Raw genomic sequence first — 72089 nt, 5'->3', positions numbered from 1 at the left:
GGACGTGCGTGATGACATCAGACGTTGGGTCCCAGCGCGTGAAGTCATCACGTCCAGTTGCTAGGAGACGGGTAAACATAAACGCGTTCTAATCAATGGTGTAAGTTTAACAAGCCATAACAAAGCCTGGAAAGTGTATTTTCTATCATCAGAAACAGTATACAATTAATACCATTATTAAACATGTGGATGTATAGAAAGGAGCAAAGGTATTAGGAGGAAATCTAGCTCAGTGGGTATAATAATCAAAACATAACATAAAGCAAAATTATTTACAATATGAATAAAGGATAGACATAAAATCAGTCTCACAAAATGGGCATGTCACATAAGTTGTACAAATGACGAGAGACTGCTAGTCAAGACAAAATTAGAACATAAATAAAATATAATAAATATAGTACATACCCAGGTACATAATGTATCCCTTGGCAGGCACCTGACGGAAGCACTTACAGGAACCAGTGCCATTCAAGCTTCTCATTGAGACCAGGGGATACTGTGTCCAGCCGGTGCATCCAGCAGGCTTCCTTTTGTAGTAGTATCTTCTCCCTTTTGCCACCTCTAGTCAAAGTGCACAACCTCTCAAGCACTTGGTACCTTAACTGTGCAGCATTGTGTCTTTTTTCTCTAAACTACCTTGCGATTGGAGCATCTGAATTTATACTTCGAATAGTTGTTTTGTGCTGGGAGACCCGATCTTTCAAAGCATGTATCGTTTTACCCACATACCCCAAGCCACATGGACACTTACAAAGTATATCACATACTCAGTCTGACATGTGGAAAACTTAATCTGTTCACCGGTTCTAGGATGGGTGGAAAATTTCCCCTTAATAATCCCAATGCAGTGGTTACAACTTAAACAGGAATATGTCCCATGTACAGGTTTTGAAAGGAATGTTTATCTGATGTTAGTCTGTGTGTCAGCCCTGACTACCTTGTCTGTTATAGAGTGCCCAAGTTTGTTTGCAAACAATGGAGGGTTCTTAAATAAATGTCCAGTCTATTTGTCTGTTTGTAGTATAAACCAATTGTTACAAATGACCTTCTGAATTTGTGATGTAAGTGATGAGTGAGTACTCACAAATGGTATTCTGTCCTGTTTGGATTTATTAATCATAGAGAGTAATTCCTCCCGATTAAGGCCTTTGGCTTTTCGTTTGACTTTCCATAACAGGAGTGAGCTATATCCCTTATCCAGGAATTTCTGTGAAAGATCTGTGAAGCGGGTATCAACTATGTTGTTATCGATGACAATACGGCGGACTCGCAGGATTTGGCTGTATGGAATTGAACAGATTTGTTTAGGTGAATGAAAGCTTTTGACATGTAACAAACTATTTGAATCAGTTGGTTTAGTGTACAGACCAGTCTCCAAGGATCTGTCCTTTTTACTGACCTGCACATCTAAAAAAAATTGACACTGTCAGTACTCACTACCGTGGTAAATTTAATGTCCCTATGACACTCATTTAAGTACTTCAGGAACACCTCAAGGTCAGACCTGTTGCCCTGCCATAACATAAAGCAATAATCTATAAAATGTAGCCACTTAGTGTCATACATGTGAAAAAGATTGTGTTTATAAACCAAATTCCGAATACAGATAAATATTGGGAAAATTCACCAAGTCAAACATAAGCAACAGCCATAGCTTAGCTATTTAGCCTAGCTGTTTGCAATTCAATTCTTACCATAACTTAGTTTTAATGGAATAGAACCATCTATGGTGGAGCAACAACCTCAATCATCATGGGGAAGATTAAAAGGAGTGAAATACAGTTAGAGAATTGACATGTGTCTATGGCGAGACTTAAAGACATGTTTGTTGATAATATGAAAGACGCTTAAGCCAGTATGTGCCTTTCATTCTTATCAGAAATTAACACAGAGCAGAAGATTTGGCTTACATTCCAGAACTGTATGAGCATTTAACATTAAACAGTACACTAATTCTCTGCTGCCTTTGCACGCTCTCCCTTTCTAACCCCACCTAGACTATCTGTGACTGTCCACTCTCAGACTTCCCAATACAGCTCAATGAGAAGTCATTTTAAGGTCAGCTGTATTGAGCTAACAAAACCAGGAAGTAACACGACCTGTTGTCTGTTTGAAAGCCAAGGGGGTGTAACCAGATAATTTATAAAAATGTCCATTTCTATTGAAATCTGCACTTTTTGCAAAATAATAAAAAAAAGAGGACACACTCTTCACATATAATTTTTTTTTTAGCAAGCTAAAGTTGTTTAGGGGTATGGAGTGACCCATTAAGCCAGTGTGAGCCTTTCATTCATATCATAACACACAGCAGAAGATTTTGATCACAATACAGAACCTGTATGAGTGTTTTACCTTAAACTGTAAACTAATTCCAATATACAAAAAGGAAAGTACGTTTGTTGCATGGAGTGAAAGGCCTGAAACAAGTTTGAAAATCCACGATGAAATTAACCAAAAGAATGCATACATGGGGATTTTTTGCTGTAAAAAGGCAGTAACTCAGAAAACAGACTGTTAATTTTGAAAGCAAAGCAACTCATAAATCATATACACTTTATTGAGTTAGCATTTACATGTTAGTCAAATGAGTGCTCCACATAGATATATTTATTTAGAGACGACTCACGACTCACATGAGATTTCCTTTTCAGAAATTGATTTTTATGTGAATAATAAACTTTTCCTAGGGCATCTTAGTAGAGTCCCATGAAAGCATGCTTCTCACGCAATTCTGGGAAAATGAATGCACAATTAAGAGCATAAGTAGAATTCTAGCAACATTAACAGTAGAAAAGCAGACACTTACTATGACCATGGTAAACATCTATGCATACAGATCAAATTAATGTAGCAGAATACATGATAAAGTCACCATGTCACATGCAAATGTATACGCTGCATCAAAGACCACGTGGTACAGACAGACAGACAGATAGATAGATAGATAGATAGAATGTTCTAGTCTGAGATACAAGTTACTTGAAAGTGCACTTGGAGGGCTTTGTTAACCCCTTAAGTCCGGAGGACGTAATATTACGTCCTGCAGGAACCGGCTCTAAACGCCGGCGGGCGTAATATTACGTCCTCGCCATAATGGCCGCCCACGTGGCCGGCGCTAATCGCCCGCTGCAGATCGCGGTCGGGGGGGATGCCTGGCCCCCCAGGCAACCCCCCCTGTGGCCGGTGACCGCGATCTGCAGTCTCTGATCGCAGTGACAGGCTGTCACTGCGACCAGTATTAAGCATGTGTCAGCCGATTTCAAATCGGCTGACACATGCGGCCGGCGGCTTTCCCCTTCTGCAGATCGCGGTCGGGGGACTTACCTGGCCCCCCAGGCAGTCCCCCTGGGGTCAGTGACCGCGATCTGCGAAGTCTGATCGCAGTGACAGGCTGTCACTGCGATCTCAAAGCACTCTGATCGCAGTGACAGCCTGTCACTGCGATCAGTGTTACATGTGTCAGCCTATTGGCTGACACATGTAACTGGCACAGTGATCCCCCTGCAGATTGGAAGGGGGGAGTGCTTGTACCACCCAGGCACTCCCCCCTGTGGTCAATTACCCAATCTGCAGGAGGTGATCACAGTGACAGGCAGTCACTGTGATCACTGATCCTGTGTGTCAGCCAGTGATGTGAAATCACTGGCTGACACTGTCTCTGACCCCTGTCCTGTAAAAAAAATAAAATATTAGTTCAAAAAATAAATTAAAAAAATTACAGTTACAAATAAAATATACTTAGATCATATATATTATATATATATGATCTAAGTATATATATATACACATACACACACACACACACATTTACACATACACGACGTGTATTTAAATATTAATATATATATATATATATATATTAATATCAAATTACACGTAGACTGATACTGATTAAATATATATATAATTATTGTTATATATATATTTATATATAATATAAAAATATATATATGTAAATACGTAAAAAAATAAAATTAACAAAATATTTAAAAATAAATAATTAAAAAATATATAGATGTGTTATTTCGTTCTAACTGTATTGTGATATTAATATATATATTTATATCAAAATACACGTAGAACAAAATAATATATATATCATAATATATATATCTATATACATAAATATATACGTATATATCACTATATATATACCTATATATAAATACAAATATTAAAAAAAAATTATATATATATATACGTATATATACACATATGTATATATATACATATATTAATTCTACACATATATTTATGTACTAATTTTACATAATTAGGTATCCTAATTAATTACAATTAGCGGGACCTGCCTGACAACCCATGCCGAAAGTATAGGGAATTTAATTTGCTAGCACTATATTTAACCCTATAACTTTCCAAGACACCATAAAACCTGTACATGGGGGGTACTGTTTTACTCGGGAGACTTTGCTGAACACAGATATTAGTGTTTCAAAACAGTAAAATGTATTACAACGATGATATCGCCAGTAAAAGTGACGTTTTCTGCATTTTTCACGCACAAACAGCACTTACACGGACGATATTATTGCTGCAATACTTTTTACTGTTTTGAAATACAAATATTTGTGTTGAGTGAAGTCTCCCGAGTACAACAGTACCCCACATGTACAGGTTTTATGGTGTTTTCAAAAGTTACAGCGTCAAATATAAGGCTTGTGTTTCATTTTTTTCACATTAAAATTCGCCAGATTGCTTACGTTGCCTTTGTGACCCTATGGTAGCCCAAGAATGAAAATTACCCCTATGATGGCATACCATTTGCAATAGTAGACAACCCAAGGTATTGCAAATGGGGTTTGTCCAGACTTTTTTAGTAGCCACTTAGTCACAAACACTGGCCAAAATTGGCGTTTTTTGCATTTTTCACACACAAACAAATACTAACGCTAACTTTGGCCAGTGTTTGTGACCAAATGGCTACTAAAAAAGACTGGACATACCCCATTTGCAATACCTTGGGTTGTCTACTATTGCAAATGGTATGCCATTATGGGTGTAAATTTAATTCCTGGGCTACTATACAGTCTCAAAGGCAACGGAACCAATCTGGCGAATTTCAATTTCAAATGTAACGTGCTATATTTGACCCTGTAACTTCCCAAAACACCATAAAACCTGTACATAGGGGGTACTGTTTTACACGTGAGACATCGCTGAATACAAATATGTGTATTGTATTGCAGTAAAAGCAAACAGTATTTTGACATCCACAGTTAAAATGTCACATAGAACAAAAAAAAATTAAAAAATTCTTTTTTTCTCCCATTTTTTTATACATTTTTTATATTAAATTATGTTCAATACCTAAATATTTGATGTTAAATGAAAGCCCTGTTTCCCCTGAATAAAATGATATATAATAAGGGGGGGTGCATTTAATATGAAAGAGGTGAATTACGGTTGGACAGACATATAGCGTAAATGCCAGGTTTTGTTTACGTTTTGTTCTGTTCACAACTTGTACATTTGGCTGCGGTGTTAAGGGGTTAAAGGGTATTGTTATGTGTTATTTGCACAGACAAAGCAGATACATTGTACTCAACAAATAATTGTGCAAATAAGACAGGGAGTTCCTTTGTAACAAAGCCTTCCTAGACTTCTCTTACAGTATGTATACATTTATACAGTATATACTGTTCTCAAAGATCATTTATCCTTATTATTTTTTTCCACAAATATCATTTAGCCATTATTGTCTATCTGTACAAGAATAAATGAAAAAGACTGAAAGGGTGAAAGGGAAAAAAATATTTAAAAAAATAAAATAACCATTGCTCCAATTTGTATTATAAATAGAAGAAAGTGCTCTTACTTATTGCTAAACTGAAGAACAGAATTTTATATTTGTGACACTTGGTCCATCTACTTTTGTAAACACAAGAATAAAAGCAAGTTGCTTGTAGTGCAAGCATGTCAAACTCAAAGGCTAACATGAGCCAAATAAACAAGTTTAAGTTTATATGTGCCAGCAAAAAAAAAAAAAAAAATTAATAGAAAAGCACACTATAAAAAATAAATAAAAAGAATAACGAAAAAAAATAATATTTCCTACTAAACTCCAGCCCCCCTGTACAAAACCCCAGCCCCCCTCTACAAAACCCCAGCTACCCCCTCTATTAATCCCCTGCCCCTGTTTTAAAAAACAATGTTAGCCTCCAGACTCAGACTCCACTCACACTGTGTGTCCGAATCCAGAGTCCTGCGTCTATACCCCCAATGATGCTTTTATCGCACCCTGTGCCAGAGCTAAAACCCCTTGAAGGCAGAGCATGTAGACGCATCTGCCTGCTTTCATGCACCTCCACCCGCTTCCCTGCACCTCTGCCTGCCACCATGCGCCTCTGACCCTCCTCCATGCGCCTCTGCCCACCTCCACCCACTTCCATGCACCTCCGCCTGTCTCCAGGTCCCCTTAGTAATGAATATCTTTGCTGGGCCGCAAAGATATTCATTGTGGGCCGCATGCGGGCCACAGGCCACGTGTTTGACATCCATGTTGTAGTGCATATTAATTTATTTGTATGTTAATTTAAAATTTACTGAATACATTTTAAATAAAATGAAGACAAATCAATAGTAAATAAATAAAAGTATATATTATGTGTTGAGTGTTACTTTTCGAACGTTTCAACTTTTTTCTGGCTTTTTTTCTTTGGATTTGTATCTGGTATTGTATTGTATTTCATATTTGAAATTAACACAAAATCACTATTCACATACATTTTCATAGTGGCCATGAATGCCAGTCCGGTGTTCAAATGCAGCTGTATTTGACCTTGATAAATGTGAATCATTGTGTGAATTCCCATTATTTCCAGAAGGACATCTTTAACTAAACTACCTGAAAAGTAACTATTTCCTTTAACAATAGAAGCTGACATTGTATAACATTAAAAGCACACCAGATCGAAAAGATATTAATTATAAAGAAGATAATTGAAGCATTATTCCTTTGGAAATACGAATTGACAGATCAGAGGTGCAGTATATACTGAATACAATTGATAATGCAATTTAATCTAACCTTGAAGGTTTTTAACCTCTTAAGGGGGCACTACAGAATACTAAAGCTGAAGTGCTCTATATGTGAAAAGTGATTCCTTTTTGTTTCATTTTACAAACAGGCTCTGTTACTTCCTGGTTTGGTTAGCTCAGTGGAGCTAAAGGCAATAGGATTTAGGCAATTGCCCAGAACAACTGCCTTGCAATGACTTCTCGGCAACGACTTCAGCATTGTGAAGTCTGTGATTGGACAGTCACAGAAAATCTGGGCTGGGGAAAAAGAGGAGGGCTTGCAAAGGCTTCAGACAAGAGATCTGCAGCTTTTACAAGCTGTATTTAGATATATCCCAAATACATATATGCATAATTATTGCATGTTGGGGTATATCTACTAAACAGTATTTTTTTATTTTGTATTTTGGGTAGTAGAGTGTCACTTTAATCCATCTGGGTGTACTGTTATGTAAAAATAATAATAATGAATGTCCAATATTTGAATCATGCATTCTCTGCCTTTAGTCACCCCTCTGTTAGCTGGGTCGAAATTTAATGGCCGCAAGGTTATTGATCAGAATTGGGAGGCAGTGAAATTGGACTCTGTACATCATTTTTGGAATCAGCATTGCTACATTTCAGTCTCCAATCTCAACCTAGTGACTTCATTAGATAGTGTGAGGGGTACCCTGCAAGGACCCTAAAAGAAAAATTTAAAATAATTGAATTTCTCTTAAACAAAAAATGAAGACTTTGAAAGCAGCTTACCTGATTCAGAAACTCTGCCTCTATCACAGTGATGTCAAAATTTGTTAGTGGAAGTGAACAAAAAAAAAAAAAGACCAAAATGGAACAGAAAAAAAAAATGATAGTAGAAGTGCAGTAATGAATAGTTTGAGGTAAATTATTGAATAAAAAGGTATGTATATAAAAAGCTTTAAAAAAAAAAAAAAAAACAGCCTAAAAAGTTTTGGCAGGAAGAACAGCCTTTCATATGAATCAGCACCAGCTAATAGGGCGTTTCTAGGTGAGAAAAACACCAGGGGCTTCAGCCCAAGGGTAAACTTTTATGGCACCTCTCAGATATAATGACGTACCTTATACCCCTCACAAAATCCCACCCTTTACTAATGTTATTAATAGAACATATTAGGGTTTATGTCCTAGGACCAACCACCAACCATAAATCCCAACATGTTCTAGATAGATCACATTTTGACACCGAATCTTTAAATTAGTTCAGAGAATTATATAAACATATGTTCATAAACTCCACACCTGCTATATTATACTCAAGCTATGGAGAAGTAACTCTTTACCTACTCAATATCTCCAGACTGTGTTTAACTGCAATTATGGCAAATTAAAGTGGCACAGTCATACATTATTTAATTGGAGGTGTTATTTCTCTCTTAGTATTAAAGGGGATTCATGGCTTACAATGAAATGGTGCCAACATTTGAACCAGGGATTCCCAGGACCCCAGTCAAGGCTCCAGCCCTTGTCAAACCCCCAAGCATGCTACAGAGCAGCAGAGAGAGATTCTCTGTGGCATGTTTAAACCCTTTATGATTATGTCACCCTGGATGTCCTTTACTTAAAGGGAAACTATAGTGCCAGGAAAACAAAGTTGTTTTCCTGGCACTCTTTCTCCCTATAGGTCCTGCTTCCCTCCCTGTGGTGCAGAAGATGTTAAAAACCTATCACCTACCTCAGTCCAGCACTTATGTCCCTCGTCACTGGTTTGCCTCCGCCTTCGCTCCTCCTTCGTCAGCCAGCGACCGCAACCTAATGCGCATGCGGGGCAATAGCTGCACTTACATTAGTATTCCCCATTAGAAAGCATTATACAATACTTTACTATTGGGATTCAGGTGACGCTGGATGTTCTCATGCATAACGTGCGGAAGTGCAGTGTTGGTCAGGCGACCAAAAGTCGCCTAACGACCCGGAAGTCCCTCTAGTGGCTGTGTATACGACTTTAGGTATTCATCGATATATGTGAGTTCAATCTGTCACTGTACTGAGATTTAGCATAACTTTTTAATTTTTTTAATTTTAATATCATACACTAGATTCACAATACAGTATGACAAATAAGTGCATTTACTTTTTTTCTCTCACCCTCATTGTAATATACCCATTACTATTGACAAAAAAATAAAATTCTCCCAGAAAAAGACTAAAGGATGACTGACAAATTTTATTGTATAAACAATATACGAGAAAAAAAAATTCACATATAGAAAGTAATGTTGGAATTTGCTTGTAAAAAGAATGATAATTAAACAACGTTGACATTTACTAGTCTTAAATACAACATTATTTTACCTGTCAGATACTTGCTTTTGTACATCCTAATTCTAAAGTTGATGTAAATTGTAGCAGAATATATATAAACATATGTATGCTGGGCTAGTACCTACCAAAAATGGGGTACATTGATGATGTGTCTGGCTTATACAAGGTATGATCATATACTGTAACTAAGCCCCCATTTTTTTTGCCTATGCTAGGTGTCTTTAAAAAACAAAACAAAACAAAAACTACAACATTCTGTGAGCTTTAAAATAACTATTATATTCTGTGAGCTTTGAAATTACTGTTTATTGAATGAGTGAATGTGCTGAATCATGTTTGTTTGTATATAAATATATTTGAAAATGAAATAGCCTTATTGGTCCCTATAGTTTAATAAGAAAAAGAAAAACAATGTTCCAAAAAATAAAACCTTCCCAAAGGAACTCCAATTGTGCCCAAGGAAGGGACAAGAATAGGTTGATTGATTGGACTGTAATGACAGATGTGCGTTGGAAGCTATATTTCATAGCTTGAATGCAAGAGTTTCTTTTTTAAGGAAACGTTATAGAATTACCAAATGATTAAGTGATATGAAAAAGGAAATTCCTTTCCTGTAGGAGGTTACAAGCCATTTTTTTTAAGTTTCAGAGTGGCAAAGAAAAGATTTATGCGTGAAACTGCTGATTTTACTCTGTTTTACGTGGTTTCATGAAATTACTTTATATATGCTAAAAATTAGCCAATGGGCATATTTTGATCAGTTTTGCATGGGCCACCTAAGGCACTCACAGTGTGATAATCAGGGGAATCTTAGCTTTTTCAAATTCCCATGCTTAGTCAAATTACTGTTGTATCAAAATGACACAGAAGAATTTTTTTTTCAAGAAAGCTTGTGGCTAGAATTTTTTTTTTTTTTTATAGGAGACATTGAACCTAGGAAACTATTATATTCTGCGTTTGCATGAGAGAAGCATAAATGTATAGAAGAAAACACAAAGAACAGGTGTATGTGCAAGGCCCACTAGCATAATCCTGGTTATACTGGTAAGGGTGAAAGGGTTAAAAGTGATGGGGACACAGTCCCTTTCTCAATAAAAAATTAGATTTTTGTAAAAGAAAAATAGTTGATGAACATTACTTAAAGGCTTATGGAAAAGTATTTTGTTGTTTGAATGACATGAATACCTAGAGCATAAGTAATGAAATTCCTCATGAAAGTTTCAGCTATTGCTGCTATAGCCTGGCTAATAGAGACTGCAAATGTCCAGGTATGCACATTGCCAAAGTCAAGAAACATCTCTGAAGATACACCTGGTGATTTAATTCTACGAATGCTTTTAATTCCACAGAAAAGAACAAACAGTAATTGAATCAAGACTGATGGCTGACTACCAGAAAGAAGCACAGCCAGATTCCTTTATACACCACTCTGCCCTGACTGCAAAATTGCTTAAAAAACACATTATTTTCAACCATTCTATGACAGGATATTGCACAGATGAAAATATGTTTTCAGTAAGTTTTCTATAGTGATATGTAATATGATAGCTCTGTATCTCGAAAGCTAGATATAAGGATATCTTTATATATATATATATATATATATATATAGGATATATTTGAAAGAACAAATCAAGTTACATAGTTACACAGTTACATAGCTGAAAAGAGACTTGAATCCATCAAGTTCAGCCTTCCTCACATATGTTTTTGCTGTTGATCAGTAGTGATGTACCGAACTGTCCGCCGGCGAACAGTTCCCGGCGAACTTAGCGTGTTCGCGTTCGCCGGGGCGGGCGGACACATGCGCAGTTCGATCCGCCCCCTATTCGTCATCATTGGGCAAACTTTGACCCTGTGCCTCTCGGTCAGCAGACACATTCCAGCCAATCAGCAGCACTCCCTCCCTTCCACACCCTCCAACCTCCCTCCCAGCATCCATTTTCGATTCATTCTGAAGCTGCATGCTTAGTGAGAGGAGGGAAAGTTTAGCTGCTGCTGATTAGATAGGGAAATTGATAGCTAGGCTAGGGTATTCAGTGTCCACTACAATCCTGAAGGACTCATCTGATCTCTGCTGTAAGGACAGCACCCCAAAAAGCCCTTTTTAGGGCTAGAACATCAGGCTGCTTTTTTTTTTTTTCCTGTGTAATGTAATTGCAGGTGCCTGCCTGCCAGCTTCTGTGTGAGGTTCACATTGGATACTGTGCCCACTTGCCCAGTGCCACCACTCATATCTGTTTTTACAATAGGTTAAGCTTTAGATTTAAAAGAAATAATTTTTTTTCACTGTAATAGAAGAGCAGTTGCCTGCCTGCCAGCTTCTGTGTCAGGTTGGATGCCTTGCCCATTTGCACAGTCAGTGCCACCACTCATATCTGTTTTTACAATAGGTTAAGCTTTAGATTTAAAATAAATAATTTGTTTTCACTGTAATAGAAGAGCAGTTGCCTGCCTGCCAGCTTCTGTGTCAGGTTGGATGCCTTGCCCATTTGCACAGTCAGTGCCACCACTCATATCTGTTTTTACAATAGGTTAAGCTTTAGATTTAAAAGAAATAATTTTTTTTCACTGTAATAGAAGAGCAGTTGCCTGCCTTCCAGCTTCTGTGTCAGGTTGGATGCCTTGCCCATTTGCACAGTCAGTGCCACCACTCATATCTGTTTTTACAATAGGTTAAGCTTTAGATTTAAAAGAAATAATTTGTTTTCACTGTAATAGAAGAGCAGTTGCCTGCCTGCCAGCTTCTGTGTCAGGTTGGATGCCTTGCCCATTTGCACAGTCAGTGCCACCAATCATATCTGTTTTTACAATAGGTTAAGCTTTAGATTTAAAATAAATAATTTGTTTTCACTGTAATAGAAGAGCAGTTGCCTGCCTGCCAGCTTCTGTGTGAGGTTCACATTGGATACTGTGCCCACTTGCCCAATGCCACCACTCATATCTGTTTTTACAATAGCTTAAGCTTTAGATTTAAAAGAAATAATTTTTTTTCACTGTAATAGAAGAGCAGTTAGTTGTCTGCAAGCGTCTGGGTGTCAGGCCTACTTCAGCGTGTGCTCTGCAGACCTGTGCCAGCGTGCTTTGACAGTTGCCAATCATATCTGGTGTCTCTTTAGCGTGCTTTTACAAAGAAAAAAGGTTTCCAGTGTAAGCTAATAGAAGACAGTCAGTGTCCTTCAAGCGGCTCTGTCAGGCCTTCCTTCAGCGTGTGCCCTGCACAACCCTGCCAGCGTACTTTGACAGTTGCCACTCATATCTGGTGTCTCTATAGCGTGCTTTTAAAACCAAAATTTTGTTTCCACTGTAATAGAAGAGCAGTTGCCTGCCTGCCAGCTTCTGTGTGAGGTTCACATTGGATACTGTGCCCACTTGCCCAGTGCCACCACTCATATCTGTTTTTACAATAGCTTAAGCTTTAGATTTAAAATAAATAAAAAATTTTCACTGTAATAGAAGAGCAGTTAGTTGTCTGCAAGCGTCTGGGTGTCAGGCCTACTTCAGTGTGTGCTCTGCAGACCTGTGCCAGCGTGCTTTGACAGTTGCCAATCATATCTGGTGTCTCAAAATTTGTTTTTCACTGTTATAGATTGAATAGCAGTTACTTGTCTTCAAGCGGGTGTGTCAGGCCTACAGTGTGTGCTCTGCAGAACTGTTCAAGTGCACATTGCCAATCATATCTGGTGTCTCTATAGCGTGCTTTTACAAAGAAAAAAGGTTTCTAGTGTAAGCTAATAGCAGCCAGTCAGTGTCCTTCAAGCGGCTCTGTCAGTCCTTCCTTCAGCGTGTGCTCTCCAGAACTGTTCCAGTGCACATTGCCAATCATATCTGGTGTCTCTATAGCGTGCTTTTAAAACCAAAATTTGTTTTTCACTGTTATAGATTGAATAGCAGTTACTTGTCTTCAAGCGGGTGTGTCAGGCCTACAGTGTGTGCTCTGCAGAACAGTTCAAGTGCACATGCCAATCATATCTGGTGTCTCTATAGCGTGCTTTTACAAAGAAAAAAGGTTTCTAGTGTAAGCTAATAGCAGCCAGTCAGTGTCCTTCAAGCGGCTCTGTCAGTCCTTCCTTCAGCGTGTGCTCTCCAGAACTGTTCCAGTGCACATTGCCAATCATATCTGGTGTCTCTATAGCGTGCTTTTAAAACCAAAATTTGTTTTTCACTGTTATAGATTGAATAGCAGTTACTTGTCTTCAAGCGGGTGTGTCAGGCCTACAGTGTGTGCTCTGCAGAACTGTTCAAGTGCACATTGCCAATAATATCTGGTGTCTCTATAGCGTGCTTTTACAAAGAAAAAAGGTTTCTAGTGTAAGCTAATAGCAGCCAGTCAGTGTCCTTCAAGCGGCTCTGTCAGTCCTTCCTTCAGCGTGTGCTCTCCAGAACTGTTCCAGTGCACATTGCCAATCATATCTGGTGTCTCTATAGCGTGCTTTTAAAACCAAAATTTGTTTTTCACTGTTATAGATTGAATAGCAGTTACTTGTCTTCAAGCGGGTGTGTCAGGCCTACAGTGTGTGCTCTGCAGAACTGTTACAGTTCACATTGCCAATCATATCTGGTCTCACAGTAGCTTGCACGCATAGTACCACTAATCCCCAAAAAAATGACAGGCAGAGGCAGGCCACCCCGCAGGGGCCGTCGTGGTCGTGGTGCTGTGATTCCCTTTTGCCCTAGAATAATGCCCAGTTTTCAGAAGCCACGTACCCTGAACTTGAAAAGTTCTGAGGACATAGTTGACTGGCTAACACAGGACACCCAATCTTGTACAGCCTCCGCTCGGAACCTTGACGCACCATCCTCCTCCAGCTTAGCTTCAGGCACCTCTCAAGATGCCACTCACCCGCCTGCCGCCACCACCAAAACTAGCACCACAGCCGCTTTACTTGGTATGTCAGAGGAGTTATTCACACACCCGTTTGAAGAAATGAGTGATGCGCAACCATTATTGCTAGAGGATGTAGATAACAGAGATATGTCTCAGGCAGGCAGCATTAAACACATGGAGGTACGGTGTGATGATGATGATGTTGTACCCGCTGCTGCTTCCTTTTCTGAGTTGTCAGATACAAGCGAAGCGGTTGATGATGACGATGCGTCCATGGATGTCACGTGGGTGCCCGCTCGGCAAGAAGAAGAACAGGGCGAAAGTTCAGATGGGGAGACAGAGAGGAGGAGGAGGAGACGAGTTGGAAGCAGGGGGGGTCGTCGCAAGGAGCTAGTGGCACAGTCAGACAGCATACATCGGCACCCGGGGTCAACCCGACAGCACGCCAATCAACGCATGCTGTGTCCACCACCAGAATGCCGTCATTGCAGAGCTCAGCAGTGTGGCATTTTTTTTGTGTGTCTGCCTCTGACAACAGCGATGCCATTTGCAACCTGTGCCAAAGGAAACTGAGTCGTGGGAGGTCCAACACCCACCTAGGTACAACTGCTTTGCGTAGGCACATGATCTCACATCACAAACGCCTATGGGATCAACACATGAGTACAAGCAGCACGCCTACTCTAAGCCGCCATCCTCCTCCTGGTCCAGCATCTTCAGCCACGTCAACCACTGCTGTCCTTCTTGCCCCCTCTCAACCATCCGCCACTCCGTCTCCCGCCTTGAGCAGTTCCCGCTCATCTGCCCACAGTCATGTGTCTGTCAAGGACATGTTTGAGCGTAAGAAGCCAATGTCACCAAGTCACCCCCTTGCCCAGCGTCTGACAGCTGGCTTGTCCGAACTATTAGCCCGCCAGCTTTTACCATACAATCTGGTTGAGTCTGAGGCGTTCAAAAAATTTGTAGCTATTGGGACACCGCAGTGGAAGGTACCCGGCCGGAATTTCTTTTCACAAAAGGCAATCCCCAACTTGTACTCGATTGTGCAAAAGGAAGTCATGGCATGTCTGGCACACAGTGTTGGGGCAAGGGTCCATCTGACCACTGATATCTGGTCTGCAAAGCATGGTCAGGGCAGGTATATCACCTACAATGTGCATTGGGTAAACCTGCTGACGGCTGACAAGCAAGGAATGCGTGGCATTGCAGAGGAGTTGGTGACACAGCCACGAATTGCAGGCAGTCCTGCTGCCACCTCCTCTACTCCTCCTACTCCATCCTCTTCCATAACCTCCTCGGCTGAGTCCTCTTGTGCTGCTGCGTCTTGCTCCACATCAACAGCACCCCCCAGCTCCCCAGGTACTATTCCACATCCCGGATACGGCAGTGTCACGCCGTCTTGGGTTTGACTTGCTTGAAAGCAGAGAGTCACACCGGACAAGCACTCCTGTCCACCCTGAACGCACAGGTGGAAAAGTGGCTGACTCCGCAGCAACTGGATATCGGCAAAGTGGTGTGTGACAACGGAAAAAATTTGATAGCGGCATTGAAGTTGGGCAAGTTGACACATGTGCCGTGCATGGCACATGTGTGTAATCTGATCGTACAACGCTTTGTGCATAAGTACACAGGCTTACAGGACGTCCTGAAGCAGGCCAGGAAGGTGTGTGGCCATTTCAGGCGTTCCTACACGGCCATGGCTCACTTTGCCGATATCCAGCGGCGAAACAACATGCCAGTGAGGCGCTTGATTTGCGACAGCCCTACACGTTGGAATTCAACACTCCTAATGTTCGACCGCCTGCTCCAACAAGAAAAAGCTGTTAATGAATATTTGTATGACCGGGGTGCTAGGACAGCCTCTGGGGAGCTGGGAATTTTTTTGCCACGTTACTGGACGCTCATGCGCAATGCCTGTAGGCTCATGCGTCCTTTTGAGGAGGTGACAAACCTAGTCAGTCGCACCAAACGCACCATCAGCGACATCATACCATTTGTTTTCTTCCTGGAGCGTGCCCTGCGAAGAGTGCTGGATCAGGCTGTAGATGAGCGTGAAGAGGAAGAGGAAGAGTTGTGGTCACCATCACCACCAGAAACAGCCTTATCAGCATTGCTTGCTGGACCTGCGGCAACGCTGGAAGAGGATTGTGAGGAAGAGGAGTCAGAGGAGGATTGTAGCTTTGAGGAGGAGGAGCAAGACCAAACACAACAGGCATCCCAGGGTGCTCGTTGTCACCTATCTGGTACCCGTGGTGTTGTACGTGGCTGGGGGAAGAACATACCTTCAATTACATCAGTGAGGAGGAGGAACGGGAAATGAGTAGCTCGGCATCCAACCTTGTGCAAATGGGGTCTTTCATGCTGTCCTGCCTGTTGAGGGACCCTCGTATAAAAAGGCTGAAGGAGAACGACCTGTACTGGGTGTCCACGCTACTAGACCCCCGATATAAGCAGAAAGTGGCGGAAATGTTACCGAATTACAACAAGTCGGAAAGGATGCAGCATTTGCAAAATAAATTAAAAAGTATGCTTTACACAGATTATAAGGGTGATGTAACAGCACAACGGGAATCTAACAGGGGAAGAGGTGGAAGTCATCCTCCTCCTCCTCCCACGACCACGCCGGCAAGGACAGGACGCTTTAAAGACGTGTTGTTGATGGAGGACATACGGACCTTTTTAAGTCCTATGCATCGCCACAGCCCTTCGGGATCCACCCTCAAAGAGCGACTCGACCGACAGGTAGCAGACTACCTCGCCTTAACTGCAGATATCGACACTCTGAGGAGCGATGAACCCCTTGACTACTGGGTGTGCAGGCTTGACCTGTGGCCTGAGCTATCCCAATTTGCGATAGAACTTCTGGCCTGCCCCGCTTCAAGTGTCCTGTCAGAAAGGACCTTCAGTGCAGCAGGAGGTATTGTCACTGAGAAGAGAAGTCGCCTAGGTCAAAAAAGTCTAGATTACCTCACCTTTATTAAGATGAATGAGGGATGGATCCCGAAGGGACTGACACTGGGCGATACATTCGCTTAAAAAAGGCCTGATGAGATGAGCTGCCTTGGGCTAAAAATGGTCCACACGCTGCTGTATTTTAGCTCTGAATGACGTTTGACTTGCGTGACTTATCCGCCACCAACTAGGGTTCAAGCCGCCATGTTTTAGGGCACTTTCTGCCTGTGAAACAAACATCAATTTTTCTGGCCGCTGCTACAGCAGCGGCTGCAACAATACCAAATTTTTCAGGCATGTGTACATGCCTAATTTTTAGGCCCACTGGTGCAGCACTGTGGCTTCAAAAACCAAACCAAAAAAAAATCCTCCAAGATGGCACCAATATACCAGTGGTCTAAGCATCTTCCCACCTTGGCCTAAAAAGGGGAGGTGATTCAACAATTAAAAATCTCTGCCATTTACACGTCCACTGATAGGAGACGCGGAAGGTATTAAACTGATATGAACAATACTAAACTCACCACTTCTATCTGGTGGCACATTAGCTTGCCCGCGCAGTGTCCCAAATTTCAAGTAAGAGGACCGACCAAGCATCTTCTTCCATCTCCCTGTTACATAAATCAATGCCATATCCATAGAAATTGTAGAGAATATCCAGGATAGTTTTACAGGGCCAAATCATGTCGCCTGTTGAAAGAGGTGACCTTGCTCGGGTCCCAGGTGTGCGGTTCCTAAAATGGCTGCCATATACATGTCCTCTGATAGGAGACGCGGAAGGTATTAAACTGATATGAACGTTTACTAAACTCACCACTCCGAGTGCTGTTATTTATTTAATTTTTTTGTGGTGAGGCTTTACAGGACAGAGTGCTTCTCCACGGGACATGTTAACTCACGGGCAGCTGGCTCATCAAGGAACCAGAGCAGCTTGAACGAGGTGACCTTGCTCGGGTCCCAGGTGTGCGGTTCCTAAAATGGCTGCCATATACACGTCCAGTGATAGGAGACGCGGAAGGTATTAAACTGATATGAACAATACTCCACTCCTATCAGTAGGTCCGTCCCATTGTGATTTATGCCCCCCCCACCGCGCAGGGATGGGGGCCGGGGGGGAGGAAAGTAGGCCCCCCCATTGTGATTTATGGCCCCCACCCACCGCGCAGGGGTGGGGGCCGAGGGGGGAGGACAGTAGGTCCCCCCATTGTGATTTATGGCACCCACCCACCGCGCAGGGGTTGGGGAGGACAGTAGCCCCCCCCAGTGTGTATCATGGGCTTTGAGGACAGGTGTCAATCCATACCTGCCAAGTGACCCTATGTAGGGGGAACAGTCTCTATTCTGCTCTGTGTCAGTGTGTATCATGGTCTCTGTGGACGGGGAACAGTCTCTATTCTGCTCTGTGTCAGTGTGTATCATGGTCTCTGTGGACAGGGAACAGTCTCTATTCTGCTCTGTGTCAGTGTGTATCAGGGGCTTTGAGGACAGGTGTCAATCCATACCTGCCAAGTGACCCTATGTAGGGGGAACAGTCTCTATTCTGCTCTGTGTCAAACGCACCATCAGCGACATCATACCATTTGTTTTCTTCCTGGAGCGTGCCCTGCGAAGAGTGCTGGATCAGGCTGTAGATGAGCGTGAAGAGGAAGAGGAAGAGTTGTGGTCACCATCACCACCAGAAACAGCCTTATCAGCATTGCTTGCTGGACCTGCGGCAACGCTGGAAGAGGATTGTGAGGAAGAGGAGTCAGAGGAGGATTGTAGCTTTGAGGAGGAGGAGCAAGACCAAACACAACAGGCATCCCAGGGTGCTCGTTGTCACCTATCTGGTACCCGTGGTGTTGTACGTGGCTGGGGGAAGAACATACCTTCAATTACATCAGTGAGGAGGAGGAACGGGAAATGAGTAGCTCGGCATCCAACCTTGTGCAAATGGGGTCTTTCATGCTGTCGTGCCTGTTGAGGGACCCTCGTATAAAAAGGCTGAAGGAGAACGACCTGCCCTTTATGGATTAAAAGCAGACTCTGCATCAACTGTGTAATTTTCCATGGGAGTTTTGCCATGGATCCCCCTCCGGCATGCCACAGTCCGGGTGTTAGTCCCCTTGAAACAACTTTTCCATCACTTTTGTGGCCAGAAAGAGTCCCTGTTGGTTTTAAAATTCGCCTGCCCATTGAAGTCAATGGCGGTTCGCCCGGTTCGCCAGTTCGCGAACATTTGCGGAAGTTCGCATTCGCCGTTCGCGAACCGAAAATTTCGGGTTCGCGACAACACTACCACTCAATTTCTGACGTCTCTAGGCTTCGTGATAAACTACCAGAACTACCGACATCAAAGATCACAACCATCAGAAAGGAACTACGCAGGGTCATTCGGTGCCGTACCATTCCACTCCGCATTCTGGCGCGAGTCGTGGGCCTACTGTCTGCCTCCATCCAGGCAATTTTCCCGGGACCGCTCCACTACAGAGCAATGCAACGCCTGAAGGCCTCCTTTCTCCGCCAGAACCCTTCCTACGACCAATCCATTCCAGTGACGGCAGAGGTCGGATGGTGGCTGGACAGCATGGAAGCCTGGAACGGCCGGGCTATCTTCGGGAGCACACCCGACATAGTCCTGGAATCGGACGCCAGCCTCTGGGGCTGGGGGACCACGAGTATCCAGGATAGTTTTACAGGGCCAAATCATGTCGCCTGTTGAAAGAGGTGACCTTGCTCGGGTCCCAGGTGTGCGGTTCCTAAAATGGCTGCCATATACATGTCCACTGATAGGAGACGCGGAAGGTATTAAACTGATATGAACACTTACTAAACTCACCACTCCGAGTGCTGTTATTTATTTAATTTTTTGTGGTGAGGCTTTACAGGACAGAGTGCTTCTCCACGGGACATGTTAACTCACGGGCAGCTGGCTCATCAAGGAACCAGAGCAGCTTGAACGAGGTGACCTTGCTCGGGTCCCAGGTGTGCGATTCCTAAAATGGCTGCCATATACATGTCCACTGATAGGAGACGCGGAAGGTATTAAACTGATATGAACAATACTCCACTCCTATCAGTAGGTCCGTCCCATTGTGATTTATGCCCCCCACCCACCGCGCAGGGATGGGGGCCGGGGGGGAGGAAAGTAGGCCCCCCCATTGTGATTTATGGCCCCCACCCACCGTGCAGGGGTGTAGGCCGAGGGGGGAGGACAGTAGGTCCCCCCATTGTGATTTATGGCCCCCACCCAACGCGCAGGGGTTGGGGAGGACAGTAGCTCCCCCCAGTGTGTATCATGGGCTTTGAGGACAGGTGTCAATCCATACCTGCCAAGTGACCCTATGTAGGGGGAACAGTCTCTATTCTGCTCTGTGTCAGTGTGTATCATGGTCTCTGTGGACGGGGAACAGTCTCTATTCTGCTCTGTGTCAGTGTGTATCATGGTCTCTGTGGACAGGGAACAGTCTCTATTCTGCTCTGTGTCAGTGTGTATCAGGGGCTTTGAGGACAGGTGTCAATCCATACCTGCCAAGTGACCCTATGTAGGGGGAACAGTCTCTATTCTGCTCTGTGTCAGTGTGTATCATGGTCTCTGTGGACGGGGAACAGTCTCTATTCTGCTCTGTGTCAGTGTGTATCATGGTCTTTGTGGACGGGGAACAGTCTCTATTCTGCTCTGTGTCAGTGTGTATCATGGACTCTGTGGACAGGGAACAGTATCTATTCTGCTCTGTGTCAGTGTGTATCAGGGGCTTTGAGGACAGGTGTCAATCCATACCTGCCAAGTGACCCTATGTAGGGGTAACAGTCTCTATTCTGCTCTGTGTCAGTGTGTATCATGGTCTCTGTGGACAGGGAACAGTCTCTATTCTGCTCTGTGTCAGTGTGTATCAGGGGTTTTGAGGACAGGTGTCAATCCATATCTGCCAAGTGACCCTATGTAGGAGGAACATTCCCTATTCTGCTCTGTGTCAGTGTGTATCAGGGGTTTTGAGGACAGGTGTCAATCCATATCTGCCAAGTGACCCTATGTAGGGGGAACAGTCCCTATTCTGCTCTGTGTCAGTGTGTATCAGGGGTTTTGAGGACAGGTGTCAATCCATATCTGCCAAGTGACCCTATGTAGGGGGAACAGTCTCTATTCTGCTCTGTGTCAGTGTGTATCAGGGATTTGACTATCTTTATTCAGATTCCAAAATTACAATTCCAGGAAAAATTTAACAAACATTTACAAGAACATGTTATGCACATCATAGAAACAACGTGAACCTCTTTAAAGCCACAAACTTGAGACAAAAAATACGTACACACAATGTGTAAGGGTTTGAAAGAATATTCTGAATCCTTACATGTTTACTTTATCGTTTGTTTGATTTTTGTGAACCATATATAAACTACAAGCAGCGTGAAAACTATAAAAACTCAAGTGGCCATGCTGATCAAATTAAATAGTATGCTTTACACAGCGTATAAGGGTGATGTCACAGCACAACGGGAATCTAACAGGGGAAGAGGTGAAAGTCATCCTCCCCCTCCCACGACCCCTCCATATCTGCCAAGTGACCCTATGTAGGGGTAACAGTCTCTATTCTGCTCTGTGTCAGTGTGTATCATGGTCTCTGAGGACGGGGAACAGTCTCTATTCTGCTCTGTGTCAGTGTGTATCAGGGGCTTTAAGGACAGGTGTCAATGATTTCTGCCCTTTATGGATTAAAAGCAGACTTTGCATCAACTGTGTAATTTTCCATGGGAGTTTTGCCATGGATCCCCCTCCGGCATGCCACAGCCCAGGTGTTAGTCCCCTTGAAACAACTTTTCCATCACTTTTGTGGCCAGAAAGAGTCCCTGTTGGTTTTAAAATTCGCCTGCCCATTGAAGTCAATGGCGGTTTGCGCGGTTCGCCGGTTCGCAAACATTTGCGTAAGTTCGCGTTCGCCGTTTGCGAACCGAAAATTTTGGGTTCGCGACAACACTATTGATCAGTCTGAAGCGCTTCCAATTTTGCAACAAACTAGGAAAAAATTCCTTATTGACCCCAAAATAGCAGTCAGATATCTCATTGGATCAAGCAGCTGTTACCCCACTAATTAGAAACTATATCCCTGTATGTTATGTTTTTGGAAGAATATATCCAATTGCTGTTTAAACATCTGTATAGACTCTGATAAAACCCCCTCATCAGGCAGAGAATTCCATATCCTTATTGCTCTTACTGTAAAATAACCTTTTCTTTGTCTTAGATTAAATCTCCTTTCTTCCAGCCTAAACGCATGGCCTTGTGTCCTATGTATAGCCCTGTTTATGAATAGATTTCCACACAATGGTTTGTACTGGCCCCGAATATATTTGTATAGTGTTATCATATCCCCTCTGAGGTGTCGTTTTTCCAAACTAAAGAGATTTGCATTTTTTAACCTTTCTTCGTTCCTAAAATGCTCAATTCCTTCTATTAATTTTGTAGCTCGTCTCTGCACTTTTTCTAGTGCCATGATATCCTTCTTTAGAACAGGTGCCCAAAATTGCACAGCTTATTCAAGGTGTGGTCTTATCAGCGATTTATAAAGAGGCAAAATGATATTTTCATCCCGAGAATTTATGTCCCTATTTATACATGACAAAACCTTACTGGCCTAATCAACTGCAGATTGACCCTGCATATTGCTGCCTAATTTGTTGTCTACAACAATTCCCTAGTCCTTTTTGTGTGTGGTTATCCCTAATTCCCTTCCATTTAGGGTGTAAGTTGCTTGTGCATTCTTGACCCCGAAGTACATAACTTTGCATTCTCTACATTAAATTTCATCTACCATTTTAGTGGCCAGTCCCTCAATCTATCTAAATCCCTCTGCAACAAAGCAATATCCTGTTCACATTTTATTACCTTACAAAGCTTTGTGTCATCTGCAAACACTAAAATATGGCTTTCAATGCCTATTGCAAGATCATTGATAAATATGTTAAATAGAAGCGGTCCCCACTTGAATTGCCGAAGCGGTCCCCACTTCAATTGCCTTTTTGCAAGAAGTATTGGCTTCCTTATATCTTATATAGGATGCCTCTGATTTGTCAGATTTAAATGCTTTAAATGCCCTTTTCTTATTTTTAATCTCTTGTTTTACTTATCTACTACGCCACATTGATTTCAATTTGTTTCTTTTTTATTTATTACCCAATGGTACATATTGAGAAATGTACCTTTGGGGGGCGGAGCCTGACCACCGAGGCAAGCAGTCGCAAGGCCTAACAGCTCCGCGTGTAAAACGGGAAAAAACGGTGGAAAACCCAGGCTGGGGACCCCCAAGTCACCACAAAGACGCAATATACCCCCTACAAGCGACATGGGGCGAAAAAACAAAAAAATGCCGACCGAAAAGCACTCCCCGAGACTCACGATTGGCGATATGTGGGGACAGGCCTGCGGGGCAAGCGGGACCAACATGGCGGCGCTTCATGGCGGATGCTCCGATTTTTCGGATGACCTCTCTGGAGAGGAATATCTGCCGGCACCCAAGACGGGGAGGCCAACACAGCCGACTACCCTGGACCCAGACACCGCTCCGGTGACAATAGCGGCCCTCACGCGGCTACTGGCAGACCACCACAAGGATCTGCATAACGACATAGCTGCATTGAGGGGAGACCTAAAGGGAATAACGGCCCGCCTCAATACGTTGGAACATACAGCCCGAACCACTAACCAAGACTTCAGGGAACTCAGACAAACTGTCCAGGAAATCCAGCGGCAACAGAGACTCCTCGAACACCGCATGGCAGAGCAGGAAGATACTAGGCGGCGTGATAACGTGAAGATAAGAGGGATCCCGGACGGGATCTCCGAGGCAGACTTAGCCCAAGCTGTTGAACGCCTCCTGGCGAAAATCTTACCACCAGCGCTGGCCAGCAAGATTACCCCTGCCAACGTATTCCGGATCCCCAAACCGCCAAGGGCACCGACCGGGGCCACACGGGACGTCATACTTACCTTCCACACTCGACTAGACAAGACAGCAGTCCAAAATGCCCTGAGAGGAAAGACGCCGTTCCATTTCGAAGGGATGACTCTAACCTTCTTCCCCGATCTTTCGAGAGGCACCCTGGCCTGGAGACGCTCCCTCCAGCCGCTGACCACGCTACTCCGGCAAAGAGACCTCAAGTACAGATGGCAAATGACCCACATACTCACCGTACACCAGTGGACGGACACTCATCAGATCCGGGAGCTGAGCGACGCAACACCGCTTTTGCAGGCACTGGGCCTACCACCAGACATCCTCACACAGGCAGGACAAGGGAATGCCACGTCTCCTTCACACTCGTGGGACCCGGCAAGATCCATCCCGTTTGTGCCGACAGGCCACACACCCGAACCCTATGTGGCGCTCACTACCTGAACGGCTCATGAGACGACTCGACAAATGGATTAACCCATGGTCCCGTAGCCGCAACGCCACCGCGGAACCAGAGAGGGACATATCCTGGGGCCGGAGGGAAACCATGCATAACCCGTGGCCCGGAGCCTCAGTACGGGACTCTATAGAATGTTTATTTAACGGATCACCAAAGGTCCCTGCAAAGAAGGTGATCCCGCAAGAACTGCCTGTAATTGTGCAATTTTGTTTGTCAGTTTGAACATGACAGCTTATTGTTTTTCTTTCAAACCATTATATCTTCCCGTCTACCACCCCTACCTACACCCAGCACAGGCACTGCTGACCATAGATCACACACACACGGCGCCCAGCCACCCCCACCGAATAGGCAACATACACTTTAAATAACCTGTTGCTTAACCTGTGGTTCATAGGACAGGGTGCTTTAAAAATATTCTGGCATATAGCCTAAAACTAGACCGCCAACATGTAGGATACCATACCTGTCGTATGTCTTTAAATGCTTCCATACTGCGCATGCAAGGTTCTATTATATCAGTTATAAAAGCATAGTCGTGCCATGTGCACTAACCAACTAGCTTTACATTTAAAAGGTTACATCACATTTCTTTCTGGTCCACGGTAGGACTACATAAGGTTACCTTGTTACTCTCTACGCAATTATAATCATAATTGCATTTTGTTTTACCATGTCTTGTTTTATTTTTTTTTATTTTTCTATTTTCTGCCTAAATAACAAATTATTGTGCACAGTTTGTCCAACGCCATAATGCCCTACAAGTGTTATACTGAAGCATATATGAATGTCTTGCACCAGATGATGGGGCAGCGCAAACCTGTTTAATGAAAGATGCACGTATTTACAGATAGCCAAACTGTTGTGGTATATGTAGTAAAAGACATTGGGAAGACTAGAAAGGCACCCAATACCTGCTTATACTCTTTTACCGGCAGGGTTTAACCCAATCTAGCCTGAGCATTTCTATAAATACTGTGAACTAACGTGTGTTCAATCCAAACAATAGAGTGTAAAATGTTTGCCTGATTTACCATCCCCTACTATGCTTAACGCGAGACCTCTCAAGTTCATTAGACATACCTATGTAATTAATATAACCCTCAAACAATGTGCAAGTTCTCAGAGCCACTGCTCTACATGTCCTGTTTTCCATGTTATTATGCGCTGCTGTGGCGTGAGATTATGTTTTAGTTAAATCATGCTATATAAAAAAAAAAAAAAGAGGTACTAGTATTAGGGAAATGCTAGATACCATCATTATTGACCCCGTTACTGTATTCTTAATGCATCTCCCTCTCTTTATTCTGTATCCCATCTCACATGCCTCAATAAAATACAGATTGACAAACAAAAAAAAAAAAAAAAAAAAAAAAAAAAAAGAAATGTACCTTTCCAATATTTGTTCGAAGAGTTTCTATTTATCCTCAGTGCTTTTTTTTTACTAAGGAGTTTATGCCAGTTGATATGTTGTAAAGCTGCCCTCCCTCTGGCTATGACTTAAGCTGAAACTCAGACATCACAGCTCAGAGGTATGGAACTACACGTGGAAGATCTCGATAATAGGGACAGGCCAAATAAGGTAAGGCTTTGTGGCCTGGCAGTGGAGGAGGAGTCCCTGGACCATCTTACCAAGTGCCTAAGGGAACATTAAATTTGTTAGAGCTCACCGTTACTTGCATCCGACAGGATACCAAATGGCCTACCCACGGACATGGATCTGCATAGCAGAGAGGTGGCTTTGAGCATGAAATGGGGCCTCACTCTAAAGGAGGCATTTACCTACAACCAGAAAGATGTTGAGATAAGTTTTGTATACTAAGTGTTGTGACAGGGTTGATATCCTCCAATCACAAAAATTGGAGGGGAGAGGAGGAATACTTAGCTTTATTTTATATTTCACTATTTTATTTATTGGCCAAGCCACAGTGTTGTTAAGGGAGAATTGCATTACCAACCAACCATTGCGTGGTTACCTGCAAGTCCCATATTGTTTTGAGACAAGTTCTAACGTTCGGTCCTGCGAGACCAAAATATTAATGAATGTGTATAGTAGATGCAGTGTATAGGTCTTCTAAATGATGCTTTATGGTTATTCCCATAACACTACATTCCCTGGTGGTACTCAAGAGCTCCAGCTTCCATCTCCAGCAGGTATAGGATATTTTTGCGAGCCATCGCATTGTATAGTATCATAGTGTTGCCGTGGTCAAGAGTCAAAGGACTTGGCATTGGTGAAGAATGAGATTCTCCTTTACCCTTCCCCCCACCTCCCGTTTGCCATACAAGTCTGCAATGACAGGGGGAGTTGCGGCTGTATATATATATATATATATATATATATATATATATATATATATATATATACGCTGGCCCTGTATACAATTGGCATGACAGTGTTTATACAAGGTATGGCATAAGTATATGTTTCAAAATGTGTCCCTCTGCAATTATCTTTTAGAGAGCAGCTGAAGTAACAGAATCCCTAATACTTTATACAATACATTTAATTAATAACAATTACTAAATCTTAAAAAAATCCTTTCTGAATTTTTTTTTCATCCATTAACTACAAAGGGTACATTAAATTGTTATTTTTGCCCTTATTTCCCATCATCTATATAAATGAAATCACCGTCAAACTTCAGTTTTGAATAAAAACAGAAAATGCAATAGAATAGTAATACATATAAACTTGATTTTTCTAAAAGAACTATAAAGTCCTAACTGATTAATGTATAACATAAAAAATATGACATTCATTTATCTGTTACCGTCATACTTAACAGATGGTAATACATTTATAGCCGATTCTCAGGTATCTCAATTTATATCAATGAAAATTAATCATCCAAGCTTCCTATGTAATGCTTGCCAATATTACTCATTTTGAGTCTGTAATCACTCGCCTTCACGAGAACAAATCAATAGAACATTACGTGTTGTTTTTAGTCGGGAATAAAGATTCTGTAAAGAATAAAACTCTTCCGATTGTTACAAACGGTCATGTTTGAGCCTGGACATTCAAGTGCTATGGAATAATCCTCTGAGTTTCGTTGGGTCATGCAGACTTTTGAGATGTAAATGATTTAACTGAAAATAATTGGATCAAATAAATTATATAGTTTGCTTAATGCATGAATATTAAAAAGTGCTATAAATAATGCAGACATGTTCTTAGTTTATTTAAAAGTCAAATTTTGCATAAAAAGATAATATATTCGTGAAACAGGTGAGATGATATGATTTAAATTAATGCTACTACATTTTTAACTCATTAAACAATAAGTTATTAAGATATTTTTTACATCCCCTACAAATAAAGATACAGGGAGCCACACACTCACACGTCCAGGCTTATTCACTGAAGTGAGACTTCACAGTGTTTTCAAAGTGAATCTCAAATTTAAGTTTCAATTATCCAAACTGGGAAAATTCTAACACGCCAGCTACTTTGGCCTTAAATGCAAGATTCACTATGAATTCACTTTAAAATATCACTTTAGTAAATAACTCTCTAAGTCATCTGTGCTTTCAGTCTGGCTACTCTGGCCTTAAATTTGAATTTTCTCTGTAGTAAATGACCTTGTTAAAAATTTTGTCCGCAGATGCATTCTTCGTCCAAATACAAATTAAAAGTAAAAGAGCACTCACAGGTCTTCAGAGCTCGTAATAGTGTACTGTTATTATTTATTACTAACAGAATGAGTAACAGCCCCTTCCGTTTGATAGATTTGAATTATTTGTACAAAACTATTGCAACTATAACTTTTATACATGCAGTTGACATGACCTTTTAGAAATTATAAATATTTATACGGAAACTGCTCCAGTGTTTGAAAAATGCAGGTTTTCAAACTGCCACCAAAACGTGAATAAATGCATATTACTCTAAACTGCTATAAAGACTATAGAAACACTGATTTAATATAGAAGCGCTGACATGTTCTGCTTAAAATGATCATGTATCTGCTGAGCGAAATATTGCGCTTCTAGTGTGAAATACAGAGATTTGGACCTTGAATATGACTGCAGATTTGTTGTGGACTTCAGGAAAAGCTTTGTGGAATAGACTAGGACAATGGTTCTTAGATCCTAGGTGAGGACCCCAAAATTGGTCACCATGCTATTTTAGATGGTCTCCATTGATAGACAGACCTAGGCAACTCCCCAGAATATTGATTTACTTAGTACAGTGGAAATCCATTTGATTCCAGGTAAAACATTAATTAAGATGTGTTAAAGAGAGCATTTTAATGTTAAGTGAATTGCATTTAAAGTCATCAAGTTATTTTTTCAATGGAATGCAATGTACATTATTTGGTTTCTATCAACAAGGCTAAGAAGCACTGGGATAATGAAATAATTATTGTTTGGATGTTTTTGTTTTTTTATTTAAAGGCACCTTTCTAAACTGTATAAACAACTTGTCACATGAAAGCATTATATGTATGAATATCCAACACATTATTTTTAAACAAACATAAACATTCTTTATGGAATTGTTGAGACCAGTGGTGGAGGTAAGAGGAAGCAGAAGAAGCAACTGAGACTACTCCCTGAGTCTCAGTAGTCCTCTCAGGTGTCATAATAGTTAGATCCTAGAGGTGAATGCCTCGGCAAGTAAGTTTTCTAATCCTCGGCCAAAAGTCAATAGTTATACAGACAAATTATGCTGGCTGTTGGAAAAAGATGCATCACCATAATGGTTGATGATGGTTGGGTGGAAGTTATTGGGAGGTGAATATTTATAAATTATAATCATATACTATGCAACCTGATTTAAAGCCGGTATGCAACCTGATTTAAAGCCCCATGGACTGAGCTATAAGCATGCAAAGATGATGCTATGCTTTTGCATGCAAAATAATATTTAGAAGTGGTAGCTCTGGTAAGTGGTCCCTTGCCATCCTGCCACTCTTTCATTGAGGCAGAGTGTTGACTCTGGAGTGCCACGGCTGTTGTATGGCTCGTGGTCGGAGCACTTACTAGAAGGAACATATGCTGTATTCTGCACCTACAGGACATGCAGACACCATGCTCTTATTCTGGGCCACCAGTGATCCTGCCAATATCACACTGAGCAATCCTGCCAACACCCACTGGATCACCAAGGCCACCAGCAATTGAACCCCCCAACCTCCAAAAAGGAAAGCAGGAGTGGGATTAATAATAAACACAGTCACACTCCCACACACAATCACACTCAGCCAACCACACATGCAATCACACTGAGTCAGCCCAGACAACCACCATCATACTCAGCCAACACCCACGCACAGTCACACTCAGCCAATCACCACACAATCAAAGTCAGCCAACCCAACACACAAAGTGAGAAAGGGCATGAAGGAGGTGGGAGCCGTCATTAATTCTTGCACCGGGGCACTGTGTTTTATAGTTGCATCCCTGGTAATTAGGCCAATTTGTCATGATGCAAAATATATGTCAAAAGGACAATCAGGATTTAATCTACTCACGTTTCTTGGAATTTTTCATACAAGTGATGCAGCTTGCTTAGAAAAAGTACAGCTGCCATCCCCTAAATAGCCACCTAACTCTACATTGCAAGTAAAGCCATGCTAAACACAGTCTAAATTTAAAAACACAAAATACCAAGCAGTGAGTTTAGAGTGTGAAAAACATCAAACCAAAACTTGATATAGGTGCAGCGCTAAAAAGTGTAATATAAATATTCCTTATGCACTTACCCCTTACAATAGGCACGGGGTGTACATGAAAAATAAGCAAAGGAGATATATAGGGTAGTACTGTCAGATAACTTGGTATTAGAGTAAATGATATAAAAGGGGAAACTCACATTGTAAAGAGCCTTTTATGAGGATATAGGCTCTAAACACATCAGCCAATGTGCCTTTAAAGGTAGGCAGCAACACCTAGGGATAGAGGATGCTCCTTTCTTCCCTCTGTCCGTGGATTATATCTCCAAAACAAAGCACAAAAGAAGATTCCTAGTGCAGATTTATCTTCAATCAAGTAGTGTAGAACACAAATATAAATTTAGTGCTCCCCTTTTATAGAGCCTTTTGGGGACTGGCTCTAAGTACTGCAGGCATCAGTGTCAATTTAGAGGTGACACTTCCCTCAAACGGATACCAGATATATGGAGGAGATGGAGTATGGGTATTTAAAATTTACATTTATTATATATCAAAAAAATATAAAATGCATACAAAGTAGCATGTATAAGTATAGTACTAATGAAATGTCCAATCTCCTCTTCTCCCAGAAACGCGTTTCGCCATCCTTTTCGGCTTCCTCATTCATTAGTACTATACTTATACATGCTACTTTGTATGCATTTTATATTTTTTTGATATATAATAAATGTAAATTTTAAATACCCATACTCCATCTCCTCCATATATCTGGTATCCGTTTGAGGGAAGTGTCACCTCTAAATTGACACTGATGCCTGCAGTACTTAGAGCCAGTCCCCAAAAGGCTCTAAAAAAGGTGAGCACTAAAATTATATTTGTGTTCTACACTACTTGATTGAAGATAAATCTGCACTAGGAATCTTATTTTGTGCTTTGTTTTGGAGATATAATCCACGGACAGAGGGAAGAAAGGAGCATCCTCTATCCCTAGGTGTTGCTGCCTACCTTTAAAGGCACATTGGCTGATGTGTTTAGAGCCTATATCCTCATAAAAGGCTCTTTACAATGTGAGTTTCCCCTTTTATATCATTTACTCTAATACCAAGTTATCTGACAGTACTACCCTATATATCTCCTTTGCTTATTTTTCATGTACACCCCGTGCCTATTGTAAGGGGTAAGTGCATAAGGAATATTTATATTACACTTTTTAGCGCTGCACCTATATCAAGTTTTGGTTTGATGTTTTTCACACTCTAAACTCACTGCTTGGTATTTTGTGTTTTTTTGGTTTCAATATTATAGTGGTTTTGGAGTATCCACTAAAAGTGCATATAGCAGCTATACTGAATAATTTGCACCAAATAAGTGTTAAGCGCCTTATAGCCACACCTTCTCTGTATCTTTCCCACAGTCTAAATTTGGCTGATGGATTGTACTCTCCCTGCCATGCCCCTGTTAACTGCAGTAATGCAATTACCCCTGCTCCAGACATGGCATCTATTGGAGTAAGGGGCTCTTAGAAAATAAGATCAAGAAATCTGACATTCATTCACTCCTTTTTGGATAAAAATGTTTAAAAAAAATATTGAATCATAATTGTTTTTATTAGCCTCAGTAATATTACAAATCAAAAACTAGAAAATAAAATTAAAGTGTAATTGCTACGCTGTTTTTATTATCCACATAAACAGTTATAAGGATACTTCAAATAGTCCTAACTCTTTGTAAGATCACATAACTATGACATGATTTATAATGTCCTAATTTACTATGGTAGAGGGCACATTAAGCTTCATAATACATAATTAAGTGCATGCTGTTTTTGACAGACCATACAGTGTACTATGCTAATTATTTCAGATTTTCACACACTGTAATCCTCACTGAGAAACACGCTGTAGGACACAATGAAGACGCTATCTTCGGATCAAAACAAGGAAATCATGCAAATCAAGGAGGTCAGTCCATACCATTCTACATAACATGTCAGAACTTCACAGCAGGTTTGATGGCATATATGTTTAAATATGTACTAAGTTGGATTGATTTCAAAAAAATACATTTACATAAGCAGCTGATTACATGTATTGGACAAATAACAAGATTGAGAAATAATAGAATTATATATGAAGCTTGTTTTAACAAGCTTGTTCTTGATTGTGTTTTTCTTTTTCAGTGAAAGAGAGACAATCTCGGAAAAAAGAAAAATATTAGAAGATTCAATTTAAAGGGAAACTATAGAACTAGGAAAAAAAAAACAATAATTACCACTCTAGGGTTAAGGCTGATTGTAGTTTGCACGCAGACCACTTCAAATAATGTTGCAATACGTCTAGTGGTACAGGTACTATTTTTTTTTATTTATGAAACAACACTTGATGGATGTTTGTCTACGAACATTGGTAATAACGTGGTCTGACCATGCCCCAGTACAAATAGAGATAAAAGACAATCTACATTATAAGTCCCGTGTAAATTTGAAAATAAAGGAATCTGTTTTTGCTTGGAAGAGAGTAAAGTGGATTTGAGAAATCAAGCTAAATCCTTTTTAGAACAAATTGAGAATAATGAGGTTGCAGATACAACTTTATAGTGCACGCTAAAATGCTTTTTTAAGAGGATATCTCATTAAAAGAGGATCATGGCTAAAAAAAGAAAGTCAAGGACCTGTCGGAATTATATATAACTTGGACCCGATTAGAGAATAGTAATAAATTAGAGTTGTCTTCTGAGAGAATGGGGGAAATTAGGACTATACAATCAGAAAGAAACTAAAGGATAAGGCTAATAATAATTTTGTCTATCCAGACAAAACCACAACAATGGCTTTATAATAATAATAATAATAATAATAATAAAGTTGATAAAATAATGACAAAAAACTTAAACTACAAAACCAATCAAATAGAATTATACAAATTACATACAATGGAAAAATTCATCCTTGCCCACAAGAGATAGGCAATCCCTTTAGAACATATTATGAATTGTTATATAACATACCAGATTTGAATAAATCCGAAACTAAAATAAGACAATTCCTGAATGGCCTTCATCTTCCCCGATTCTCGAAAGAAAGATACTGAAAATTTAGTCAACCTATGACAACAGCAGAGGTTTCTAAAGTTATGCAATAATTTAAAAAGTGGAAAGCTCCCGGCCCTGATGGGTTGTCGGCTATATTCTATCAGACACTAGAACCTGTAATCTCACCCATATTAAGTCGTTATATCTTTTGCTTTTCTGAGAGAAATGCTTGAAGCAATCATTCTTCCCATTCCAAAACCAAGCAAGGATCCCACGTTTGTAAATAAATATAGACCAATTTCATTGATTATTTATATATTAAAATGTGCTCTAAACTACTAACCAACAGTCTAAACATGGTAATCTCAAAATTTACTGAATCATAATCTCCAAAAAAACAATATATATAAAATTTGGAATCTAATAATTACAGAGGATTCCTACATCAAAGAAATATATATAAGTAAATGGGAATGCAATATCAAATGCTCATATTCTTTAGAAAATGTGGTATATAACATGGTATACAACTAGGAAAGCCACACATTGCGTAAATTTACATGAACAATATTATAAGTTAACTCATAGATGGTACCAGACACCCACTCATATATCTAAATTTGATCAGAGGGTATCAAGCTTATGATGGAGATGTCTTAACGGAAATGGCACCCAATTACATATTTCGTGGGAATGTGCCAATATGTCACAAATTAAAAATAAATTATCAGTAATATTTATGACAATTCTAAATCAAAACTATCTGATAGCACCTCAAACCTTTTTATTTTATTTAGATCTTTTGAATATGGACAAATTTGTTTTGAATATGTTTATTAGAGTCGCAGAAAAGCAGAGGCCGACATTTTACGATTCGGTAAATTTTAACATAGGGTTGCCTGCGCAGAGGCATATAAGTCAGAGTAAACATGCAATAAAGTAAATCTGATGCACCTAGGCTTTGCGAGATTCAATAATACATGGGCATTCGACAGGTATATTAACGCTCCATATAGTCATCTGTGCAATACCTATGTCTAACTACGCGCGTGATAGCGCTTTCAGCATGGGTAGCCTTATACGTATTCATATAAACTTGCAAGTGAGTTAGTTAAGTATACATACACTTTGCGAGATAAGCTCACACGGTTAGAATGGGATATAGTTATCAGGCAGTGTATGGAAGCGATAAATCAGAGCTATTGGCCTTTTAACAGCGCCTAATAAGGTCCGGGCACGTAGGTCTGTATCATATCGCATGTTTGGTTCTGCCCTGGCTAAGCCTCATTAAAAACTCATTAAACAAAAACAAACTAGAAAAGAAATTAAATAAAGATAAGCCTTAATTTGCATCCGAAAGTTATTGTATAGCAAGTATCAACCATATGCTCTCTATATAAGCTCAGATAACCACTTAAACGTGTAATACGGTAATCGTATATAACAGAAGCATTATATTAGTCTGGCATCGTGAGGCATCAATAAATCCCATCTATTAACATTTTTGCAGCAGCTAGGTAATGACAATGTAGGCATGCCATGAAATGAGTGGGCAATCATTTATGAAGTTACGGAAGCAGTGTATATGCTTAACTGGGCCATCTAACGTTCCCTGAATTCTTGAAGGACCTGCATATTTATGCTAACTGCGTAAAAAGTAAATGCAAGCGTGGAAATAATAAAATAAATAAAAATAAAAAATGTGAACTACAGAACGGCAGGGTGGCCTTGCCAGACCGTTTTGCCGCCTGGGGGGCAGTCTCCCATGGCACTGCTGCCACACTGTCCCTGGGTCGCCAGGCCTCCTTCCTTCTTCCCCATGCCGGTCTCCGCTCACCGGTCGGACTTCCGCAGTGCTGTGGGCACTCAGGAGCATAAGCTGTCCGTTGGACCCCACCACAAAAGTCCTCAGGTCGTCCGCTCCCTGCACCTCCCCAGCTCCACGTGGGTCTCCTGAAGCATGCACTCCTGCATCTCGCCCGGTGTCAGCCACATGTTTGGAGCCGGTGCCCCACCCCCACGACCACCGGTCCGTCGAGGGGGTGGCACAGTCCCGCCCCACGGCATCGGGGACAGGGCTCTCCGGGGACCTCCCAGACCCAGAGGCCCGGGTGCCCACTTCTCTGGCGGTCAGGGACACAGCACGGGGGATCCGTCCAGCGCTCAGTTCTGTCAGGGCCCGTGTGAGCCGCCCATGTCAGTCCGCCCGTTGCCTCTCTGTCTGAAATAAATCATTGGACGGGCTCCATTCTGGTACCCTTCGCCCGTTCAGGCGGTCGGCGCGGACCCCGCGCGGTATCTTCCACCTGGGGTGCGCCACCACCATGTGGCCAGGTCTGTCTCCCCCCAGGCCGGGTGGGGGGGAGGGGGCCGGACCGTCCCTCATAACGGTGTAGTCTTCCATGCAGTTACATCTGGCATACTGCTGTCTCTTGGCTGCCGGTCAGTGATCTGTGTGTCGTTGGGGGCCGCCAGTGTCAATGCTTGTGTTGGCGATTAGGCCCGCTTCTGTATTTGCGGTGTTCCCAACTCGGTACCCGACCCTGTTTGGGATCTCCATGGAGCTTGGGTGCTGCTTGTTAAATATTTGTCGGTCATTTCTGCATTGGGTCCGTCTATATGCTGAGTTTTAGCTGTTTTTCCGGGCTTAGGCCGGGAGACATAGTGTTCTGCTGCCTATCAGCTCGGCGGCCCGGCCCCGCCCCTGAATATGGACAAATTTGCTAAATATTTATGTATAAACATACTTCTTGCTTTTAATATGTGCATGGCCAAATACTGGAAAGAAACTGATTCCTTCATGGCCAGAAATACAATCTCAAATTAAATTTCAGGCTTCTTCAGAAAAAAAGTTTTTTATAGCAGGGATGAATTAATGGTTAAAATGTACAAATAAATTTGGCCAAGATGGCATGAAAATTTACCTGGGCTCTTTGAGACGTAATGCAAATTGATAGTCAATATGTAATAAGTAGAACTGACATGATAGATCCATCTCCCTCTAATGCATGGAACTATATTCCAACATTAACCAAATGAAATCTCTGGATGACTCAAACTTAAATGCTATAGTTGAATGATGTAACTGGTTGATTGTACATATTGTGCTCTATGGTAGCTTTTTTGTTTTTTATTCTCCCCTTTCTTTTTTTTTGTGTGTGTTGTATTGTATTTATATTTATTAGAAATTTGTTTGGATCAACATTCAAACAAATTAGTTAGTGTAGTAACATAGTTTTACAGTTAAATGGACATGTGAATGGTATGTTCAGTTTCAGGTATAAAAACAGTAATCTATACATTCTGCTATTGGTTAGCTATTTGGATAGCATATTATGATCATATTTATTATTATTATTATTATGATATTTATATAGCGCCATCAAATTACGCAGCGCTTTACAACGAGTGGACGAACAGACATGTATTTGTAACCAGACAAGTTGGACACACAGGAACAGAGGGGTTGAGGGCCCTGCTCAATGAGCTTACATGCTAGTGGGAGTGGGGTAAAATGACACAAAAAGGTAAGGATAGTATTAGACTAGTGACAGTTGCAGAAGAGGAATGAGTCAGGAGCTATTAACAGTTTAATTTTATGAAGAAGTGTTTTTTTTTTTTTTTGAAGGAGTGGAGACTGGGTGAGCATCTAATGGAGGAGGGAAGTGAGTTCCACAGGAACGGTGCAGCCCTCGCGAAATCTTGAAGGCGAGCATCAGAGGTGGGAGTACGGACAGAAGATAGACATAAGTCTTCAGCAGATCGTAAGGGCCTAGACGGGACATACTTGTGTATAAGGGAGGATAGATAGGTGGGAGCAGCATTATGTAGAGATTTCAAAGCATGAACCAGAATTTTAAATCGAGCTCTATATTTTATAGGAAGCCAATGTAGGGACTGACAGAAGGGTGAGGCATGGGAGGTGCGGGCAGACAGGAAGATGAGCCTCGCTGCCGCATTCGTTATGGACTGTAACGGCACAAGCATATATTTGTAACTGATATTTGGCAATCATACATATAAGTGTGAATTAGAGCATGTTAAAATATGACTGTTGTATCTACAAGACTCCCTTCAAATAGTATGTAATCACTGTACTATGTTATCAGGAGAAGCAATTTTAGAATCAAAATATTAAGTTACATAGGATAGGGATATCTTTCTTTTATTTTCTATCATGAAAAGAACTTTCAGTAGTACGTATCTTTGTAAAAAAAAAATATATGTGCCTTGTTTGAGAATGCCTGTTTTCTCCACATGATTTAGTTTATTTTTCTTTTTTAAAATATTAACATCCACCTAAAATCATAATTTTTAAATATATATTTTTTTTAAATTCAGATTTAATTATAAGCATGGAACAGTGTAACATATCATAATAATATTTACAAGCTGTAACAAGTTTTGTAATTTTTAGAAATATAAAACAATAAAGTCAAAGGTTACACAGAATATCCACTGACTTTACATCACGACAGGCCAAGTCAGTATTGATGAAGCTTTTCTGCCATGTGATATTGGGTTATAAGGTTCATACAGTTAAAGCATTACATGGTAAGATGTCAAATGGATGCATAACTTACATCATAAGCAATCATATAGAAGCTCTATACAATAGCATTTAGTGTTGACACTTGTAGCAAGTCAGCTATAAAAGGGAGTCTAAGTAGAAATAACCTTAAGAATTCAGTGATGGCGGAAGGTAAGAGTCCACTCACCCATTCCCTCTGCCCCACCAGGTTTTACTCATTGTACTGCTCCCATTGATCTGATATCTGACCTTTGTCTTTAAAGAAAATGTGAGAATATTTGAAACCTTAGTAGGTAAGCTCTTATGTATAGATAAATATTTGAGAGAGCAAGTGTTGACTGTGGGTATGTTAGAACAGATCACAGTCATGTTGGCACAATTATAGTCAGGTTTCAAAGAACAAAAATTCTAATTGACCTCCACTTTCCCCTAAATGGCTGGGGTAAAGTAGAAAAGCTGTGTATTGTGTTTGTCTGGGGGCATGCTAACTGTGGATAACTTTATATTATTACAGTCACTTTAGCTAAATTACCAGATTGTGCAATGTATGGGATTAGATCATCTGTTTCTTATTTTCAACTATGTGAAGTGGCCTCTTGATGTTGATGTTTCGTATTTTCAAACAGTCTTTTTGTTTGATAAATCTTAGTGCTCTTTTTTGCCTTGTTGCATATTGCCAAATTAACTTCACCCATAATGTAATGACTACACAGTACAATTATGAGAGATTGCAAAAGCCTCTTAAAGAAATGCTACTTAATTAAAAACAGCGAGCAGAATTTAGCTAATATCCCAGATTTCATAACACATGGTTTAGTTGCAGTTTACTCTAATTTATGTCAATAATAAATAAACAAAAAACACTATTAGAATTATGCAATCAACTGAACAAGATAGACTAAAAAAATGCTATTTACTTACTATAAATATTAAAAGGACTCAAAATTTAGCCAGACCACTTTAGAACAAAGAAGTGTTCTGGGTGCAGTGGCCCTGTCCTGTTAGCCCTGCAATGTAAAACATTGCTTACATAGCAGGCTAAAATTAATGTCTAGTGGCTGTCTTCCCTACAGCCACTAGAGGTCATACCTTTGAACTGACTGAGTACAATAAATACAATGATTTCCTATGAGAAAGCTTTGATGCGTGCAAAGCACTCACTGTGCATACCCATCAAGTCCTGAGGAGCAATGGATTTGACCATCGCTGAAGGAGACTATGTCTCCTCTATGACAAGGCAATTTACAGAAGAGTGAGTAGTAAAGAGGGAATCTCGGTTCAGGAAAAGAGTCAGTAAATCTTTTATTGTGTTTATTTTTATTGCACATGGGGGTAATGGAGAACTTGTATTTAAAGGAACACTATAATGTTAAAACACTATTTAGGTGGTCAGCCCTCCTTAAATAAAATAAAGCATCACCTGTATTCCAGCACGTGTCTGCCAGTACTGGTCTCGCTCCCTTGGCTGAGGTCATCAAAATGAACAATCTCAACCAATCAAATGTTTTTTCTATAGGAAAGCATTGAAAATGTTGCTCTGCACCAATCAGCATCTCCTCATAGAGATACATTGAATTCATGCATCTCTATGAGGAAAGTTCAGTGTCTCCATACAGAGCGTGAAGATGCCAAATGTCAGTCCTGCACAATGTGCAGCACTGGCCTAGAAAGCACCTCTAGTTTCCGTCTGAGTGACTGCCACTAGAGGTGTCCATAGGCAGCAATGTAAACACTGTCTTTTCTATGAAAAGGCAGTGTTAACATAAAAAAGCCTGTAGTGACATACTATAGATACCAGAACAACTACTTTAAGCTGCAGTTGTTCTGGTAACTATAGTGTCCTTTTAGCTCTGGTCCAAATGTATAGTCGCAAGGGTTTTCTTACTATTGCTGCCTGTAAGCCTAATTTGTAATTGCTGCATCCTGAGTGGACAGACCACCAAACACACAGCGTTCCAATGCAATTACTCAAATGAAGCACTGCACTCGTGTTCCGATCAGTCCCATAAATCTGTGCTATACAACAAAGTTAAAAATAGAACACTAGTGGCTCTGATTCAGAGGTCACAACATCGGCCAATGAGTCAGTGCCAAGAAGCCCTAGAATTACTCTCCCAGGATAGGGAATAATCCTCAAATATAATATAGAAAAACAAGAGATAGGACTAAAAAAGTCTTGATAGGAGAGTAATAGGGGGGAAAGGGAGTCCCTACCTTTAATAATCCTAAGGGGAAACAAAATAGGACAGGTAGAAAAGAGGAGTAATAGTGGTAAACCAACCAGAGGTAAACACAAAAATCAGATGCTTGCTTAAGTGAAAGAGCTATCTGGCAAGTGTCCTAACTGGAGGTTTAAACAGCACACATCCTAAATCTTATAGAAGGAACCCTAGGTTGGTGGAGGTAACTTGAAAAATGGGCTAGTATAAAGAGGTAAAAAAGCCTCTGTGGGGAAACAAATAAAGAGTCCCAAAAGCTATGCCCTGACAGAGACCCCTGTAGGAAGTAAACTGTCCCTAAGTACCTCGGCACTATGAGAAACCACTGGTGCCAACCATAGCCTTAGTCCCTACCTGTCCTAATAGCTTAAAACAAGATTAAATAAATCAATCCATAAGTGCTACCAAAAGTGAGTAAATAAATAAATAAATAAAACAAGCTCAACGCGCGTTTCGGCGTTTCAACACGCCGTCGTCAGGAGCAATAAACTATTACTCCTCTTTTCTACCTGTCCTATTTTGTTTCCCCTTAGGATTATTAAAGGTAGGGACTCCCTTTCCCCCCTATTAATCTCCTATCAAGGACTTTTTTAGTCCTATCTCTTGTTTTTCTATACAACAAAGTTATTTCCCATATATTCTCTACTGTGCATTTTTTGGACACTGGTGAGATCTCTCCATTTTAATTTTGGTTAATGGCCACAGCTATCATTTATCATTTTAGCATAAAAGAATGATTTCAACTTTTTGTTTCTGCACATTTACATTGTAAATTTTGGTTCAGTGAACATTTTTCTTCTTTTTGTTTGTTTTTTTAAATCTTTTTATTTTGTGTCATTTTTATATTTCTCAATGAGATTATTTCCTGCTTATATTACAGTGGCGGGACCCTTGTTTTGCTATGGATTGTTTGAACTATCTTTTCTATAATATGGAAAGTTATATTTAGTACTGAGGCTATCCTATTAAACCACCTATATATATTTCTTAGTTTTTAAATTCACCAAACGTATTTTTTTGCAAATATTTTGATATAAATATATGTTGAAAATGATAGCACTCCAGGGACTTAATAAGGGTGAAAAAATAAAACGTAACTTTTATTCTGGTTGTATGCCAATAAAACTGATCAACTTTTCAGTTCAATACATGAACTTTCATCCTGATGAACTGAAACATTGATCGGTTTTATTGGCATACAACCAGAATAAAAGCTAAGTCCCTGGAGTGCTATCATTTACAACCTATATATTTTTAGGTGGACAAGCACCAGGCCCTACAAGATATTTTTTACTGGAGTGCAGGCATATTTTAGACATATATAATTTTGTCATATTTATGAAAACGCATACAAAAGGGTTGTCTTGCAGTATGTATAATGGATATTCTGCAGGATTCTTCATTGCCTAATTGATTAATCTTATACACTGTCTTCTGAATTCTACATATTACAGGTCTACCCTTTTCATGTGCTGCTCATCAATATGTATATGATACTCTTTGCTTTAAGTTTGCGTATAGGGGTGTCTAGCCTTGGCGTCCACCCTCTCCATCACAGGCACCTCAATTAGGGCCCTATTTAACCTTGATCTGCAGAGAGTCCCAGGAGGAAGGATTTCCCAAGTGAGTTGATTAATCTCACAAGAAAAGGCATTAGGTTGCAAAGATAGCACTACATCTGAATCCACATCATTTTTGACTAATTTTTGTGAGCTTTGAAGTTGATGTTTAGTGAGTGGGTGCGCTGAAACTTGAACATCATTTACAAAACACATCACTGTGGCTGAACACACACACAGAAAATATTATTCTCACATGCAAAATATGGGGATTTAGTCAAACTATATGTTAGTATTTTGTTTAAACACATGGCTTTACACACAGGTGCTCCATTGTACATGTCATAAAAAGTGCTTTGTAGGAGAGTTGCTTTCAGTGTTATAGTTTCTACATATATTTCAAAATAAGGCTAGAATTCAGCAATATTGAGGCCCATTGTAAAAAGTGATAGACTGAAAAAAAAAACCCAATATATATATATATATATATATATATATTGAATGATATATTCTTAGACATGTATGAGAAAAGCTACATACACTTAGTTAATGGTTATTTGACATAGTATTAGTCATAATTCCATGGTACAATTTAGCAACTTAGGTAAACATTGCCGAAATGCTTTGTGAAAGGTTTATGCTTGGTTACATTCCATCACTCATAGTTTGACTAATTACTGAATCATTTCCAGTGAATTTCCAAATAGCACTTTAAAAAAAAAAAAAACTAATTGTACTTTCTCACAAGGGGCATAGGTGAGTGTGTATAAAATAAATTTTACAGCTTTTTAAAAAAAAATAAAAAAATAAAAAATAATTTCAGTGTATTTAAACATACATACTGTGTTAGCATTAAATAAGTCAAATAGTGATGTTTGGTACATTCTATCAAATATAATTTACCCACCACTGTGACATGTTAAAAGAGTTAAACTGGCTGTCGCTGTAATCCCGACGCACTCTTAATCTTTCCAGCCTTGTGCATAAGAGCATTTCTGGGAAGCTCCCACCCTACCTGAGTAGAATGCCCCCCTCCCAGCTGTTCCCACCTCCTATAACCTCTAATCCAGTACTAGCACGATATTTAGCATACTGCAATACAAAAATAAAGTGTCTCGATCCTCATTTTCCTACAGAGCACCCCAATTATTTAATAACCTCAGGGACACAGTCAAATCTTCATTCAATCTAAAATATTTCAAGAGATCTATGGCGATATACCTCAGCACAGAATACACCTGTCATGGTTGAATATATTTATCACCTGTTATGTGTTACATTTATAAATATATATATGTATGTGTGTGTGTGTGTGTGTGTGTGTATGTACATATATATATATATAGTTTGTATATTGTATTTTTTGTATTTTATCTTATTGTAACAATGCAATGTTTTGTGAACCCAGGACATACTTGAAAACGAGTAAATCTCAATATATCCTTCCAGGTAAAATATTTTATTAATAAATAAATATACTATGACATAATGAGTAGACATGCATTTGGTTTCTACTGAATAGTGATTTGTCAGATGTTTGGGGTGATCAGAGACTTTTTTTAAATTCTGAGCTCTGAAACAGCATATGGAGCAATCAAGAAACAAACAAAAAAGACAATAGACAATCTGTTTTGTTTTTTTCATGGTTTGAAATTCCGTTCACTGCACCAAAAAAAAGATGTTTGATGGGAAAAAAATGATTGATGGTTAGGAGACATCCACTAAATGTTACTGCTCCACCTCTTTTTTACTCTATTGGTTACTTCTTCTCACTTGAAGTGCTATATGAACACATTTTGGACCACCTGAACTAATTTCTGTTTTGGACTATTCAATTTAGTCAAATTGAATTTTCCATCATGCACAACTATAATAATGACCCTAAACACAGTTATAGAATATAATTCACTTGGGCTAAGAGTTCTATTATGTCCCATTAAATTTAAAAAAATCAAATAAATAATAAGTACGGTGAGGATTTAATCTGCTTACTAAATACTTCACAATTGGCATCTATGAGAAAATTGCTATCAGTAAGCAGATTAAACTCTTACAGAACACAGCCCTCTCTCTGAACCCTAGGTGAATTCACAAAATGGATCAAAGGCAATAATATCCGTTCTCTACCTTGGTAAATTGGTATATTTAAAGACAGAAACAATATTGTCCAATTTTAAATACACATGTGTTTTTCTAAAGGGGATCAACACAGTAAAGGGGGAGACTATATTTAAAAGAAGAAAAACTACCGAAACAAGATGACAGAGTCTTAAATTAGAGGGACAAAGGTTCAAAATAAGTTCTAGAAGCATTACTTTACAGGAAGGGTAGTGGACACATAGAATAGCCTTCCAGCTTAAGTGGTAGAGGTTAACACAGTGAGGAAGTTTAAGTATGCGTGGGGTAGGCATAAGGCTATCATAGACTTATGATAAGGCCAGGGACTAATGCAAGTATTTAGAATATTGGGCAGACTAGATGGGCCGAATGGTTCTTATCTGCCGTCACATTCTATGTTTCTATATTTAAACACTGAATATTGTGGACATTTAAAGGGATACTGCAGGCACTGTGTCTGCTTAATTTTATTCAACTGGTTTAAGTGTCTGGAGTCCCATGGTATCATCATTTCATTCAGCATTAAACAGTGTGTAATGTTTTTATATTTTAATGCTAAATGAGAGTCCTCGGCAGCCAATTCTCTCTGCTACTGTAGCTAATGAGGAAGTATTAGCCTGTGCAGCAATGGGCAGTTGTGATTGGCTGAGAGTGTCAACTGACTGCTTTTGTTCTATCAGAGCTCCAACTGATCCGAGTTCCAAATGATGGTATGAATTGGTATGACTACAAGCCAATGTATTGGAATGGGAGCATCACCAGCGATTTATTGAATTACTAGGGGATATATTATGTAATGTCATAGGGGTGTAATGGCATTGACTAAGAAGTTTATAATTAGTCTATTGCATATTAGAGTCAGTGGAGGAAGCCTGCATAAGCTAAAACAGGTTTCATTTCCTAAGGTTCTGATGATTAGAGGTGAATAAAGAGGGAAAGTTAAACTCATATAGTAGTGATAAGAATTAATATAATCTAATTTTCACTTCAATTTCACTGAATTTTCCTCTCAGTAGAAAGGAAACTGTGTTTTTAATGTAGTCACCTTTCTCTTTGATTCAGGATTTCGGTTTTCTCGCAATTAACCTTAAATCTCGAAAGGTTACCATATATGTGCAATTCCTCAAGAAGAACCCAGAGGGATAAGAGTGGAGAAATTAGTGTGAACAACAAGTCATCCACAAAAGCAGACACTTTGTATTCCATATTCCCTAATGGAACTCCCTTGATAATGGGCTTATTGCAGATTGAATGGGGGAGAGGGTACAAACAAGTATAAAAAGTAGAGGGGAGAGGGGGCAACATTGACAGTTGCTGTTTGTACTTGAAAATGAGGCTGAATATTTATCATTAACAATTAGCTTTGCCGAAGGGGTAGGAATACAGAGAGTGGATCCAACTCATTCACTTGGGTCCAAAACCCAAGCCCTCCAAGGTATCGAATTTATAGGTCCACTCTACTGAAAGCTATTTCTGTGTCAATTATGAGGATAATAGGGGGTGTTTTCGGCTAAAGTGTAGAGTAAATCAGGTTCAAGTTTAATTGTGTAATATTTTTATTCTCCAACTGGTCAGGTTGGATCAGTCCTGGAAGAAGAGGTTGTAAATGGAGTGCTAATTTTTTGGCATGGATCTTGAGATCTATATTGATTATTGAAATGGGTTCCCTAAAGGAGAGCTTCTTTCCCTGGCTTGAGAAGAATGGTAATAGCAGCTTCCCCAGTAGAAGAGGGCAACTTTGGGGTAGTTTAGAGGTAGTTAAAGGTACTCCAGCTTTTGTTAAAATATTCTAAACTATTTGGAAGTATACCTTTATGGACCTGGACTCATCCTTAAGGGGTTGCTTTTAGTGCCTCCATAAATTCCTCCATGATAATAGCTTGTCTAAATGGGACCGGATATTAGAAGGTATTGTTTGGGCTTTTGTCTTGGCTAAGTTGTTCAAAGAGGTAGTGCATCTTGTAGATTACATAAACGCTGATAGAACCTATATCAGGTGGGGAGTGTTTCAAGAGCCCAGTTTTAATGTTCACTATATTAGGCATCATGCCTTGAGAGCCCTGGCCAGACAATGACCACACTTACTGGCTTCTATATAGTAAGTTGATTTTGTGAGGATGAGGGCCTTTTTAGCCTTTTTAGATCACTATATTTAGCAAAGTAGAACATTGAGATTTATTTGGTAGATACATATTAACAAAGATAAAAATGTATTCCACCACCTTTCCCTTAAGGAGAAGGTACCTTCCCTGTTTATTCTCTTTGTGGTCAATATAAATAAAGGGAAGAGAGGTGTATAGTAAGATTGTCACTCCTCTTGCCCTTGTTTTGTAATTTCTACTACAATCGCCCAAAGGGAAGTGAGCATTGTGAAATTTGGGGCATTCCCTTCTTTGAAATTAGTTTCCTGGAGGTATACAACATCTGCTTTCTGGTTATAGAAATTTTATAGGAGCCATAGACTTTTTCTCAGGGATATTTAGACCCCTGACATGTATGGAGAATATCCCAAGAGATACCATGTAAAAAATGGAAAGTTGTTCTTCATTGCTGCATTAAAAGAAAAGAAAATGGATACCTAAAAGAAAAACAAAAAAACAATATACAATTATATGAAAAGCAGTGTCAGTTATCTGTAGTTAACCTCACTGACATAGAGTAGCTCTATAGTGGTAGGTGCAAGAATGTGTCAGAATTGTCCAGTCCTATAACAAACAATGCATAGCATAGTATTTAATATGAAGCAAGAAACAAACAAGTTATAGTGGGGAGGGAAAAAAAATTGTGATTGAAAACCCCTTCCATCTGAAGTCTGTGGATAGTCAATACAATGTTAAACAAAAATATGCACACCAGTCAAGCCCTAAGACTTGCTTTTGTGATTTCTGTGGGAAAATAAAGTTTTATGGCTTGACTTGTGTGCAGATTTTTGTTCAACATTGTATTGATTATATATATATATATATATATATATATATATATATATATATATATATATATGTAGTATATAACTGCTAGTAAGCTTAAGCTCAACATAGATAACATGAAACAGATCATATGGATGGTATCAATGAAGAAACAAGCCACTAAGAGTGTTGTGACAGACCCCTCTAAAGAGGTGAGTATCCTGCACCTTGGAAGAACCTAGTGGTCAGCACCAAGTCCAGCCCAGTCCTCAAGAGCCAGGTGAGTGTAGTTCCTTGTGAGGTGAGGAAGTGGACAATGTAGATGTCCTTTTCCTTGCTGTTATCTGCCATTTAGGTAATTGTTGCTGAGTCTTCAGGCCCTGTATCTGATGACCCATGGAAGAACATTAGTCCTTTAACAGCTTAAATGTGATAGGACACTACGAAGGGACATCCTCAACACCAAATTAATTTCCACCTCACGCCCCCCTCCTCCCCCCCCCCCTCATGGGGAGTGTAAATAACCTGGTGCAATGAGGAGTACAGACACTGCTTTTCATCTTTCCATTTGCTCCGATACTTTTGGAACAGTTCTAAACAGTAGGTGACACCTGACAGATCACCATGGTGGAGCTTTTTGTCTTGCAGCCTCGGTACCAGGGTGTGGTTTATCCCGAAATTCATTAAAATTACCCTTGGCTGCAATTTTCTTTATGCCTCAAGCCTGTGCCCTGAGACCAAGCCTCATCCAGATTGTGCTCCTTTTGTAGGGTACCCTGTACCATCTGATGATAGACACTTTTATTTTTCTGTCTACAAGCATGCTCATGTTTTTTTTTATTTGTCTTTTGTCTGTTTTAGTACAGCCTTTATACTTTGATATCTCTTAGACCTCCTCTCATAATGCAAGTTACATATACGCATGTATTCTTTACTTTGTTAGCTGATCTAGCATTTGATTTCTTAATCAAAATGTATCTCATGCATGCATATAAAATGATGTATTCCTAATCTCTGTGAAGTGTTATGGTTCAGAATCAATGTCATGCATTATTTCAGCTTGTAATGTACAACTCATTTATGCCTCAATAAAAAATTGATTGTCTAAAAATATACACATATACATTGGTATCAGCAATCCTGATGCATGTATTATAACTCTTAATATAAATCTTCTATTGGTCTAAATGGTCTAATGCATCTTGAAGAATTTCAGGGTCAAGTAGACAACATCTTTACAAAGAAACGCATTCAATGGAGACTTAAGATGGATGCCACAGAACAATGGGTGTTCAGATGTAAAAAAGACAAGAGTTATCCAGAACATTAGTCAGAATAGGCAGCACAGTTGCAAAATAACAACAAAAAGCAGAGATGAGGCAAAGAGCAGGAATTAGATGTGTTGTACTTGTTGTGATTCCAGGTATAAGAGTCCTGAAATTACTGCGTACTGAACATATAGTAACAGGAGTAGCCTTCGGCAGCATCAGCAAAAGATGAACTTTGGGCTCCAATGAGATAAAAATGTCCGAGAGGGTTTGTGTTAATACGTACCAATTTAATCACAATTTGATGTAAAGTATACATGAAAATGATAAAATGAGTATTCCTGGGTTCAATAAAATAATGCAAAAACACCTATGATATACACACATGTTAACCTGCATAATAGTAATGTAAGGCTTAATTCCTCCCATGAAAAAAAACAGTTATGTACTATGGTGGGAATTGTTGTGAATTCAAAGTGAATTTAACACTTTTACACCAAAAGAGCCTGAACAGAAAGCATTGCTCACTTGGAGACTTTTTCCAATTCAGCTATTATGGCCTTAAATTTGAAATTCACTTTGAACTCCCACCAATTCTCACCTAAGTAAATAACCATGAAATAGTGTTTCCTGGATCAATGTCCTGCTGGCCAGTTATTGCTTAATGTGTTCAAATGTTAGGAAAAATGATGTGCTTTAATATTTTTTAACATCACATGCACCTGAATATGAATAAAAATATATAATATAATATGGATGAAGAGGGAAAAATGTAAAAGCAGCAAAACACATTTTTTATTCTTATACAAATGTTTATTATATGTTAAAGGGACACTATAGTCACCAAAACAACTTTAGCTTAATGAAGCAGTTTTGGTGTGTAGATCATGTCCCTGCAGTCTCACTGCTCAATTCTCTGCCATTTAGGAGTTAAATCACTTTGTTTATGGTGCTGCAGGGGAAGGGAGGAGACGAGGGAAATGGAATGGCTGCAGGGGAAGGAAATGGGGGAGAGTAATAGAGGGGCTGCAGGGGAAGAAGGGGAGAGAAATGGAGGGGAGAGTGAAGAGAAATGGAGGTACTGCAAGGGGGGGGAGAGAAATAGAGGGACTGCAGGGAAAGGGTGGGGGAGAGAAATGGAGTGGCGGTAGGGGGGAAGGGGGAGAGAAATGGAGGGGCTGCAGAGGAGGGGAGATAGATAAATGGAGGGGCTGCAGGGGAAGGAAGGGTGGGAGTAATAGAGGAACTGCAGGGAAAGGGTGAGGGAGAGAGAAATGGAGTGGCTGCAGGGAAAGGGAGAGGGGGAAGAGAAATAGAGTGGCTGCAGAGGAATGGGGGAGAGAAATGGAGGGGCTGCAGGGGAGGGAGAGAGAGAAATGGAGGAGCTGCAGGGGAGAGAGAGAGAAAATGGAGGGGAAAGGGAGAGAAATGGAGGGGCTGCAGGAAAAGGATGTGGGAGAGAGAAGTGGAGGGCTGCAGGAAAGGAGGAGAGAGAAATGGAACGGCTGCAGGGCAGAGAAGGGGAGAGAGAAATGGATGGGAGTGGGGAAAGATACACGTGGAGGGGCAAAAGTGGAGAGGGGAGAAAGACACATGGATGTGCCTGGGGGGAATGAGACACATGGAGGGGCTTTAGGGGAGGGGAGATAAGACACATGGAGTGGCTTGTGGGGGGAAATGAGACACATGGAGGGGGGAGAAAGACACATGGATGTGCCTGGGGGGAATGAGACATATGGAGGGGCTTTGGGGGCGGGGGATGAGACACATGGAGTGGTTTGTGGTGGGAAATGAGACACATGGAAGGGCTGGGGGGTACAAATGAGACCCTTGGGGGGGATGAAACACATGGGGGAAATGATACACATGGAGGGGCAAGATAGACACATAGAGGTGCCTGGGGGGAATGAGACACATGGAGAGGCTTTGGGGGAGGGAATGATACACAAGAGGTGCGGGGGGGGGAAGGAAGTGAGACACTTGGGGGGATGAGACACATGGAGGAGCTGAGGGGAGGGAATGAGACACATGGAGGGGCTGATGGTGCCCCCAAACAATTTTCGCACCAGGGCCCTGTGGTTTCTAGTTACGCCTCTGAAAAAAAAAAAGTATAATAAACATAATATACTCACAATAAAATCAATACATCACTTTGATGACAATTTAATATGCAAATCATAGGAATTCATAGTTAGGTATAGAAGTTAATTAAATTGATGCTGAATTGTGGTGAGCTGACAATCAAGTGTAAACGTTAGGATAAAATCTTCTCCAAATTAGCTACTGCAGCCTACATTCTACAATTCAAATTGCTACTCAACATTTAAAAATACATTCTAGATTTAATAATATGCCTTAAAAAGAAAATAGTTTGAATTAGAGTAAGTGGTGCCAGGGAGTATTCTTCACGATAGAACAACATGAAAACAAGTGATATCAGATGGTGTAACTCAACCAATAATTAAATTATGACTCTGTGAACTCAGCTTTATCAGTGTATAACTCATCTGGATTGCATTAAACTCATCAGTTAGCTATGCATTTTTTATGCTGCACCCTATCCCACCTTCTAAGTCTGTCACTCATTCATTCTTCTTAGTTTGTCATCATCATCACCTGTATGATTTATTTTATTTTTTTTATCTTCAAATATTTCACAAATTAACTGTAATTTAGCAGCATATTTTAGCTAATACATCAATATGTATCAACTAATGCGCACACTTTTGTGAGTATATACTTTTAGTATAGTGTAGATTACAGTTTATAAGGGCTGTTCCCATGTCTATGGCTGTTTATGTTTTAAGTTTTACATGGCATAATGATTACTAATAGTGTTTATTGGGCTTGGAGTGTTCCTCTATCAATCTTTGAGTGTCCCTTTATGTTTAAAGGGATCATATAGTGCCAGGAAAACAAATCTGTTTTCCTGGCACTATAGGCTCTTGGAGTGCCCCCCTTCCTGGGGGCCCCTCTCCCTCGGCGCTGAATGGTGGCCACTTCGACTACTTCGCACTTCGACTGTATCTGAAGTGCCACTTCGACCACTTTGAAAGTTCCCAATAGGCACAAATAGCATCTGTAACCTCAATAAATGAAAGGGGCCATAGTCACAGGGTAAAAGGCTGGCAAGTAGTCCCCTCCAAACTCCAGTGGCGAAGTCTCTTTCATCACACACACCACAAGACTTGCCTTTTTGGAGATGCTCTGACCAAGACATCTAGCCATAACTATTTGGCCCTTGTCAAGGTCACTCAGATCTTTTTGCTTGCCCATTTTTCCTGACTGTGACTGTTTACTAGGTTTCTAAAATATATCACCCTTTGAGAGGTGTCTTTGTAATGATATAATCAATGTTAATCACTTCACCTGTCAGTGGTTTTAACGTTGTAGCTGTACAGTGTAAACGTCTAAATACCATTCGGAACAGCATTAATTCTGGATAAATAATTGACACGGTATGGATATTTCTAAGTGCACAAAATAATAATTACACAAGATTATGGTAGAAACATCTGAGTTATTTATGATACTGATAAAATATAGGTTATAGTATTAAATAAAATGTTCTTAAAAGAGCTAGTATGTGTTTCTACCTTACAACTTTTATTCCTATTACCTAGACTGATCTGATGGGTTCATAAGTGACTAGAGGTGAGGGATTTTTAAGGACCTAATGTGGGGAGAGTGAGATGAAATGGTCAGTATGGTCGAGTGGTCAAAAAAGTCTGAAATGGGTGCAGTATAAAAAGTCTCAAGTGGGCATTTAGTGAGAAAAGAGAAGAAGTCATGATACTGATAAAATACAATCATATAACCAAACAGCCATTTTGAACTAAGCATCCATTTTCTATATTTGACTGTTTTAGCTGCTTAAATAATCATTTATATAAAGTCAGTATTACAATTTATCTTATTACTAACATGTTTGTGCAAATAACCTTGTACAAAAGGTTTCCCAGTAAATGTTCAGTAAATATTTTAGGAAACAAACATAACAAAACCACAGCTGTAGTCAATCTGACCGTCATATTTAATAACTTGCTTCCTTCTTATTAAGTTAAACGTTAATGCCAAGTTAAACGTAATGTCTTTCTTGTAATAATGAGTAACTTTTGACGAAGGTTCTAGATATTTGCTGATTCTGAATAATGTGATGTAATGCGGTACGATACCCATATAATCTGAATGTAATACTAATAAACCTGTAGATTCTCTGAGCACTCGTAGATGTGATATGCTGTTTGGATTGCCAAATATGGACTGCAGTCATTAAGATTCCCCCGTGTTGGTATTTTAGCCTTGGATGGTACCATGGGCACAGTGCTGGTGAACATATCAGAAAATGTCTAGAAATTGGAAAATGGCTAGAAGTTCAGTAATTTATGAAACAACAAAGACATGTGTGCATAAAAGCTGAAAGCACAAAACTTGGAAAAAACTATACTGACAATTACTAACAAAATCTTGCTTTAAAATAGAAAAAAATCTAGAAAAAAAACAACAACCTTCCGTTGTGTAGATAGGCACAAAAATAAAAAATACAAGATACAACAGCAACTACTCACAAAATCAGCTCTTTGGAAAGATAGAAGCTATGTGGCAAAGGTATCTGATGGAGTTTCATACCATTATTTCAAGCCATCTAGTACTATAGACAAGAGATATTTAAGAACAGGGTGTAGTTGTGGAACTACAGTCAGCACCTGTTTCCAGAAGACATAAGACATTTCTCCTGGATCTGCCCCAGTCGGACTTGCAGTTCACCAACTGATGGACTGCTAAACATTGTTTATAACCTGTCTAAACCAAAGCAAGAAGACAAAAAGCTTTAAAAACACTCTAGCAAATCACTGTTATAAATAAGATATCCCATTTAATTTTTTAGTTTTATTACTTGTTCCTTTTTAACTTTGTTTGCCAGTTTTTACCACGTCCTTTTTCCTCACGTCTAGACTCACACCTTTACAGTTGACTTTTCTTTCAAATTACTGATCATACATAATAAGGTTAAGTATCAGTTAGATAAATTTACTTTTGCTTGTTTAATAGAACAGTTAAGTAGCTCTACAATAACGTGCATACAACCACGAACACGTGAATAATGCTTTCATAGTGCACAGAAGGTCATCTTTTATCCAGGCAAATATTAAACCAGTTTGGAAAAACAAAGCTAGTCATACCCTTGACAAACATCTCGATAGCCTAACTTTGTTTTAATATTCCAACCCATAATGCAACCATTCGCAACTCCACAATGATATATGATCAGTTATGCATAATTTGATTTCTGAGTTAAGTTTTATGTTATGTTTCATCAAAAATTCATGCATAAACTTGAAAGAATAAACATATTGCAAAAACAAATTTCGCAATCTGGATGAAATCTTAATTTAATTCTAGTTTTGAAATGTTTTAGTTAACTATGCAGAATAAGGTGTCTTTCCTATCTAGTACCTATCTCTTCATCTGTTATGGGTTAATTTACTAACTATAAATGTGTCATTTTGATATCATAATAGAATAGGGGATCATCTGAAATTTTCAGATGTTAAACAGCCTTGAATGGAATCTTTTTCTTCAATATCTTCACACTCCCATCAGTCAATCAGAATATTTGCTCAAAGATAAAATATATGGAGAAAATAAAGTGCAATTCCAGAGTAAAGTAGAAAAAGAATTTAATAACTTACATATAAGTTAAAAACAATCAGCATATCACCACTGGGCGTCCTACGCGTTTCGTCCTATGATGGGACTTCCTCAGGGACTTGGTGCATCAGTAACAGCAAGAATGTGTATCCATACACATACACATTCTTGCTGTTACTGATGCACCAAGTCCCTGAGGAAGTCCCATCATAGGACGAAACGCGTAGGACGCCCAGTGGTGATATGCTGATTGTTTTTAACTTATATGTAAGTTATTAAATTATTTTTCTACTTTACTCTGGAATTGCACTTTATTTTCTCCATATATTTTCTCTTTGAGCAAATATTCTGATTGACTGATGGGAGTGTGAAGATATTGAAGAAAAAGATTCCATTCAAGGCTGTTTAACATCTGAAAATTTCAGATGATCCCCTATTCTATTATGCTTTTGTATTGAAGACAAGAGGAAGTCTTTGGGGACCTTTTACCCTACACAGGGAAGTTCCGATTTGGTTTACAAATTATCACTATTTCTCACTGGGGTTGTGTTCACATATTTTGCTTGTTAGTCATTTTGATATGACTGTTTTATAATATTGGCTTAAATAAAATGGGAATGGATGTATTGTGCATAGTTCATTTGTCTTCTTATTATATATTAGAATTGTTGATGTGATTAAAAACATGGATGATTTCAGAATCACCATTTGTTTTAAGAGTGGAGGTCATATATGTTGTCCTTGATTTTCTATGTGTTCATTTGGACATTATAAATACAACAGTAGCTACAGACTTGCTAGAATAAAACTGTACAAGCAAGATCTTACTTTTAATAGCTTAGATATTGTTTAAGTAATGGGCATGATAAGACTAATAGTAATTGAGATACAAGGGGCATAAGGAAAGAAAAATTGAAAGGAAAGAAGAAACAACAGTGCCACTTTAATAGTATAAAGCAATGTTTTGCAAGCCCAGGAGCTGGCTTGGGATCCAAAATGTGGTCCTCTCTCCTCTTTAAGTAATATAATGGAGAAAGCTTATTACATAATATGCCTCCATCCACTCAGATCTGCTGTGCAAGAGCATCCTGCGATTCAGTATCTCCGCCCACTGCATGCAGACACTGAACTTTCCTCATAGAGTTTCATTGATTCAATTCACCTCTATGAGGAGATGCTGATTGGCCAGGGCTGTGTTTGAATCATGCTGGCTCTGCCCCTGATCTGCCTCCTTGTCAGTCTTAGCCAATCCTATGGGGAAGCACTGTGATTGGATCATCACATGTCAGCAGACTGCTTGTTTTTCCTGAGTCTAACAGCATGCAGATTTACAGCTTCTGGCTTGAATACAGTAAGATTTTTACTATATTTATGGAGGCAAGAGTGTGCACTTCCTTTTCGTCCGGCCGGGTACAAGAAACAAAATCTCCCTGTACCCGCGGACCATACAGAGCTTGGCCACGCTACAATAGAGGTAGAGGGGGATAAATTGTAAGGGAGGGGGGGAATTGACAGGGAGGGTGGGGGGATAAATTGAAAGGGGGGGATAAATTAAAAGGGATAGGGGGAATTGAAAGGGGGGGAATTGAAAGGGGGGATAAATTGACAGGGAGGGTGGGGGATAAATTGAAAGGGAGGGGGGTTAAATTAAAAGGGATGGGGGAATTAAAAGTGGGGGATAAATTAAAAGGGAGGGGTGGGGGGAATTGAAAGGGGGGGGTAAATTAAAAGGGGGGATAAATTGACAGGGAGGGTGGGGGGATAAATTGAAAGGGGGTAAATAGAAAGGGAGGGGGAATAAATTGAAAGGGAGGGGGGAACAAATTGACAGGGGAAAATAAATTGATAGGGAGGGGAGGAAGAAATTGACAGGGAGGGGAATTGATGGGGGAGGGAGGGGGAATGAGAGTGGGGAGGGGAGAAGAGAGTGACAACGGGGGAGAAGAGAGTGACAAGGGAGGGGGAGAAGAGAGGGACAAGCAGGGGAGAAGAGAGGGACAAGCAGGGGAGAAGAGAGTGACAAGGGAGGGGGGGAGAAGAGAGGGACAAGGGGGAGAAGAGAGTGACAAAGGAGGGGGGGAGAAGAGAGTGACAAGGGAGGGGGAGAGACTGACACCCATCACACACACACACACAATGCACCCCTTACACACAGAAAAACACACAATGCATTACACACACAGACACACACACACACACAAGCAATGCAACCCTTACACACAATGCATCCCTTACACACACAGAAACACACAATGCATTCCTTACACACACTCAATGCACCCCTTACAGACGCACACACTGCATCCCGTACATACACAGAAACATACCTTGCAGCCCTTACACATACAAACACAGATTCACACAATGCATTCCTTACACACATATCAGGACATCCCCTACACACTCAACCCCCTGTGAACAAACTCATTGGTGGAACATGAAGGTGGACCCTGGGACCCAGACCTTGAGCTGTGTAAAGGGCCCCAAGAAAATGGAGCTGCTTCCCGTTCTCCCAGAACATTGATTTTTGTGACCACAGTTACGAACAGCCTCCAGAGAGCCTGTTTTACACCAGACCAGTGGAGCCAGACTGCAGGTAGAGCCCATCATCATCCTCATCTGGTTGTAAGTAGGCAATCTAGTATATTATTCGTGGCACTAATCTCTATTTTACCTCACATTAAAGAAACACTATAGTCCCCAGAACCACTTCAGCTTAATGTAGTGGTTCTGGTGTCTATAGCCTGTCCCTGCAGGCCTTTTAATGTAAACACGGCAGCACTGCAGCACTGGCGTTAGTTAACATGGCAGATCATAGGGGTGGGGCATTGTGATGTCACATGGGGGGGGCGGCGAACTTTACTTTTGCCTAGGGCGGCAAAAATCCTTGCACCGGCCCTGCGTCCAAGATGCATTATCTTGCACTTATCCACGTTGTTCTCTGGTATCCCATGTATGGAGACACCAGAGACAAGTCACAAGCTAACCCAGAGCAAGCATGTTAATACATTGCTTGAAATGCGCAGAAAAAATACAGGGACTTTTTCTCAGGTCTCTGTGCATGGACTGCTCTGGAAGATCACCACTTTTCAGCATACAATATTTTGTATATAGGGGCTTGGCTTGGAGGTCCGCGAACATGGCTGCCTAAACCGTGAGCTCCCTGCCGACCTTGCACTAAACCTCACCGAACGCACAGCCAAACGCTCAAAATGGGGAAAACTCACCGCACATCAAGCGCCCAAAGACCCGCGGACACCCCAAAAAGTACTCCAAACCCCTCCATGAAGCAGTACCTCGTGGCACAGGCAGACCCGGACCAACAGGCCTCAACTGACTCCACGGCCTTGGGCTTTTCCCGCCCGCGGTCCCCACAGGGAGAACACACGCCAACGAACTCCCAAACCTCCACCCCTGAGCTGATGTCCATACTGCAACAACTACCCACAAAAGCAGACCTGAAACAGGCAAATGCTGAACTCTGCACCTCCATCACTACAGAGCTCCACGCACTGCGAGAGGAGATACAAGGCCTCAGTCAGAAAGTGGCCCAGCTGGAGGCAGACAGCGACCACATGTCTGCAGCACAGGCAGCAAACACTGACATGCTGCAATCCCATACGAAAGTACTACAGAAAATGGCACTTCACACTGAGGACCTGGATAACAGGGGTAGGAGACAGAACATCCGCATCAGGGGGGTCCCTGAGGGACTGGACAAGAATACCCCTATTCAAGCCACCTTGTCAGATCTATTTAACAGACTGCTGGCCCGCCCGCTTCAGACGCCTATAGGCTTTGTACGAGCGCATCGCGCACTTAGGCCCCAGGGACCCCCTGAAGGCCCACCCCGTGACATCATCTGCTGTCTGGAGAGCTTCCCCCTGAAAGAGGAGATCCTCCGCAAAGCCAGAAACGCAGATAAAATCTTACTGGAAGGCTCGGAGATTCACCTATTCCCCGATCTGTCCCCAGCTACCCTGGCATACAAAAGAGCGATGAAGCCCCTAACTAGACAACTGCAAGCCGCCCAGCTGAGGTACCGCTGGTGTTTTCCCACAGGACTGTAGGTTGCGACTCCCAACGGCCCCTTCATGGTCCTAGGGGAGGACGATACTCAGGCGCTCCAGAAAGAGCTACACTTGCCACCGGAGACACTACCCTGGCCGAACCCGCTGAATTTTTACGCCTTTGCCCCCAGACCGCAAGGCATGGGCCCCCGTCCGCAGAGACTGAGACCACCTCGCTCACAGACGACTAGACCAGTGGGGATGCCCAACTGAAAACAACCACGCCTGCTAGACGTCTTGGCCTCGGGACTGTTACCCTGATACCGCAGGCATGATGTGAACTTTGGATCTTACATCGGGGCGCCTCTGATGCCCCACCACTCTATGAACGTTGATGTGCCTTTTGACACAGCAAGTATTGCTAGAGCTGCGGCTCCAGATAGGGGGGGAGGGAGGACAAATAAGGGGACACTCAAGAGCTTGGAGGGGCTAGCTCAGGGGGAGGGGGGACACTATTAACCTGCTTCCTTATCGAGGGAAAGAGACGCATGATGGGCCTTATGCTCAAGAGAAGAACGAGAGATGTAGTATACCCCATCCGTCCGATGGCTAGACCCCACAATACTAGCTCCCAGGAGCTCGCCATCAAGGCCGGGTTTTACCCACCGGGGCGGGGGAAAGAAGAGAGAGGGAGATAACAGAGGGGGACAAGAGGATGGGAGGGAATGGAGACGAGGGTGGGGGGAGGGTCCCGTGGCAGGCCACTAGGTGGCCTACACGATGGAGGTACAAGTGGGATCTATGTTGAATTGTTCTTTCTGTTATGGCTGATATCCATGTTAAAGTTACTAATGTTCTTCTAAGGTGAGGTTGACAAATATGTTTCATTGCTTGATAGATAGTGCCGTAAGCCGGGGAGACGGAAGATCCTGACTGGGTGGAGCCCCGAGAGGCCATAGTGGTCAGCGATGACCGATTTGAGAGCACACTTGGTCCCCTGGGCCCTGCCCACTTGGGAATTCCGGGACTCCTTCGACTGCCCTACTGGAGTGAGCGACAAGTATCAGGTGAGCGGTTCCCCTCCGCCCGTTAACGGCCGGAGGGGCCCCAGCCCCCCGACGCTCTTTTCCAACACCGCTGACCACAGCGACTGTATACATACTACCCCTGACCCTTTCCACCCCAACTACCCTGTACTTTCCTGCACCCCCCTTGCCCCATCCTAGCACTTGACTGCTGGACGGACAAGACAGCACTCATACACCCGACTGACAGGTCTCAGCCATGTCCACTACCCCAGCCCCCATAACGGTTCTCTCCCTCAATGCTAGGGGTTTAAACAAACCCGAGAAAAGATCGGGAGCCATGAGGGACTTCCTCTCCCATAAGGCATCCATAGTGTTTTTACAGGAGACACACGTCAGAAAGGGGTCGCGACCCACACTGACCAATCAGCACTATCCCACCGGATACTACAGTGACTTCCAGGGTGGGAAATCCAGGGGGACAGCAATACTGCTCCACAAACGCATTCTGTTTAAAGAAAAGGGGGTGCTGACCGACCCAGAGGGACGGTACATTTTCATAAAGGGGGAGATAGCAGGCTCAATATACACTTTCGCTAACGTCTACGCCCCAAACTGTAGACAATATCGTTTCCTGGCCCGGATACTCCGCACCCTTAAGAGTTTCACAGAGGGAGTGCTGGTACTGGGGGGAGACCTGAACGTGGCTCTGGACCCTAAATGGGACTCTTCCCTGGGTCGCTCTCACGTCCCCACCCAACATCTCACAGCGATCAGGGCCCTGTTGGCGAGGGAAAGGCTCGTGGACTGCTGGAGAGCTCTACACCCCGATGAAAGGGATTATACCTTTTACTCACACCCACATAATTCATACACCCGCATCGACTGCCTCTTTATGCCACAATACCACCTACCGCTGGTACTTCGGGCTGACCAGGGCACTGCAACATGGTCGGACCATGCACCGGTGTCGGTCACCCTGAAGTCCCCGCTATTCAGACCCAAGATCTCCAAATGGAGGTTAAATGAGGCCCTATTGGCCAAGCCAGAACTAACGGCCGACATAGAAACTACATTACAAGACTACTTCACACACAATGGTACCCAAACGTCCCCCACCATACGATGGGAAGCACACAAAAGTGTTGTTAGGGGGCATTTCATACAAAAGGGCGCACTCCTCAAGAGACAGAGGGAGGCACGCATGGCCTCACTACTGGCAGACATACAACACCTAGATGCCCTCAATAAACGACTACAACTCCCCTCGCACCAGGCGACATTGCTAAGTTTACGGAGAGAGCTGACTACACTCCTGCACTCCCAACACCACAGGGCCGCATTGCGCAACAGGGCTTTCTTCCACGTAAATGGCAACAAGAGTGGGAAACTGTTAGCGCGCATGCTCAATAAAAAGAGGCAAGACACTTACATTGACCGCATTCGAGACAAGGGAGGAATCCTTCACAGGCACCCCACTAAGATACAGGAGATCATTAGGGCATATTACTCCGAACTATACGCAATGCCGCGGCCACACACAGACTCACACACCCGCAGACTCCGTGACTCTAAAGACGAATACCTTTAGGCCCATACACTCCTCTCCCTATCAACAGACATAGCGGACCAGCTGGACGAACCCATTACCCCCAAGGAACTGGCGCTTGCGATCAAAAGCTCTAAGCCCGGGAGGAGCCCAGGCCCTGATGGACTGCCCCTAAAATACTACAAGAGATTCGCAGACATATTATACTCCCCGTTAGTAGACATGTTTAATGCAATCAAAGAGGGACACGACCTTCCCGAGCAAGCACTCACCGCACACATCACCATCATCCCCAAGGAGGGAAAGGACCGGGAGCACTGTGGGAGCTACCGGCCTATCTCCCTCATCAACACAGATCTCAAACTTCTGGCAAAGGTCCTAGCGACCAGACTCCAAACACACGTTCCCAGTCTGGTTCACGCGGACCAGGTGGGTTTCGTGATGGGCCGGGAAGCCCGGGACAACACCATTAGGGACCTCACGCTTATGCACAGGAAATCTGGAGCAGACTCGGGCCTTCTCCTACTCTCCACGGACGCGGAGAAGGCCTTTGACAGGGTCAGCTGGGAATATATGTTCCGGACGCTGACACATATGGGTCTGGGACCACACCTCCGGGGATGGATTGGAGCCCTCTACTCCAAGCCGACCGCACACGTGTTGGTCAACGGGGTACTAACAGAGGCCTTTCCGATACACAATGGCACACGCCAGGGTTGTCCACTTTTCCCGTTACTATTTGTGTTGGCCCTGGAGCCATTCTTAAACACCATCAGACGCCACCCCGACATCACCGGCCTATATACAGGGGATACACATCATAAAATAGCCGCATACGCGGACGACCTATTATTTTTTATCCCCCACCCAGAGATCTCCCTACCCAACCTAGTGCGGGTGTTCCGGGCATTTGGGCTCCTCTCGGGCTTGAAAATTAACTTTTCAAAATCTTACATCCTAAATATCAATGTACCCGCGCATAGAGCCAACCAATTGCGTAGGAGTCATAATTTCCAATGGGCTTTAGACAAAATACGCTACCTAGGCAACTGGCTGACAGCGAACGCGACGAATTTATACTCGGCCAACTTCACCCCACTGCTGACCCAGTTTCGAAAGGAGATGAGGGAGTGGGCCTATCCCCACATATCCTGGTTAGGTAGGGTCGTAAAGATGAATTTCTTACCGAGACTGCTATACCTCTTTCAGGCATTGCCCATAGTGATCCCAACTTCCTTTTTCACGACACTCCGGGGAGCACTGGGATCCTACGTTTGGGATAGGAGGAGACCCAGACTGAAACATACACTACTGTCACAACCCAAAGACAAAGTCTCGCCCTACCAGACTTTGCCTTATATTACAAAGCATGCCACCTGCAACGTGTGGTAGAGTGGTCCAAACCGGGGGTTTGCAAGCTCTGGAAAACAGCAGAGGAGTGCGACGCGGGCATACCAGCCGCCCTCCTTCCGTGGCTCCCCGCCAGGGGGTCAGGGAGGGAAACACGATACTCGATTACCCGAAGGTCTGCGAGAGTGGGCTGGACAGGGTAGCCCTACCACTTATGATTCAATGGTGGCGCTGGTTGAAAGATATACAGCAGTGAGAGAGTTAAAATCTACAGCACCACATACAGTACAACAGAACCAAGGACTGATTCCAGGCTCAAAGACCTTGAACTATGGCACAATTCAAAAGCCTTTGATACAGACCAGGAGAACCCCAGTTACCTGCTTTGAGTGTGGGGAGCAAGGACACATAAAGGCTGTGTGTCCACATTTGCAAGAACCTATGGAATGTGGGTATAATTCTGTAAATGAGGACTTTTGTGGACTGATCTGTTTGGTGGGGAAACATACTGAAACATGCATATATGATAAAACTGTTTTGTTAAATGGAAAGGCAACCATGGCTCTTTTGGATTCAGGTAGTGACATTACCCTAGTGAAAAGCAGTTTGATTCAGCCTTCTCAATTGATCCCAGAAAAGAAGGTTAAGGTACTTTGTGTGCATGGCTGTACCGTATCATACCCTACTACCTCTATACAAATAGGCTATCTTGGCCAAACATACCCAGTATTGGCAGAGGTTGTGCCTAAATTGCCACTGTGACGAACCCTGCTGCATAGACCTGTATTGCGGGTTCATCTGTTTCCATTGGATTCGTGGATTTCCTGTCCGTACGCTGTTGGTTTTTTTCGTTTCCTAAAGTACCGAGTAAAACTACCGAACATCGGCCACCCAGGAGAGGAGTGTGCGGCTCATTAACACCTTGACCACAAATTAGAACGCTGTGGTTAACCGCAAACACCTCTCCATTCCATCGTACGGGTGGTCGTCGTTCGTATGCCGACCACGAGGTGGCGGCCATTTTGGACACGAGGCGAATCAGCGGTGTTCGGTGCGAAACCCATGGATCTAAAAACGGACTCTTTATCTACCGAACACCGCTGGAGACGGCCGTCTCCCCTTCTATTCCCTTGGAGGCATACGAACCCTGTTCCGTTCGGGGGTTTTCTTCATCCGTATGAACTTACCCAGATAGCCATCCCATGGAGTCATTCGTACACCGAAAGACTTATGAGAGACTTTGACTCCATGGCGATTGGACTGTGTACTTCGGATCTGAGCGCTATTCGGTAGGAATATGCCCTCAGATTCAGGCTATCTGGGGATACGTTGCACGAACACTATATCTTCGGTACTTCGGATTTTATGTATTTTATTGCATTTTGTGTGTTTGTGTTTAAAATGGCGATGGTTCCTATCCTCGGAGTTAATTAGGTTTCTCCCTAATTATCTCCGGGATAGGAAGAGATGTATTATGGGTAAAATGGGGAGGGCTTGTGTTATAGCCACTGCGATTGGCTACTGTTTAATATATTTTACAGTCTTCCACCAGGTCCCCTAGGGGAGTGTCTACCTGGTGGAGACCTGCATAAATACTGGGCAGGTAGCCCCCATTAAACACATTCTGCTTGACCTTCAAAACGGAGCTTTGTCTCGTTTGTGGAGGGATTGACTATTGGGACAGCGTTTTCGTTTATTTCTAGCTGTGGAAGGATTTCGGATGGATTGCTGATCGGGAGTTACCGCATTCGTATGCTCCGGTCGGGAGTTTTATGATCGGTTATGCTGGAATTGCATTTCTGGAGAAAGGGGATTATCGACTAAACGGCGGCTTCACTCTCCAGGCGGTGAGTGTCGTAACAATTGGTGGCAAGCGACGGGATGAATCCCACCGCCCTGAAGGCCAGCTACACACCCCGGATTGGAAATGCAATGTGAGGAGTTAAGGCGTGCTACCCTTAAAGACATTTTGGAGCGCAGAGGACGATCAGCGAGCAATCTCAAGAAAAGAGAGATTATTGCTATATTGGTAGAGATGGATACAGCACAGGGAAGGGAGATAGCTAATGTGCCTGGCCTGCTGGATCTAACACCCGAGGAAATAGCGTTTAACCGGGCAGTTCAGATAAGGCTGGCACACTTTGGCCCCAACCCTGCAGCGGATATTGTGGTGCAAGTACAAGCCGCAGTAGCAGCACAACAGGCGCTCCAGAGAAGCGGAGCTGCAGCAGCAGAGGTACCCCATAATAACAATGGGAAGAAAAAGGTACCATTTGCTGCTTTTAAAAACTTTATTGAGACTGAAGGAGAGATAGACGGGTTCCTGGCGGACTTTGAACGACAGTGTGCTTTACACCAGGTGCCCGCAGAAGAATGGGTTCCTATCCTCTCTGGGAAGTTATCCGGCCGGGCTAGTGAAGCTTTTCGGGCCATCCCAGAGGAGGAACTCACTAGCTACCGGACAGTAAAAGATGCCCTTTTGACCCGGTACGCTGTTACCCCTGAGGCATACCGGAGGCGATTCCGAGACAATAATAAGCAGGCTGGTGATTCCTATGTGGAATGGGCATGCCGGGTACACCGCACGGCAGCCCACTGGATGACAGGGTGTCGAGCGGTAACTGGGGAAGAGGTGCTGCAAGTGTTCCTGCTAGAACACTGCTTTGACAAATTACCTGCAGGAGTTCGAGAGTGGGTCAGGGACCGTAAACCCGCTACCTTCCATGAAGCTGCTCGTCTGGCTGACGAATACACTGATGCCCGTAAGCTCGATCAGACAGCAGCCAAGGTCCCTGCCCGAGTGGAATACAAACCGGCAGCACCTCCAACCACCAACCTATATCACCCCCCAGCACAACGTACCCCCGCGATACCGCCAGCAACCAACCATGGGCAGTCAGCCCGATTCAACAAACGGGGTTACTCCAACCAGGTCCAGTGCTTTGGGTGCAAGCAGATGGGACATAAAAGACCAGAATGCCCTTTAAACCACGCCAACCAAGCACCATCCTGGAGAAAACCAGCCGGCGGAGCCCAGCAGCCACCTCAGTCTTCTGCTCACTGCCTTGAGCAGGAGGAGTTTTGGGGTTTCCTGCACGAAGCCGACCCAGTTCACGCAGCTCAGCAGGACAACCGCCAACACCACAGACAGACCGTTAAGTTAAATGGGAAAGAAGTCACTGGTCTAAGAGACACCGGAGCTACTATGACCTTACTCCAAAAGAACCTGGTTTCGGAACACCAACACACCGGGAACACTGTGGCAGTAAGGGTGGCAGGAGGCGCCGTGTTCCGTCTGCCTGTTGCCCGGGTTCATTTGGACTGGGGAGCGGGAGCTGGACATGTGAATGTGGGGGTTATGAAGGACTTGCCTGCCGATGTCTTGCTGGGAAATGATTTGGCCCCTCTGATTTCTGCCTATGCTACTATGGGACCTGGCGAAGCCAACCCAGTGACTACCCGTGCTCAGACCCGTGCTGCTGGAACCGGCCCACCTGCTGCTGAGACCCAGGTAAGAACCGATTCCCCGACTGACACCCCAGGGCCGACGTTAGCTAGTTGGGATTCCCCGGAGGAGTTCGGGAGGGAAACCCAGACAGACCCATCTCTCCAGAGGTATAGAGGCAGAGCAGACACTGGAGAGGAAGGAGCAGAGGGGGAGCGGTATGAGTGGGTGGGGGACAGGTTATATCGGATCCCTAAGCCGTCCCAGAAAAGTGTTGCCCCTCCGCCGAATCGACAGCTGGTAGTGCCCGCGAAATACCGGCGGGAGATTCTGCGGATAGGGCATGATGTCCCGCTAGCCGGACATCTAGGGTCCCGCCGCACAGGCCATAGGATTATGCAGAACTTTTTTTGGCCAGGAATTAACCAGGCTGTGCGGATATATTGTAGCACGTGTGACACTTGTCAACGGGTAGGGAAGCGGGGGGACCACCCAAAAGGTAGGCTTATGTCGATGCCTATTATTGGGGAGCCCTTTGCCCGCATAGCCGTTGATATTGTGGGTCCACTGGCCAGGGCTAGTCCATCTGGTAAGAAATACATTCTCACCGTGGTGGACTATGCCACTCGCTATCCAGAGGCAGTAGCGCTGTCTAACATAGAGGCAGAGACAGTTGCTGATGCCCTGGTTAGGATTTTTACCAGGGTCGGGTTCCCTCAAGAGATTCTCTCTGACCAGGGAACCCAATTTACCGCTGTGCTCACCCAGCAGCTGTGGAGGGTATGCGGCATTAAACCGATACTTAGTTCCCCATACCATCCACAGACTAACGGTCTCTGCGAGCGATTTAATGGCACCCTCAAACAGATGCTGAGGACCTTTTCTGACACTTGCCGAGACTGGGAGCGATTCCTGCCTCATCTGTTGTTTGCCTACAGAGAGGTGCCCCAGGAATCTACTGGGTTCTCCCCCTTTGAGCTGCTTTATGGGAGAAGGGTCCGCGGACCTCTAGATCTCATTAGAGGCCACTGGGAGGGGGAGACAGAGCAGGAAGGTACCCCCATAGTACCGCATGTTCTGGAACTTCGGGACCGCATGGAGAAACTGTCTCTGATGGTAAGGGAGAATCTCCAGGTGGCCCAGGGGAGACAGAAGGAATGGTACGATCGGGGTGCCCGACAGCGAGTATTCCAGGTTGGGCAGAAGGTACTAGTGCTCAAACCTGTGAAGGCGAACAAGATGCAGGCATCTTGGCAGGGCCCGTATAAAGTATTAGCCCAGGTGTGCGATACTACGTACCTTATAGCCAGCTGTTCAGATGACAGGATCCAGCGATCCTTTCATGTGAACATGTTAAAGGAGTATCAGGAACGACCTGAGGATGTAGCCGCAGTGTGTGCCCCTGCTGCAGACGATACCGAAAGCTTACCCTTACCCGACCTATTAGCCAGAGGTGCCCAGACGGATCTGACTGAGCTCGTACAGCTAGGGGACAGGTTAAGCCCCGCGGAGAAGGAACAGGCGAAACAGCTTCTGTGGGAGAAGCAGGCGACGTTCTCCCAAGAACCCGGCTACACTACCCTAGCTGTACATAAGGTAGAGACCCCTGGACAGAACCCCTTACGACAGCCCCCTTACCGTATCCCTGAAGCAGTCCGAGAAGGAATGCGGAAGGAGATAGAGGAGATGACCCAGCTTGGGGTCATCGAGCACTCCGATAGCCCTTGGGCCTCCCCTGTAGTCCTGGTGCCTAAGAAAGATGGGACCACCCGGTTCTGTGTGGACTACAGGAGGCTCAACGAGCGGACCACCACTGACGCCTACCCGATGCCACGGGTAGACGAGTTATTAGACCGCATTGCCAGGGGACGCTACCTGACCACCATAGACCTGTGTAAGGGCTACTGGCAGATTCCCCTGGCCAAGGACGCCATCCCCAAGTCGGCCTTCGTCACCCCCTTTGGCTTATACCAATTTAAGGTTATGCCATTTGGGATGAAGAACACCCCAGCTACCTTCCAACGGATGGTGGATAGGCTCCTTGATGGCTTCCAGGAATTTGCTTGTGCATACCTGGATGATATTGCGATCTACAGTGAGTCCTGGGAGGAACACCTGGTACACGTAGGGGTAGTACTGGATACAATTCGGGCCGCTGGCCTGACGTTGAAGCCAGAAAAGTGTCATCTAGGCATGGCTGAGGTACAATACTTGGGTCACAGGGTGGGGTGTGGGAGCCAGAGACCAGAGCCGGCCAAGATAGAGGCAGTAGCGAACTGGCCCACACCTATAACCAAGACCCAGGTATTGGCCTTCCTAGGGACTGCAGGGTATTACAGACGCTTTGTCCCCGACTATAGCTCGATAGCTAAACCCCTGACAGACCTGACTAAGAAGAACCTCCCTAAGCAGGTCCTGTGGTCTCCAGCTTGTGAAGCTGCGTTTCAAGCACTTAAGCAGGCCCTCGTGAATGCCCCTGTCCTGGCTGCCCCACTTCCTAACAAACGTTTTCTCGTCCATACAGATGCTTCCATGTATGGACTGGGGGCTGTGCTAAGCCAGGTCGGGGAAGATGGAGGAGAACACCCTGTCGCATACCTCAGTCGAAAGCTGTTACCCCGGGAAGTGAGTTATGCGGCAGTGGAGAAAGAATGTTTGGCCCTGGTCTGGGCATTGAAGAAATTGAGCCCCTATTTGTATTGACAGGAATTTTCCCTTATCACGGACCACAATCCCCTTGTTTGGCTTAACCGGGTCTCGGGAGACAATGGTAGACTGCTGCGGTGGAGTTTAGCATTACAACCATATAACTTCACCATCAGCTACCGACCCGGTAAGCAGAATGGGAATGCAGATGGGTTATCCCGGCAAACCGACGTCCTTGCTACTTCCTAGTCCGGTCATCCCCACGTTGACCCGCTAAAGGGCCAAGCCGGGTCTGCCGGAGTGTTCCACAAGGGGGGAGCCGTGTGACGAACCCTGCTGCATAGACCTGTATTGCGGGTTCATCTGTTTCCATTGGATTCGTGGATTTCCTGTCTGTACGCTGTTGGTTTTTTTCGTTTCCTAAAGTACCGAGTAAAACTACCGAACATCGGCCACCCAGGAGAGGAGTGTGCGGCTCATTAACACCTTGACCACAAATTAGAACGCTGTGGTTAACCGCAAACACCTCTCCATTCCATCGTACGGGTGGTCGTCGTTCGTATGCCGACCACGAGGTGGCGGCCATTTTGGACACGAGGCGAATCAGCGGTGTTCGGTGCGAAACCCATGGATCTAAAAACGGACTCTTTATCTACCGAACACCGCTGGAGATGGCCGTCTCCCCTTCTATTCCCTTGGAGGCATACGAACCCTGTTCCGTTCGGGGGTTTTCTTCATCCGTATGAACTTACCCAGATAGCCGTCCCATGGAGTCATTCGTACACCGAAAGACTTATGAGAGACTTTGACTCCATGGCGATTGGACTGTGTACTTCGGATCTGAGCGCTATTCGGTAGGAATATGCCCTCAGATTCAGGCTATCTGGGGATACGTTGCACGAACACTATATCTTCGGTACTTCGGATTTTATGTATTTTATTGCATTTTGTGTGTTTGTGTTTAAAATGGCGATGGTTCCTATCCTCGGAGTTAATTAGGTTTCTCCCTAATTATCTCCGGGATAGGAAGAGATGTATTATGGGTAAAATGGGGAGGGCTTGTGTTATAGCCACTGCGATTGGCTACTGTTTAATATATTTCACAGTCTTCCACCAGGTCCCCTAGGGGAGTGTCTACCTGGTGGAGACCTGCATAAATACTGGGCAGGTAGCCCCCATTAAACACATTCTGCTTGACCTTCAAAACGGAGCTTTGTCTCGTTTGTGGAGGGATTGACTATTGGGACAGCGTTTTCGTTTATTTCTAGCTGTGGAAGGATTTCGGATGGATTGCTGATCGGGAGTTACCGCATTCGTATGCTCCGGTCGGGAGTTTTATGATCGGTTATGCTGGAATTGCATTTCTGGAGAAAGGGGATTATCGACTAAACGGCGGCTTCACTCTCCAGGCGGTGAGTGTCGTAACAGCCACATACTCTTATTCTCGGGCGCAATTTCCCAGGCTTTGAAAGCCTTATTCAGATCTAGTGTGAATCCATAAGTGAGAGCCCTTTATGTATTTTTCCATTTACACACCCTGACTTGTTTTATGATCAATGTAAAAGGCGCAAGTCAAGGCGTGAACGAAGGGAAGATAAGCATAGGGGAACTATGAATTTACAAATGGCTTTGATTAATGAAGCTGAGAGTAATGAAGGTGTGGTCTTACCTAGCCCAAGTACTAATTCCACACCTTCAACTGAAATATTGATTGAACCCCATGTCCAAACCCTACAACAGGTTAATATTGAGGACTTGGGCATTGGTTCAAGTCAATTTGGAAGGGAACAAGTTAATGACTTAACATTGCAAAATGCCCGTAACCAAGTTATAGAAATTAATGGTACTATGGTTGATGGGAAATCCAGAGAGCTGTATCCCCATTTCATTCTTAGAAATGACTTGCTTTATAGAGTGATCAAAGATGAGGGGCTAGAGATTGAACAGCTGTTGGTACCCAGATCTTTCAGAAGGAAGGTGTTAGATCTGGCTCATTCTCACTTATTTGGGGGGCACCTGGGGTTGAAAAAACTCAGGAAAGGATTCTAAAGAGATTTTTCTGGCCTGGGGTATATGAAGAGGTCAAGAGGTACTGTGCCTCATGCCCAGACTGCCAACTAGCAGCCCCAAAACCTCACTTAAGAGCACCCCTAATCCCATTGCCTATAATTGAAACCCATTTTGAGCGAATTGCTATGGATTTGGTGGGACCATTGGAAAAGTCAGCTAAGGGTAATCAGTACATTCTGGTTGTATTGGATTATGCCACACACTATCCAGAAGCTATTCCACATCACAATACTGCTTCCAAAACCATAGCAAAGGAATTGCTCCAGGTATTTTCGCGGGTAGGGTTATCAAAAGAGATTTTAACTGACCAAGGTACCCCTTTTATGTCCTGACTAATGAAAGAGCTATGCCAATTATTGCAAATAAAAGCCTTAAGGACATCTGTGTACCATCCTCAAACAGATGGCTTAGTAGAAAGATTCAATCGAACCCTAAAACACATGTTGCATAAGGTTGTAGGTCGCGATGGGAAAAATTGGGACACTCTCTTACCATACTTGCTGTTTGCTATTCGGGAGGTTCCCCAATCTTCTGTAGGGTTTTCCCCTTTTGAGCTCCTTTATGGTAGACACCCAAGCGGAAGTAGGAAAAATGCTTGAACTAGGAGTTATTGAGGAGTCACATAGCCAGTGGTCTAGCCCCATAGTTTTAGTACCTAAGCCAGATGGGTCAGTACGTTTTTGTAATGATTTTAGAAAACTTAATCAACACTCTAAATTTGATGCCTATCCTATGCCCCGAGTGGACAAACTTATTGAGAAACTGGCACAGGCCAGGTTTCTAAGTGTTATAGACCTAACAAAAGGATATTGGCAGATCCCCCTGACAAAACCAGCTAAAGAGAAGACTGTGTTTGTGACCCCTGAGGCTCTGTACCAGTATACGGTCTTACCATTTGGGCTTCATGGAGCCCCAGCAACCTTTCAGAGGTTAATGAACAAACTGCTAAGACCTCACTCCAGGTATGCTTCAGCATACTTAGATGATGTAGTCATCTATAGCCAAGACTGGGTCTCCTATTTGGAAAAGGTAGAAGCAGTATTAAACAGCATAAGGAAAGCTGGTCTTACTGCTAATCCCTCCAAATGTTCCATTGGTTGTATGGAAGCCAAATATCTTGGCTATACTGTAGGAAGGGGACTGGTAAAGCCGCAAATGGTTAAGGTTGAGGCAATTGAAAATTGACCACGCCCTCTAAGAAAGAAGCAGGTTAAAGCTTTCTTAGGATTAGTTGGCAATTATTGACGCTTCATTCCCCACTTTGCAACCCGAGCTGCCCATCTCACTGATTTGATTAAAGCAAAGGCGCCAGATACAGTGAAATGGAATGATAATGCAGAAACGTATTTTACAGATTTGCATACAGTTCCATGCATGCACCCCGTTTTGGTAGCCCCAGATTTTAAGAAGCATTTCTTTTTGCAAACCAATGCTTCCGATGTAGGCCTGGGGGCGGTACTATCTCAGATGATTGGTGATGAACACCCAGTGCTATTTCTAAGTCGCAAGTTACTGCCAAGAGAGCAAAACTATGCGACAGTAGAAAGAGTGTCAAGCCATTAAATGGGCAACAGAAACATTGAAATATTATCTGTTGGGCAGATCTTTCACCCTTATCACTGACCATGCTCAACTACGGTGGATGCAGAACAATAAAGACAAGAATGCTAAGGTCACCCGTTGGTTCCTTTCTTTGCAACCATTTAAATTCTTTGTAAAGCACAGGGCTGGTCTACTGCATGCTAATGCGGATGCATTATCTAGAGTGCATGACTTTTTAGCTAAGGCCGCTTCACACACCAGTGTTACGCTGGGGGGAGGATATGTGGCAAGGTCAGAAAGGCTTTCTATGTTAGTAATAGATTGGAGCGATCTCTATTCCCAGCATGATGGAGTTAATTGGTGGGAGCCACCCCTTGAATGTTATCAACCAGGTGAATGTAATTAACCAGCACTAGGGTTTTAAAAGGTTAGCCTCTGAAGACATCAGGGAGTCTAACAGCTGGGAGAGAGGAGGCAGTTAAGCCTGAGACTCTGAGAAAAGGTACTGTGTGAAACCTGATTAACCCTTTAAGACTGGAGGGCGTACTATTACGCCCTATTTTAAGCGGCTCTAAACTCGGCCGGGCGTAATAGTATGCCCTCCGTTTTGTTTTTTTTAACTTACCCGGTCGCCGGCGATCCCACACCGCCAATCGCGGTTGGGGGGAATCCCAGGGACCCCCCCGCGGAGCGTCCTTCCTCCTCGGGGCCCCCCCCAGCCATGTGAGAGTGAGGTACTTGCGAGGACCTCACAATCACATGGCCGGGTTAGCTGGCTCAGGCATTGTCTAAATATACATAGGGATTAAGGAGAAAGCGCAAGTAACATTTTCTTTTCTTTGGTTTTTACTATATATTGGGGCTGATGTGTGTTGTAGTCCTTGCTGCTTAAGCGCAGGACTTCTCTTTTTGTATTTGTATTTACTTTGTATCACACAGCCTGGTTACAATGCTGCTACCCATCCCATGTGTTCCCTATTAAGGGTTAATAAGTAAAGGGGTGTATATAAAAAATACCCCTTTCTGTCTCATTAGAGATATCTTTGCCAGAAGCT

This window comes from Pelobates fuscus, chromosome 6 (assembly GCF_036172605.1).
Source record: "Pelobates fuscus isolate aPelFus1 chromosome 6, aPelFus1.pri, whole genome shotgun sequence".
In the NCBI taxonomy this organism is placed as follows: Eukaryota; Metazoa; Chordata; class Amphibia; order Anura; family Pelobatidae; genus Pelobates; species Pelobates fuscus.
Note: the sequence above shows the minus strand (reverse complement) of the source record.